The sequence below is a fragment of the Cetorhinus maximus genome, chromosome 6 (genome assembly GCF_964194155.1).
Source record: "Cetorhinus maximus chromosome 6, sCetMax3.hap1.1, whole genome shotgun sequence".
In the NCBI taxonomy this organism is placed as follows: domain Eukaryota; kingdom Metazoa; phylum Chordata; class Chondrichthyes; order Lamniformes; family Cetorhinidae; genus Cetorhinus; species Cetorhinus maximus.
In genome coordinates, this window is record NC_135884.1 from 150580620 (window position 1) to 150652708 (window position 72089).

Consider the following 72089-nt stretch of genomic DNA (forward strand, 5'->3'; position numbering starts at 1 on the left):
TAATTTGATTCTGAATGAGGGAGGTAATCCTTTTAGTCACTGAACCACACTGGAAAAAATCAAAGGTTTTATCAGTGGAGTCGACAGATTCCAAGACACATTTATTTATTTTTCCTATTTCCCTGTAAATTGCTTGCAGATATCACCCTTTTAAATTATTTAGAGGATCTGCAGGATTCTGCTCAGTCCCTTTCAGATAGCAAAAGAAATGTACATTAAGAATATCAGACCTAAGTGCCAGGTATATTAGTGATGGTGTGTATGTATGTGGTTGAGTCTATTAGTGTTTGTGGAGGAGTGTATGCGTAGGGATGTGTGTGTGAGTTTGTGTGATTTGTTTGCTTGCAGGGATGTATATGGGTGTGTTTGTGTGTGGGAGTGTGTGTGGGTATGTGTGTGTGTATGTGTGTGGGAGTATTTGTGTGGGGTGCTGTGTGTGTGTGTGTGTGGGATCATGTGTGTGTGTGGGATCATGTGTGTGTGGGATCATGTGTGTGTGGAAATATGTGTATGTGGGAGTATGTATGTCTGAGCATGTGTGTGTATGAGATCGTGTGTGTGAGAGCGTGTGCAAACGAACGTGTGTGCATGAGTGGGTGTGTATGCGAACATGCGTGCATGAGTGTGTGTGTGTGTGAGAGCTTGTGGGTGTGTGAGTGCAAGTGTGGATCTGTGTGTGAGAGTGTGTGCGCACATGTGTGGGAGTGTCTGTGTTGGTAGGCATTTTGGGGGACTGGGAGTGTGTATGTGTGTGATTCCCTTTGTGTCTTGGAGTATGTCTGCACCGTTGTGCGTGTCGAGTGTGTTAGTCTGTGTATGCATACGCGTGTATATGTGTGTCTGCGTGCACCTGCTTCAGGTAGTATTATTACACTTGTTATAACACTGAAACATTATTAACACACTGTCTGTCAGTTCCACTCTCTGGCCTCAGCTGACAACTCAAGAGCACTCTGCAGTGCCAATGAGCTGGAATAGTGTGAACGACACATACCTAAAAGCCAAGGGTTTGTTATGAGGTCGATGAACACCTATCAATCAAATCGCATTCCACTTCTGATATAAAAAGGCACTGCTATTCCCTGAGGACAAATCCTCAGAATTTGCAGTGACAGTGTGTTGGGAGATGTATTTTGTTTCTGTTTCTGACAGCTACTACTTTCAGTTGTCTAGTGGGAGAGACTATAGGGACCTGGGGATGGGTGGGGATGAATTTAGATTTTATGGTGGTAAGCATTAAATGGTCAATAAGATGTATGTTGTACACCTCTTTCAATTTTCATTCACTTGCCCATTTGTACATACATTTTGCAATTGGAGTCATGCAATAGGTGCCCATAAACAGTGGGCGCGGTGCTCACCCATTTACAGGCCCACAAAATCGGTCCAGCAAGAAGTCAGACATTAATGGAAGGGATTCTCACCACCCATGGCCCTGCAACCCTCTGATTCTTGACTGTTGGTTGCCAAGGGATTGAGGGCAGGGTGATGTAACATTTTTTCTTTATTCTTTCATGGGATGTGGGGGTCGCTGACAGGGCCAGCATTTGTTCCCCATTCGTAGTTTTTTTTTTTGAAAAATATACTGTATTCATAAAATATCTGAAAGAACATTACAAAACATTTCTAAATGGCCATCATAAAAAGTGCAATCATATTCAACTTTTACACATAGATCACAAGGTGCTTCAATACAATCAATGAATATTACAGTAATTTCAATATGGTCATTACAGTGCAATGGGATTGGAGTTATCAACATACATCATATTGCACTCTGAGGTGCTTCAATACAATTATGATGCATTTAGTTTTCACTACATACATTCATTGTGAGTCGTACAGCCCGAGCAGTCTATACAATTCCCAGTCCCTCGGTGCACTGTGGCAGAAAGGTCTTAGACAGCGACCTTTCCCCATTGCGCCTTTGCGGTGGCTGCCCCAAGCTTTAGTGCGTCCCTCAGCATGTAGTCCTGGACTTTGGAATGTGCCAGTCTGCAACACTCGGTCGGGGACAACTCTTTGCGCTAGAAGACCAACAAGTTTCGGGCAGACCAAAGAGCGTCTTTCACCGAGTTGTTGATCCTCCAGCTGCAGTTGATGTTTGTCTCAGTGTGTGTCCCTGGGAACAGCCCGTAGAGCACAGAGACCTGTGTCACAGAACTGCTCGGGATGAACCTCGACAGAAACCACTGTATCTCTCTCCAGACCTTCTTTGCAAAGGCACAATCCACAAGGAGGTGAACAACGGTCTCTTCCCCACCACAGCCACCTCGAGGGCAATGTGCAGAGGGGGTGAGACTCCTGGCGTGTTGGAAGGATCTGACGGGGAGGGCCTTTCTCACCACCAGCCAAGCTACGTCTTGGTGCTTGGTGGAAAGTTCTGGCGATGAGGCATTCTGCCAAATGACTTTGACAGTCTGCTCGGGGAACCATCCCACAGGATCCACCCTCTCCTTTTCCCGCAGGGCCTCTAAGACGTTACGTGCTGACCACTGCCTGATGGACTTGTGGTCAAAGGTGTTTCTCTGCATAAATTTTTCCACCAACTACTTGGAGCGTTCCGCGGCAGTGTGGCCAGACCCATCCTTCGCAACACCGGGGACAGGTAGAACCTCAGCACGTAGTGACAGTTGGTGTTTGCGTACCGAGGGTCTACACACAGCTTGATGCAGCCACACACAAAGGTGGCCATCAGTATGAGGGTGATGTTGGGCATGTTTTTTGCCCCTTTATCTAGGGGCTTGTACATCGCGTCCCCGCAAACACAATCCATTTTCGACCTCCAGATAAAGCGAAAGATGGCTCGGGTGATCTCCACCACGCAGGAGTGTGGAATAGGCCAGACCTGCGCCACGTACAGCAACAGCGAGAGTGCCTCACACCTGATGACCAGGTTCTTACCCGCTATGGAGAGGGAGTGTCGCTCCCGCATGCCTAATTTCCTTTTCACCATAGACACTCACTCCTTCCAGTTTCTAACGCATGCCCCGTTCCTTCCGAACCATATCCCCAGCACCCTCAGGCCATCTGACCTGACGGTGAAGGGGACAAAGGATCGGTCAGCCCAGTTCCCAAAGAACATGGCCTCACTCTTGCCACGATTTACCTTGGCTCCCGAGGCCAGTTCGAACTGGTCGCAGATGTGGATCAGTCTGCGCACCGACAGCAAATCCGAGCAGAAGATGGTGACATCATTCATGTACAGAGAGGCTTTGACCTGAATGCCTCCACTGCCTGGGATCGTCACTCCTCTTATGCCCGGATCCTTCCTAATAGACTCAACAAAGGGTTCTATGCAACACACAAAGAGGACAGGGGAGAGAGGGTAGCCCTGCCTGACTCCAGATTTAATAGGAAAACCATCTGATGTGTGGCTGCATCAAGCTGTGTGTAGACCCTCGGTACACAAACACCAAGTGTCACTATGTGCTGAGGTTCTACCTGTCCCCGGTGTTGCGAAGGATGGGTCTGGCCACGCTGCCGCGGAACGCTCCAAATAGTTGGTGGAAAAATTTATGCAGAGAAACACCTTTGACCACAAGTCCATCAGGCAGTGGTCGGCACGTAACATCTTAGAGGCCCTGCGGGAAAAGGAGAGGGTGGATCCTGTGGGATGGTTCCCCGAGCAGACTGTCAAAGTCATTTGGCCTATTGATTGAAACTGCGCTACTGATGTTTGTGTAGAGCAGTTGGATCCCGTTGGGGATTCCCTCCACAAACTCCATTTTGGAGAGCACATCCACCATGTAGGTGTGCGATATTCTGTCAAAGGCCTTCACCTGATCCAGGCATAATGAGGCAGGTGTCCACACCCCTGTCCTGCACATAGGCAATCGTATCCCTGAGCAGCGCGAGGCTGTCCGAGATCTTCCTGCCCGGCACAGTGTAGGTCTGGTCAGGGTGGATCACCAACTCCAGAGCAGACTTGACCCGATTGGCGATGACCTTGGGCAGAATCTTATAGTCCACATTCAACAGTGAAATGGGTCGCCAATTTCTAATTTCCTCCCTTTCCCCCTTCTGCTTGTAGATGAGAGTGATGATACCTTTCCTCATGCATTCTGACATGCTGCCGGCCAGGAGCATACTCTCGTACACTTCCAGCAGGTCTGGGCTGATCCAGTCCCACAGAGCCGAATACAACTCAGCCGGCAAGCCATTGCTTCTGGGAGTTTTACACTTCTCAAAGGACTCAAGGGCCTTAGTCAGTTCGTCAGGAGTTAACGGTTTGTCCTCCCCATCCGTAGTTGCCCTAATTAAACTGAGCGGCTTGCTAGACAATTCATGAGAGCAGGTAAGAATCAATCGCGTTGCTGTGCGTCTGGAGTCACATGTAGGTCAGACTGGGTAAGGATGGCAGATTTCCTTCTCCAAAGGGCATTGGTGAACCAGTTGGGTTTTTTACAACAATGATGGATGTCACGGTCACCATTATTGAGACAAGCTTTATATTCCAGATTTCATAATTGAATTTAAATTCCACCAGCTGCTCTGACCCCAGAGCATTAGCCTGGGCCTCTAGAAAACTGGTCCAGTAACATTAGCACCACGTGCTCTCAATGAAAACTGGGCAGTTTGGCAGTTAAAATCATCATGGTTACTTGCCTTGAAGTTGATAGGGTCTATCAATTTAACCTGCTCTACTGAACAAGCTGCAAGGCCACTTGCCCTAAAGCTGGGGGCACTTGGGGGGGGCGGGGGGGTGGTGGTAGGGGTGGGGTGGAGGCGTACGGGGGGCCGGGGGGGGTGCGGTGGGAGGGGTGGGGTGGGCGGTGCGGCAGTGGTGGGGGGGAGGTTGGGGGTGGGGAGGTTTGGGGGGGGTGGGCGGTGGGGTGCAGGAAATGGCGTCCTGCTTCAAGTATGCATGTTGGGCCCCAGGGATGTCAATTTTAACTTGGGCCTCAGTAAGGGAGGAGTTTCAGGTTTACCACCAGGATAACCTAGGATGGAAGAGGATTAGTCATCCAAGAAGTCATCTATCTGATCCTTACCTCAAACCCATTTATCCGCTTTTCATCTATATCCTTTGATACCTAACAAAAATCTATCAAACTCAGTCTTCAAAGCTCCAATTGTCCTTCAGCATCCATGGCCTTTCATGGAAGAGAGTTCCAGATTTCCATTACCTGTGAGTGAAAATGTGCTTCCTGATTTCCCTCTTAATTTGCTGAGCCCTGATTTTAAGAACATGTCCCCTTGTTTTTGCTTTCCCCGAACATAACAAACCATGGTGGTGATCCATGTAGCAAATAACAACATAGATAAAAGTGGGAATGAGATTCTGCTGAGGGAGTTTGAGAAGGTTGGGCACAAATTAAAAAGCAGAACTTCAACAGTAACAACCTCTGGCTTACCAACTGAGTGGAGTGAAAATTGACATCGAGGCAAGCAAATTCACAGGGTGTAGATACATGACTGAAAGAGTGTTGTGGAACATAGGGGGATCGATTAGTAAGGCATTGACAGTAGTGGCTGTTCCATTAGGACGATTCCACCTAAACCAGGCTGAGACCAGTGGATCGAGTAACCAAGGCAATAGGTTGGGCTTTCAACTAACAAAGGGGAGTGGGGGAGCAGGGTTGAGGTAAGGTTAAATTTACTTTAAGTTGCGGCACATAAATTGACCTTTGAAGTCTCCAAAAATCCTTCCAAAAATGGGGGTCAAATTATACCCCATGTATAAAATGTGAACGGCTAGTGTTGGTGTGCGTGGTGTCCATTTTGAAACGTGAAAAAAAAACCTATCACTGGTAATTCATATTAAATTAACGCAGCTTGGTTCATTGAATAACTCTACAAAAACACCTTTAGCCATAACCAAAGCATTTTAAAACCCATTAAATTCATTATCTTCAGCATCTGGTACAAAGTTCATCAAATTCATTCTGAGTTACTTTGGCAGTGACATCATTGTAAGGGTCCCACTCTGGATCAGATATGGTGCTTTTGGTTTCTGAATCATCCCTCCAGAACAAGTAATCTTCCTCTCCATCTATTGAATTGGATATTCCACATTTTTTGAACAATCCGATGACACTTTGTGCAGTAATAGCATCCCATGGTTTGATGATGAAACCCATACAAAAGATCGCACGTATTTCCATTCTTTGTGAAGGTTTTTTCTCCATTAACCATCCATCTATTGCATTCATAGAATCATAGAATCATAGAAAGTTTACTGCACAGAAAGAGGCCATTTGGCCCATGGTGTCTGCACGGCCAAAAAAATGAGCCCCCCAACTTAATCCCACTTTCCAGCATTTGGTTTGTGGCCTTGCAGGTTATGGAACTTGAATTGCGTATCCAAACACCTTTTTAAATGAGTTAAGGGTTTCTGCCTCTGCTACTCTTTCAGGCAGTGATTTCCAGAGCCCCCACAACCCTCTGGGTGAAAAATGTTTTTCTCATCTCCCCTCTAATCTTTCCACCAATCACATTAAATTTATGCCCCCTAGTTACTGATCTCTCTGTTGAAGTAAATAGACCCTTAACCCCATCCACTCTATCCAGGCCCCTTACAATTTTGTACATCTCAATTAAATCTCCCTCAGCCTGCTCTGTTCCAAGGAGAACAATCCCAGCCTATCTAATCTCTCCTCATAGCTGCAATTTTCCAATCCTGGCAACAGCCTTGTAAATCTCCTCTGTACCCACGCTAATGCAATTACATCCTTTCTGTAATGAGGTGACCAGAACTGCACACAATACTCAAGTTGTGACCGAACTAATGTTTTATATAGTTCCAGAATAACCTCCATGCTCTTATATTCTATGCCTCGGCTAATAAATGAAAGGATTCCATATGGATTCTTAACCACCTTATCAACCTGTCCTGCTACCTACAGGGATCTGTAGATATTCACTCCAAGGTCCCTCACTTCCTCTGCACCTCTCAGTATTTCCCCATTGATTGTGCAATCCTTTGCCTTGTTTGACCTCCCCAAATGCATCACCTCACCCTTCTCTGGGTTGAATTCTATTTGTCACTTTACTGCCTACCTGATCTGTCCATTGATATCTTCCTGCAGTCTACAGCAATCTTCCTCCCTATCTACCACACAGCCAATCCTTGTGTCACCTGCAAACTTCTTGATCATTCCCCCTACATTTATGCCCAATTATTAATATATACCACAAAAAGCAGGGGACATAGTACTGAGCCCTGCGGAACCACAGTGGAAACAGCCTTCTGGTCACAAAAACACCCATCAACAATTACCCTTTGTGTCCTGCCACTGAGCCAATTTTGTATTCAGCTTGCTACATTCCCCTGATCTCATGGGCTTTTATTCCTTTAACCAATCTGTCATGTGGGAACTTGTCCACAGCCTTGCTAAAATGCAGGTAGATAACATCAACTACACTGCCCTATCAATCCTTCTTGTTACTTCCTCAAAAAATTCAATCAAATTAGTCAGACACCACCTTCCCTTAACAAATCCATGCTGACTGTCCTTGATTAATCATGACTTCCTAAGTGACAGTTTATCCTGTCCCTCAGAATTGATTCCAATAATTTTCCCACTACCAAGGTCAGACTGACTGGCCTGTGATTATTCGATCTATCCCTCGCTCCCTTTTTAAACAAAGGTACAATGTTAACAGATCTCCAATCCTCCAGCACCTCACCTGTCAGGGTGGATATAGAATTTGAATGGCTTGTTGAAACACATATCCAAAAGTATGGAGGTTAGACCTCTTGTTATAACTGCAATATGCGGGTTATTTCTTCATGGGTACCCCCTTGATCTTATCAGTTATTGGGATCTGAACATGTCCCACGCTAATAAGCTGCATTTTTTGTGTAGGCCCCGGGCCGCCTATTTCACACGTTATCGATCCAGAACTTCACTTTATCCTCATCCATCCCGCTGTTGTCATGGGCACGCCCAAAAAAAACCCCAGCAGGGAACTTAATTGCAGGCCTGGTTTTGTGTTTGAGAATCACCAAAGGGTTTAATTTTTGTTCTGTTAGCCACACAGGCTGACACCACCGTGAACCATGTCTTCTCACATTCTGGGGTTTCCACAAGAACGGTTTTCGAACCCTTCCACTCCATAGTTTGGTTGCTTGGCATATCGAAACCCTTGGGCATTTCATCCATGTTGCTGATGTGGCAGAATAGGTGTTCGGATTCTTGCCGCTGTATGCCGATGAATCGCTGGGAACTGGTCATTTTGGCATCGAGGTATTTTGGTAGTCTCTGAGCGAATTTGGTCTTCTGCCACAAGACTAGACATTTTTTTGTTCCATAAAGCGGCTACACCAAGTAGTTGCTGCTCTGAGATCTTTTGTTGGACTCAGGGTTTGGCTTGGCCCCCTTTAAGTGCATACATATATGCACTGCATTTCTAGTGACGATGTAGCCATTCTGACCATTTTCGAGGACCAATTCCAATGCACGCTTCTCAGGATGAGGCCAGTGGCTGGTCTCTGTTGCGATGCCTCATTGGGTCTCAGGTGTCTCCTTCAGGGCGGATTCCTCCTTCTTTCATTCTCCCACCAGTTTTTCATTAATACCGAATTCCCTCGCTGCAGCAGTTATTTCGCAAGTTAGCAAATGTTACGGTTTTTAACCTGGAACAAGTTTCTAACTTCATTATTTTGTTGGAAGATTCAGTTCTCTTCGTCGTTAGCCACGCGGGGTCTGCTCCATGTGGACGTGTCTTCAACTTCTGCAAATCTTCGTAACCCAGCCCATATCACCTGCTTGATTCCCTACATCCAGGAACAAGGTACTGGTAAGTAAAGCACGCATTTGTGGACTGAGTCAGCTTGTACGCTGTGATCTACAGTATAAGTCAGAAGACGAATGTCAAGACTGCAGAGCAGAGTATTGACTTTTTTTTTCTTTCTTGTATTCATTTATGCGATGTGAGCTTTGCTGGCTAGGCCAGCATTTATTGTCCATCCCTAATTGCCCTCGAGAAGGTGGTGGTGGTGAACTGCCTTCTTGAACCGCTGCAGTCCATATGGTGTAGGTACACCCACAGTACTGATAGGGAGGGAGTTCCACGATTTTGACCCAGTGACAGTGAAGGAATGGTGATATATTTCCAAGTCAGGATGGCGAGCGACTTGGAGGGGAACTTGCAGGCAGTGGTGTTCCCATCTATCCGCTGCCCTTGTTTGGGTAAAATCAAGCAGGATATCAGGAAGGGACAGAGTTTGATAATAGTAATAAGTCAACAAAGGCCACATCAGGGAAAAATAGTAGGAAGTTAAAATTAAAGATGTTATATCACTTATGTTCAATGCATTCATGAAAGAATCAAGGATAAATGAGCCTGATCTAGTCGCCATTGTAGAGTTGCAGTGTAACCAAGATTGTGATCTAACTATTCCAGGGTTATGTGACTTATACAAAAAAGAGTAACCACCTGAGGATTGGGAGGGTTTTGAAAATCAGCAAAGGACGACCAAGAAATTGATAAAGAGGACAAAAATAGAATATGAGAGAAAATCAGCAAGAAGATAAAAAACATAGGCAGAGATTTTACAGGTACAGAAAAAGGAAGCGATTAGCATTAGTAAACACAGAAGCAGAGACAGAAGAAATAATAATATACAATTAGGAAATGACAGAGACATTAAACAAATAGCTTACATTTGTCTTCATAGAAGAAGACACAAAGAGTTTCCCAGAGATTGTGGGATCCAACAATCTAATTAGAATGATGAACTTAAAGTAATTAAAATCAGTGAGGAAAATGTAACTAAAATGTAATAATATTAAAAAGAAGGAAACCAAGAAGCTGTGAGGAGGATACAAAGCGATTGCAAAGAGATTTAAACCAGTTAGGTGATTGAACAGGAAGGTGAAGGAAGTATGACATTATTCATTCTGCTGGGGGAATGGAGAAGCATTTTTTGTTAAAGTTGAGAGACTAGTAAATGTTTGTATGCGAAAGGATTTGGGGGTCTTTAGACATAATTTACAGAAAGTTTGCATCAGGTCCAGCAAACAATTAGAAAAGCAAATGGTATGCGCTTGAATGAGATTGACAGACTGGGTGCAGGTATGATACTTCCTCTGGTTGGGTGGTCTAGAACAAGGGGTCACAGTCTCAGGATACAGGGTAGACCATTTACGACTGAGACGAGGAGAAGCTTCTTCATTCAGAAGGCGGTGAACCTATGGAATTCTCTATCGCAGAAGGCTGTGGAGGCTGAGTCGCTGAATACATTTTAGAAGCAAATAGATAGCTTTCTGGACTCTAAAATGTCAAGGGGTATGGGGAGAGCACAGGAGTAAGGCATTGAGATAGAGGATCAGCTATGATCATATTGAATGGCGGAGCAGGCTCGAAGGGCTGAATGACCTAATCCTGCCTTTATTTCCTATGTTTCTATGCTAGCTTTTATTGTAAGAGGTTTGGAATATAAGACTACTTAAATTTTGCTGCAAGTGTACAGGGTTCTGATGAGATCACAGATGGAGTACTGTGTACAGTTTTGGCCTTCTTAACTAAAGGATATACTTGCCTTGGAGGCAGTACAACCAAGGTTCACAAGATTGATTCCTGGGATGAGAGGGCTCTCTATGATGTGAAATTGAGTAAATGGGCCTATATTGTTTGGAGTTTAGAAGAATGAGAGATGATCTCATGGAAACATACGAGATTTATTGAGGGCTTGATAGGGTAGATGCTGAGAGGTTATTTCCCCAGGCTGAAGACGTAAGGGATCAGCCATTTAGAACAGGAATGAGGAGAAATCCCTTCATTCACAGGGTTGCAAAGCTTTGGAACTTTTATAGCCCAGAGAGCTGTAGATGTTCAGTCGCTGAGTATACTCAAGGCAAAGATCGATGGGGTTTTGGGCATCAAGATATTTATGAATAGGGCGGGAATGCGGAGTTGAAGTAAACATTCACCCATGATTTTCCTGAATAGTGAAGGAGGCTGGAGCAGCCATATGACCTGCTGCTGCTCCTATTTCTTGCATTCTTATGTTCTATCTAGCCTATTGAATCCTGTTATCATTTTAAAGGCCTCTCTTTGATTACTCCTCAATCTTTCATACACATGGAAATAAAAACCAAGTTAATGCAACATGTCCTCATAACTCATCGCTCTAAGCCTTCTTTTCCATGATAGCGTCAGTAAAATAAATTTGCAGAACTTCCAACAAGGAAGCATGCCATTCAATCTAACCAGTCTATGTTGGTGTTTACCCTCCATACAGGCAAATATTTCTAACCATGTTTACCCGCTCTGTTCCCCTATTGCTTCATTCACCTATCCAATCTTGAATGTTGGCAGAGCTTCTGCCGTAATCAATAAACTTGGAAGTGAATTCTACAGTCTCACTTCTCACTGTGTAAACACTCACTGCTCTCTCACCTAAATCTCTTACATTTAATTCTATAGCTGTAGCTGCTGGTCCAAGGCCGCTTAACTACTGGAACTAGTCTGCTTCTATTTACCTTGTCCAAACAGTTCATAATTTTATAGACTTAAAGGAAAGTTATAAAGTTCACCTATGTCTTGGTTCATAGCTACTGCCCATTAGGAATCGTAGATGATGATCTTCCTATTGAAAGGAAGAATATTTGTGGTTCTGGTTGCAAGGAAAGGTTTTTAGCGTCTTGGATGAGATGGACAATTGAATTTCCTGATGTAACTGTTCAACACCATTTGGAAAGGCAAAGTGTTATGTAAGGCTTTTGGAATAACTCTAGTGTTTAACAGGTCTCAGAGAAAGTTTCCCGAATTCCTGGGAGGAATTGCTGTTAGGGCAGGTAATACTTAATCTGTGGTAAGAAACTAGGGGCAGAATTTTGCCGTCAGCGAGTAGGGGGTGGGGCCCGCTCGCCAACGTGTAAAATGATGCGGAAAGACATCGGGTGGAACCCCTGACGTCATCCCGCCCCATTTAAATTTTCAGGAAGGCGGGGGCGCAGCAAAATCAGCTGTGCGCCCACCGACCTGTCAATGGCCAATTGAGGCCATTGACAGGATCATTTAAACAATTAAAGGACCTGCTCGTCCAACCTTAAGGTTGATGAGTCGGCCAGAAGCCCCGGCGGCAAATAGGAAAAACATGAAACCTCATCCACCGGCGGGATGAGGTTTCATGCAGGGTTTTTTAAAGTTTAATAAAGTTTTACTGTAATTTATGAACATGTCCCATCTCGTGTGACATTGAAGGGGACATGTTAGGGAATTTTATTTTTTATTTTAATCTTTTTAAAAGTGTGAGCGATCTCCCTGAGGCTGCACTTAGCCTCATGGAGATATGTGCTCTTTCGTGCGCATGCGTGAAAGAGCGCACTCTCGCTTTTGGGGAATCCCCCCCGCCACCCGCAGAGGGAGTGCATAGCGCTTCCCGCCGGACGTCAGCTGGGGGGGCCTTAATTGGCCCGCCCACGTAAAATGGCGGCGGGGCCCGCTTCTCCGGCAGGGATCGTCTCCCCGCCCGCCGGAGATTGGGTCGGGCCTGTCCACCCGGCAGGAGGAAAATTCTGCCCATGAAGTCTGATCGAAGTGATGCCAACAAGTTGGGTGGAAATAAAAATAAATTTTAAAATTAAGTGTTGAAATATTGATGTTGAAATTGGATCTTATTGCATCTGTTTTATGGGTATAAAATGGGTGCAGTTATGGTCAATTTCAGGGGCTTATGTCCCAGACATAGACCAGGATTTTCTGGCCCTGTTGTGGTGGGATTCGCCATGGGCAACATGACAGCCCAGCCAAAAGTCCATTGACCTTCGGTGAGACTGGATGGCCCCGGCAGTGGGCGGGGCTGTAAAATCCCGCTCATGGTGTTCTTTTTATTCTTTCATGGGAGATTGGCATTGCTGGCAAGGTCGGTATTTGTTGCCTATTCCTAATTGCCCTTGAGAGGCTGATGGTGAACCATCTTCTTGAACCATTGCAATTCATCTTGTGCAGGCACTCCCACGGTGCTGTTAGGAAAGGAGTTCCAGGGTTTTTCAACAGTGAAGGAACAGCAATATAGTCCCAAGCCAGGATGGTGTGTAGCTTCGAGGGGCAATTTCAGGTGGTGGTGTTCCATACGCCTCCTGCCCCGTCCCTCTGGGTGCTGGAGGCTGTGGGTTTAGGAGATGCTGTTGAAGGAGCCTTGGTGAGTTGCCGCAGTGCATCTTGTATATGGTACACACTGCTGCCACTGTGCGTCAGTGGTGGAGGGAGTGAATGTTTAAGGTGGTGGATGGGGTGCCGATCAAGCAGACTGCTTTGCCCTGGATGGTAATGAGCTTCTTGAGTTTTGTTGGAGCTGCACTAATCCAGGCAATTAGAGTGTATTCCATCACACGCTTGACTTGTGCCTCGTAGATGGTGGACAGGCTTTGGGAAGTCAGGAAGTGAATTATTCTTGTCATGAAGCTATTAATGTATATAATATTATTGGAAAATATTTTTATTTTAAAATAAACATTTACTCTGTGGGTATGTCTTAATTGGATTAAAGCCAGCTAGTCTGGGTGCTTTGATGTGCACTAGTTTTGAGGTGTAAGAGGGGTAGAGTGCATTTGCATTTTTTGAATAAGACATTCAGGAAGGGAGTGAAATCTGGCACCTAGCTAGCAGAGACCAAGCTATATTTATATTACTAATAAAGTTGGTACTATGAATGGGGTTTTATTGCTAGAAGAGGTGGAGTTCAAAGAGGCTGGTGATATAATGAAAATTTTCAATTCAATTGAATTTTCACATTCAATGAGATGTGCTGGATATAACCGATAGCAGTTTTGTGTGTGTGGGGCAGAGGCAATGTAGGATCAAAGTAGCTGTCAGCCTACAGCTGTCTCCACTGGAACCAAAGTGAGAGGAAACTCATTTTGAATTCATTAGGTGAAAATACTTTGCCTGGTGTCTGGTTAAGTCTATGGGTTGCTGTTGCCTTAATGGAGATTAATTTTTGGAATTTGTTATAAGTTATGATAGCAGTAATTTGTAGCCATGTGTATATATTTAACTTTTGTAAATTAATAAAATGTTTCCTTTGGTTTAATATAAAACCTCTCGAGCACTGGTGGCCCGATTCCTGAATTTAGAGTTGCATTTCAAACATACCACTTAAACATATAGGTTATGACAGTTGTTTAAAGTTTCTCTCTGGGATTTTTAAATAACTCAGCTTTACCAACTGCTGGGTCATAACATTCTCTGCAGAATTCCCAGCCTCTGACCTGCTCTTGTCAGTTCGATTAGGTTAAGTGTCAGAGTTCTCTAGACTGGATTCCCAGTATGAGTGATGAGCGTGGATTTACTGCCAGCCTTCAAATAAAGGAGCTTGACAGGTTTCTGCAACTGGAAGACATCACGAGTTATGCTTTGGCTGACTGTGATTTGTGCCGGCAGGTACTGCTAGTTTATGGATTACTGCCCATTTACTTTGGGGATCAGAGAGAATGCCCTGGCATGTTTTCCCTGAACTGGACAAAGGTTTTATTTCCTGTGCTTCTTTTGTTCTCACACAAGATGACATGGGCATGTGGGTACATGATGGTCCATGTCTGCTGAACCATATTTATATAGGACAGGCTGGGTGGACACGCTGGTCTTTTCTTATTCCTCTTGTTCATGTGTCTGTGTAGGTGAGAGACAAGTGAACTGTCCAACATACCGAGGGTGAAATTTATTACTTCTCATTTCTGGGTGCAGTGCCACTATCTGCAGAATGCCTATTTCTGTTCAGGCTGAGGTGGGTGAGACACAAAATTTGCATACCCACCTCATCGGAATGATTTCAGCATGAGTATCGACACGTCTACTGCTGGTCTCTTCTTCTGAATGCACACAGCGGGAGGCACCAGCCACCTTGCTGTAGACCCCCTGGTACAGGCAGCCTGCATGTTCATAAAAGAGAGATAGACTAAGTATTGCTGCAACGGAAATTCATGCAAACTGAACACCATGGCAGACAGAGAGCTCCAGGACTGATTGGCGTAGCCCTGGAAACATTAGTAATGGAGCCGGACAAGAGGAGAGATGCCATGGTCCTGCAGGGGCCCAGGAGACCCTCAAGAATGATCCACAGGGCGGAGTGGAAGTACATGTCAAGCAGGTCAGTTCCTGGAGTCTGGAGCCGATGATGTGGCAGCAGTGCCACAAGAAGTGTATCAATCCCAAGTGGGTGATCTTCATCATCTGACATCTCCACCCACCGCAATGCCAGCCTCTCACGCTGCCCAGTTACTCACCCAGCAGCACCCCATGGCACTCACAGCTCAGGCCTGACATCCACATACTTCATCATACCCTCACACACCTGCTAATGCTGCCACCAGTCACACACCCACCACTTACTGCCATCGCACATCTCCAGATATTCAGCCATAACAGTCACATCACCCAAACACAACATGACACAACCATTGGCATTCTGCTGTCTCTCTTGCTGGACAAGATGGCCCACAATAAGAGGGAGCAGAGCAGAACTGACAGGGGACAAGGACGCCTGCATCTCCTGAGACCTACGGAGAGATGGTTCTCTGCATCATTGGGGCTAATAATATCTGCCGTCTTGAATGTGAATATTTCTGGGTATACATTATTCTATTTATGATGAATTCCTAGTATCCATTACCCTAGATATAAGCATTCCTGCATCTCTCAGTAGCTTTAGATACTCACAGCCATGGTGATGTTTTTTTTTAAGTGTCAGAAACCTGGCTGACCAAAAATAAATTGGAGAGGTTTATAGAAAGTATGAACAGTTTCTTTTGATTGATGTAAGATCGCAGCAGGGAATACAAATCAGACCATTCATGTAATACAGCTTGTCTTATAAAAATAACTTCAAACCTGATGGAAGAGATAATAAACTGAGCTCGTGTTTTGCGTCCAAAAGAGAAATGCTCTGAACAATATAATGGACCAGATTTGGCAGTAGTAATGATGGCGAAGCAGTCAGTGTTCACTGTCATTACATCGCTGAAGTGACAGCAACTGCTGCACCTCGCATGTGTGCAGAGTAATGCAGAAATCCAGATGCTGCACTCAGTGATTCTATGCTTCTCCAGGGGGAGCGCTGGAGATCCCCCCCTCAGACGACAATCAAAGGGAAATCATTGAACTGACCAGAACTTCCACTCTTACACTATTAGCCTCACTGTTAAAAGCCCTGAAAAATGTACAGTTTGTTGAATGATCTGTAACTGATTTTCAACAGCATACTAACTTAATTATCGATAATCCCCCCTCACCGGCCCTGGAAGTGTAATTTTATATTAGTAAAATTCAAAATTTCTCCACAACAATAAAAACCAACACATTTTTATAGTTGTTTATGTTCATTTTGACTTGTACCCTAATCCAGAGCTTCCCGAAATGTAGGTCACGACCCCCAATGGGATGATATTCTGAGACAAGATTTTGGGGTGGCAAGTTTCCCTGGACTGGTTTCTGACAGCTGCCCTTTAAATCCTCGTGTTTTTTTTAATCGGTGGGTGTGGCCTAATGGACTGCTCTCTGAGGCCCGATTGCTGCTGCAAAAAAAGCCTGTGATTTAGGTAGGTGTTTGTTTTGTTTTTGGAGAAACCCTGACTTTTCATCAGGTCCCCAACACTGAATCTGTCCCCTGTTCCCCCCAACACCATCCCACCTCCCAACCCGCTCGGTCAAGAAGTGAAGCACTCATGCACACCCTCTCTCTCAGCAACTGAAGCCTGACTCCCCGGCCCCCAACACAATAGCTTTCATTTTCACTCTCGGGTCATATAAAGCCTGAAATATTAAAATGGGGTTACACTGGGAAAAGGTTTGGGAAGCGCGACCATAATCCAATCATAATTTCTCGTTCTGCTGAAGGGTCATGAGGACTCGAAACGTCAACTCTTTTCTTCTCCGCCGATGCTGCCAGACCTGCTGAGTTTTTCCAAGTAATTCTGTTTTTGTTCCATAATTTCTCGTGCTATCTGAAAATTTAAATTAAAAGTATTAAGTGCTTTTAACACCTGTTGTGCTGTGTGTGAATACGTCAATATGATTGGATGTCCACCTGCTTGACATCAAGCCAAGAGATCCCCTTTACTTGATGCCAGATTCAAGCTGCCATTCGGAAAGGAGACAGCTATGCCGCAGATAATAATTCCCTGCTGACTGCAAAACCTAGGCCAATATTTCATTGAAAGAAAATATGCACATGTATTAGGAACATTTCCCAATGTCAGCACCCAGGCACAGAATCAGAATCGGTAAGGGTAATTAAAGGACTGTGTTATACGAAAGGGATTTTGAGCGATCATTGGGTTCTGTAGCTGTTGTTAGTTTGGCATGTCATAATATTTGAGTTTGAGTGTAATATGGATTCACCAAGGTCAGGTACTATCAGTGGAACTTATCAGAAACAAGCTTACTGCGTGCTTTAATTGGCAAAGCTGTCAGGGCTTTGTTGAGGATGAAGTTTACATTTCTTCTCTGAAATGATGAAAAGATGCAGTGTTAACAAAGCCAGGAGAGCTTCAAAGTGCTCAGAACTAAAATGACTTATTAATCCCAAAGAGTGTCAATAAGTGGCCTGGAGCAGCTTTTTATATTCATCGCTGCACACCTCTAGCAGGCTCTGTAGACTACAAGCAACCTTTAATGAATAATAAGGTATGGCTGTCATTCTGGAAAGGCCTTGAGGCATGCTGCAAGTTGTTCCTATTCATTTAAACGTCGTGCTCAATCAAAATAGATAAAAAAATATGAATAAGAAACCCTCCAACGTGAACATTGACTCACCCACGGAACATTATAGTCATAGTTTGACCTCCTCCCCTCACCTTTCCCAGGCACAAACCTAAATATTCACTTCACACTGGTCGACGACTTGGATTCAGGTTGTCAGACATGGCCACAAATGAGGGAAATAAATAGAATTTTCAATTGATCACTCGTTCCCAATAAAATTTGGATTAGGGGGTGTACATCCTGCAGTGCACATGTGACAAAGTGCTGTTAAAAGGGGGTCTAAATGCGTGTGTTCTTACTTAGAATCTACTTTTCAAATTAATAAGACTTGCAACATTGAAGTTGAGAAATTGGACTCCACAGTGACACAGCTGGTCCCAGGGCTACAGAGACCCCACACTGAAAGAAATGTTGGCAATAAGGTAGCCATGGCGCAGCCTGCATGAGTGCAGGCGTGTCACGTGGCTGCTGGAAGCATGCAGATTACATGAATCATGATATCAAACAGCGCCCAATGCTTGTGGAAATGCAAATACTGCGGATGCTGGTAATCTGAAATAAAACCAGAAAATGTGGGATTATAGTCAGCAGGTCCGACCCCATCTGTGGAGAGAGAAACAGAATTAACATTTTGATCGATAACCTTTCATCAGGACTGGAAAAAGTTGGAAATGTAACAGGTTTTAAGCAAGCACATGTTACAAAAGCCAACTTACCCTCTCGTCGAGAGCAGAGGTCGGAATTCTGAGTCTCAACAGACCTTAGCATATGCGGAGCGGGAGCAGGCTATGCATGCGCAATTCAACATTTTAAGTCCTTCGGGCAGAGGAGAGTTCCAGCACGCTGCGGAGAAAAGGAAAATGGTGTGAAAAACTGGGTCATGTGACCAAGAGAGGCACGTCATTGAAGATAAGAGTGGCAGGCAGGGGACAGGGAGAGGGAACTGGGAAAGTTCTCAAATGGAGAGATAGTTGATGCATTGGTTCCAATTTTACAAAATTCATTAGATTCATGGAAAGTTCCACTAGATTGTAAAATAGATAATGTAACTCTTTCATTCAAACAGGGAGGGAGACAGAAAGCAGGAAATTATAGGCCAGTTAGCTTAACATCTGTCATAGGGAAAATGTTAGAAGCTATTATTGAAGACGTTATAAGAGGGCAGTTAAATAAGTTCAAGGGAATCAGGCAGAGTAAACATGGTTTTGTGAACGGGAAATCACATTTAACCAATTTATTGGAGTCCTTTGAAGAAGCAACAGGTTCTATGGATAAAGGGGAACTGGTAGATGTACTGTATTTAGATTTTCAGAATGCATTTGATAAAATGCCTCATCAAAGATTATTGCGGAAAATAAAAGCTCATGGTGTAATGGGTAACATATTGGCATGGGTAGAAGATTGGCTAGCTAACAGGAAACAGAGGGTAGGCATAAATGGGTTGCTTTCTGGGTGGCAGGATGTGATAAGTGGTGTGCCACAGGGATCAGTGCTGGGATCTCAACTCTTTACAATTTATATAAATGATTTGGCTGAAGGGACCAATGGTATGGTTGCTAAATTTGCTGATGACACAAAGATAGGTAGGAAAGTAACTTGGGAAGAGAACATAAAGATATAAATAGGTTAGGTGAGTGGGCAAAGATCTGGCAAATGGAGTATAATGTTGGAAAATGTGAGGTTGTCCATTTTGGCAGGATGAATAAAAAAGAAGCATTTATCTAAATTATGAGAGATTGCAGAGTTCTGGGATGCAAAGAAATCTGGGACTCCTAGTGCATGAATTGCAAAAGTTTAGTATGCAAGCAATTAGCAAAGCTAATAGAATGTTATCCTTCACTGCAAGGGGAATTGTATACAAGAGTAAGGGCGTTATGCTTCAGTTATACAAGGCACTGATGAGACCATATGATGAAACCATATCTGGAGTACTGAGCACAGTATCGTTTTCCTTATTTAAGAAAAGATGTAAATGCATTAGAAGCAGTTCAGAGAAAGTTTACTAGATTAATACCTGGAATGGGCAGGTTGTCTTATGAGGAAAGGTTGGACAGGCTAGGCTTGTATCTGTTGGAGTTTAGAAAAGTAAGAGGTGACTTGATTGAAACATATAAGATCCTGAGGGGACTTGACAGGGTGGATGTGGGAAGGATATTTCCTCTTGTGGGTGAATCTAGAACTTGGGGTCACTGCTTCAAAAGTAGGGGACGCCCATTTAGGGCAGAGATGAGGAAAAGTGTTTTCTCTCAGATGGTTGTCAGACTTTGGAATTCTCTCCTTCAAAAGGTGCTCGAGGCAGATTCCCTTGAATATTTTCAAGGCAGAGGTAGATAGAATCTTGATAAGTAAGGGGTGAAATGTTATGGGAGTAGGCAGGAATGTGAAGTTAAGGTTAAAATCAGATCAGCCATGCCCTTATTGAATGGCAGAGCAGGCTTAAGTAGGTGGCCTACTCCTGCTCCAAATAAGTACGCTTGTGTGTACGTAAGTATGTCTCAGAAGAGGAGACCCGGACTGAGGACAAAGACAGGAAGAGACCCCAGTCAAGTCAAAAAGAAAGAGGAGCAGGGAAAGGCTCCAAGCAGGAAAAGGGCTGCAGTTGTCAGACTTTACGTTTAGAGCGCTCAGGAGAAACCTTGGTAATTGAAGGGAGAGGCAACAGAAGGTTGGTGACTTTGTTGACCACTGGGGCAAAGGTACCCCTTTGGAGCAGTAGTATTCTGCTCATTGTAGATGAAGAGCTGAAGTTGTGCTTGTGAGTTGGCGCTTGAGTGCAGACTTGGGATTCCAGGGGAATGGAATAGCAGGGGACGAGATTGGAACCCTGTGAGGAGGGCCATTGTCGATGTCATCTGAGTTGGAGCGACTTTTCGAGAGAATTCCAAGTTTAGATCTTCAAAGGTGAGGCTGGAATCCTTCATGAGAGAGACAGAGTTTCAGTGAGTTTGGGGAACTCACAGTGTTTACTGACATCTGGGTAGCTTGTTGAGAAATCCATTGACTCTGTCTTGGCTGCATTTGGCATTTAGTGTACAGTGTGATGTGTTCGACCACAGCTTGCCTGTTAATTCATATGTACCTCATATTAACCCTGAATGTTAGAGTAGAAGGTAGATATTGTAAGTTGTTTTATTTTCTGACCTTGTGTAGTAACGTTTATTTTTGCTTGTTTAAAACCCATGGAATTTTGTGACATTATTCTCTGAGCAAGTGCCTTGAATCTCAAACTTTGTCCACTTTAAACAAAGCGTTATTGGTCCCTAACAGGATCCTAACAGGTCTGGCCCAGGATCATAACATACAGAAACAGGAAAAGGAGGAAGGGTGGCAAAGAACAGTTGGGGAAGTGTGGGATAAGGTGGAAGTCAGGAGAGATTCAATGACAAAGGAGATGATGGTGCAAGCCAAAATTGGGATGGTTACAGGACAAGTAAAGAAACTAAAGATAAGAAGAACAGTAAATGCTGGAAATACTCAACAGGTCTGGCAGCATCCATAGAGGGAGAAAGAGAATTAATGTTTAAGGTCAAGGCAAGGTCTCCATTTCTCTCTCCACAGATGCTGTCAGACTACGGAGTATTTCCAGCATTTTCTGCTTTTAATGAAAAAAAAATCACCATTATGGGGAAAGAGCAGGGGGAGTGGGACTAATTGGGTAACTCTAAAAAGCCACAAGCATGATGGGCTGCATGGCCCCCTTCTGTGCTGTAAGATTTGGATTTGATAAGGGACAGAGAGAGGTATTTGAGGCTGGATTTGAGAGTGTACTCACCTCTTAGTGTGCATTGTGAAGATTAAGAAGTGATACAATTGAGGCTTTTAAGATGGTTGAGAGGGTAGATTGAGAGAAACTTTTTCCTTTGGTGAGGATATCCAGAACAAGATTGTGCTTAATCTTAAAATTGGAGCTAGGTGATTCAGGGGTGAGGTTCAAAAGCATTTCTTTTACACGAAGGATAGTGGAAATCCGGAACACTGTTCCCTAAAAAAAGGATTTTTGAGGCTGGAGGTTGACCAAACATTCCAAAACAGACTGACAGATTTTTGTTAGGCAATGCTACCAATATCTTTGACAAGGCTATTAAGAATCACAGAACCAAGTCAGCTAGTTGGAGTTAAGCTACTGATCAGGCATGATTGAATTTAATGTTCCTGTGTTCTATGTACATGTGCACATATATTTTTTTTTTGTTATTCTTTCATGGGATGTGGGGGTCACTGGCAAGGCCAGCATTTGTTGCCCATCCCTAATTACCCTTGAACTGAGTGGCTTGCTAGGCCATTTCAGAGTCAACCAGGCCTGGAGCCATCTGTAGGCCAGACCAGGTAAGGACAGCAGATTTCCTTCCCTAAAGGACATTAGTAAGCCAGATGGGGTTTTGTGCCAATTGATGACTGATGGTCAGGAGCTTTATATTCCAGATTTATTAATCGAATATAAATTCCACAAGCTGCTCTGGTCAGGTTTGAACCCATGCTTTTAGAGTGTCAGGCTGGGTCTCTGGATTACTAGCCCAGGGACATTACCACTACACCACCATTTCCCTTGCAATCATGTCTGCAATCATGTATATATGCTCCTTTTAATGTATATAGCTGCTCAGCAGGATGACGAGAATAGCACAAAGATTTATTCATGGAAACATTATGCAGCTGCTGAAGTGGAAAGGAGATGCAAAGAACTGTTTCAGGGCTGTGCTGGTCTGATCTGTGAGTGAGTGACTCCCTACGTGGACCATGATTATGGTGCCTCACTTACCAAACACTTTCCACACTGACAACTGACACAAAACAATCTCGGAAGACAAAGAAAACCTCCATAATTCAACTGCAGCTGGCTCTCTGAGGTGTAAATAACACATATTAAAGCTGACTGTCCTGTGCGGGAGGCTTCTGCACTGGGGTTTAATCTATCCATCCAGCCCACAATACAATGTACACGGAGAACTGAGAAACTATATTAAGCAAAGAATCAACATAAGGCAGCCAGTTGCAACATTATCTTTTCACCACGTTTCAACCTTAAGAGATTGCAGCCTAGACCAATGAGATGAAGCCCTCCTTTTTTTTCTGGTAGCTGAAAGGATTTTAAGTTTATTGAGTTTGGTGCAGTTTCCACTCAGTTCCTTACTAGTGTGTGTTGCAGCTCAAAGCTACTTGTAATGTATAGCAACAAGTGTCCAAATGCAGCAAGACCTAGACAACATTCAGACTTTGGGCTGATAAGTGGCAAGTAACTTTTGCGTCACACAAGTGCCAGGCAATGATCATCCCCAACAAAAGAGAAGTTAACCATCTACCCTTGACATTCAATAACATTACCATCGCTGAATTCCCCCATTGTCAACATCTTGGGTTTACCATTGACCAGAAGCTGAACTGGACTAGCCATATTAATACTGTGGCTACAAAAGCCAGTCAGAGGCTGGGAATTCTGCGGCATGTAACTCAACTACTGACTCCCCAAAGCCTGTCCACCATCTAAAAGGCACAAGTCAGGAGTGTGATGGAATAACCTTCACTTGCCTGAATGAGTGCAGCTCCTACAACACTCAAGAATCTTCACACCATCCAGGAGAAAGCAGCCCGCTTGTTTGGCACCCCATCCACCACCTTAAACATTCAACCCCTATACCATCTATGCACATGGCAGCAGTGTGTACCATCTATGAGATACACTGCCGCAATTCACCAAGGCTCCTTCAACACCCATGACTTCTACCACCTAGAAGGACAATGACAGCAGGTACATAGGAACACCATCACCTGCAAGTTCCCACCTGATTTTCCTTTAACAAATCCATGCTGACTTTTCCGAATCAATCCACATTTTTCCATGTAACTATTAATTCTATCCCGAATAATTGTTTCTAGAAGTTTCCCCACCACCAAAGTTAAACTGACTGGTCTGTAATTGCAGGGCAGATCTTTACAACCTTTTTTGAACAAGGGCGTAAGGTTTGCAATTCTCCAGTCCTCCAGCACCTCCCTTGAATCCAGGGAGCATTGAAAGATTATTGCCAGTGCCTCTGCAATTTCTACTCTCACTTCTTTCGATATTTTTGGATGCATCTCATCCGGTCCCGGTGCCTTATCAACTTTAAGTACCGACAGCTTATCCAATACCTCCTCCTTATCAATTTTAAACCCTTCTAGTGACTGAGTTTCCTCCTCTCTCACCATGGCCTAGGCAGCATCTGCCTCGTAGGTAAAGACAGATGCAAACTGTAACACCTCAGCCATGCCTCCTGCCTCTATTTATAAACCCCCATTTTAGCCCCTAATCGGCTCTACTCTGCCTTTTACCACCCTTTTATTATTGATGTGCTTATAGGATACTTTGGGATTTCCTTTTCTGTCAGCTGCCAGCCTTATTTCATAATCCCTCTTTGCTTTTCGTATTTGTTTTCTCACATCCCTTCTGAACCCTTTCTGTATTCAGCTTGGTTCTCAGTTGTATTTGCTACCTAACAGGTGTCGTAGACACACTTTTTCTTCTTTAACTTTATTTCTATCTCCTTTGTCACCCAGGGAGCTCTGGATTTGTTGGTCCTACCCTTCCCTTTTGGGAGAATATACCTTGACTGTGCCCAAACCATCTCCTCCTTGAAGGTAGCCAGTTGTTCAGCTACTGTTTCTCCCACCAACCTTTGGTTCCAGTCTCTCCGGCCCAGCTCTGTTCTTGCCCCATTGAAGACCGCTCTGTGCCGGTTGATTAATCTTACTCTGGATTGACCAATGTCATTTTCCACCATCATCCTAAACCTTATGATACAATGATCACTGTCCCCTAAATGTTCCCCCACTGTCACTTGATCTACTTGGCCCACCTCATTCCCAAGAACCAGATCTAGAGGTGCCTCCTTTCTTGTGGGACTGGACACATACTGCTGTAGGAAATTCTCCTGAACACAATCTGGGAACGCTTGTCCCTCACTGCCCCTTACACGACCACTATCCCATTCTATATACGGGTAATTAAAGTCCCCCATTGTAACTACTCTATGATGTTTACACCTCTCTGTAATTTCCTTGCAGATTCGTCCCTCTATATCCTTCCCACTAGCTGGTGGTCTATATATTACACTGAACAATGTTCTTATTCCCTTCTTATTCCTTAGCTCTAGCAAAATCAATTCTGTCCTTGAACCCTCTGACACATCCTCTTTCTCCGGTACTGCAACACTCTCCTTAACCAAAAATGCCACTTCTTTTTTCCCTTTCCTATCTTTTCTGAACACCAGGAATATTAACATCCAGATCTCCCCTTCCTTAAGCCAGGTCTCTGTTATCACCACAACATCATAATCTCACAAGGAAATCGGTGCCTGTAACTCCCCAATTTTATTAACTATACTCTGTGCATTCACACACATGCAGTGTAACCCTGATTTAGACTTCATTACTTGCCCCCTTACTCCGACTCCGTCTATTAATTTACTATTCTCTATTTTAATGCTATCTGCCTCTACCAGCATTCTGTGCATCCTGGCATTACTTTCTAATGTTCTCTCCTGGTTCCCACACCCCTGCTGAGTTACTTTAAACCCTCCCTAACAGCATTAGCAAAACGACCTGCAAGGAACTCAGTCCCGGCTCTGTTCAGATGCAACCCGTCCGGCTTGTACAGGTGCCATCTTCCCCTAGAGCCAGTCCCAGTGTCTAATGTGACTGGATCCACATCACCTGGGCTGTGTTTAAAGGAAGCCTCTTTCTTGCATTTAGACTGTACAACCTCAGAGTTCTGGATGGAGGCAAAAGAAGTGCCTTGTTTGGTCAGGAAGAAAGCGAAACACTGCAAATGCTGGGAATTTTGAAATAGAAACAGAAAATGCAGTAAAACACTCAGCATGCCAGGCGGCATCAGTGGGAAGAGTGACAGAGTTAATTGGCTGAATTACCTGTGGAGTTGCAATCATCGCCGGATTGTCACTCTGCTTCCTTCTTACTTCCCTAGATGGGAGCTGCATATTTCTCGCCCAGACTTCCAACACGGATCTGCTGATAAATGTGCAGTGCAGCCGCTCCTGGAGTCCATTCCGTGCAGCGTAGCAGCGTCAGGGGACATGAAGTGAAGCCACAATCTTTTTTACAGCACTAGCTGCCTTAAAGCAGCAGGTCCCACATCCACTTTGACAGGAGAGAAGGGAAGTGTGTGGATTTGCGGGGGGTGGGAGGTGGGTTAAAGGTTGGCCGGAAGCGCAGGTCGGGGACTAGCCAGATGGCTGGGCGTAATTGGGGCTGTACGGGCTTGTGTGGTCAGGGAGTGTGGGAGGGGCGGTGGGGGGTTGTCAGGGAGCAGGGGGTAGTCAGGGGTGTGGGGGTGGGTGGGTAGCTGGGAGTGTGAGGGTTAGGTGGTCAGGGGAGGGCAGATGTACGTCAGGGGTGTGTGGGTTAGTGTGATGTGTAGGAGATTTCCAGGGGTGTGAGGAGTTGGGTGGTCAGGGGGCTGGTGGGTGGTTGTCAGTGGTGTGGGGGCTAGCTGGGGGTGTGGGGGTTGGGTGGTCAGGGGGGAGTGAGAGGCTGTCAGGTGGCGGGGGGGTGGTCGGGTATGGGGATTAGCCAAGGATGTGAGGGCTCAGGTGGTCAGGGGGGTAGAGGGGTAGTTGGGTGGGTGGGTGGGAGGATGGGGTGGTTGGGGGAACTGGGGGGGTAGTCGTGGGGGGTGGTGCTGGAGGTGGGTCGGGTTGTATGGCCAGGAGAGAGTGGGGGGGGGGGGTAGAACATGGGGTGGGGTTGGGGGTTGGGGGGCAGGTGGCCAGGGTGGATGGGGAAAGCTGGGGGTGTTGGGGAATAGGGGGATAGTCAGGGTGTTGGAAGGGTAGTCAGAGAGACCAGTGGGTGGGGCGGAGAAGGGGATCAGTACCATAGTTATCCAGGAGTTAAAAGTGGTTTTAATCCTCTTAACTTTTCCTGGGAAGATCTGGGCCAATGTTTCAAGTTGATGACCTTTCATCAAAACTGTGGGATGTTCCGGAGCCAGGGGAAATGATTGGGAGACAGGTAGAGGGAAAGAGCAGCAGTCTGTGATGGGGTGGAGAATGTGAGATAAGTCACTAAATGACAGAAATGGTGGTGATTCCAGGATAAAGAAGAAAATAATGAGAAACATCAAAGAAACAAAAGTTGGGTCCAGAGTGGATGCAAATAGTTACAGAGAGGGAGAGAGATGCAAATAGTTACAGCGAGGGAGAGGGATGCAAATAGTTACAGAGAGGGAGAAGGATGCAAATAGTTACAGAGAGGGAGAAGGATGCAAATAGTTACATCGAGGGAGAGGGATGCAAATAGTTACAGAGAGGGAGAGGGGTGCAAATAGTTACAGCGAGGGAGAAGGATGCAAATAGTTACAGCGAGGGAGAAGGATGCAAATAGTTACAGAGAGGGAGAGGGATGCAAATAGTTACAGCGAGGGAGAGGGATGCAAATAGTTACAGCGAGGGAGAGGGATGCAAATAGTTACAGCGAGGGAGAAGGATGCAAATAGTTACAGCGAGGGAGAAGGATGTAAATAGTTACAGAGAGGGAGAGGGGTGCAAATAGTTACAGCGAGGGAGAAGGATGCAAATAGTTACAGCGAGGGAGAAGGATGCAAATAGTTACAGAGAGGGAGAGGGATGCAAATAGTTACAGCGAGGGAGAGGGATGCAAATAGTTACAGCGAGGGAGAGGGATGCAAATAGTTACAGCGAGGGAGAAGGATGCAAATAGTTACAGCGAGGGAGAAGGATGTAAATAGTTACAGAGAGGGAGAGGGGTGCAAATAGTTACAGCGAGGGAGAAGGATGCAAATAGTTACAGCGAGGGAGAGGGATGCAAATAGTTACAGCGAGGGAGAAGGATGCAAATAGTTACAGCGAGGGAGAAGGATGCAAATAGTTACAGCGAGGGAGAAGGATGCAAATAGTTACAGCGAGGGAGAAGGATGCAAATAGTTACAGCGAGGGAGAGGGATGCAAATAGTTACAGCGAGGGAGAGGGATGCAAATAGTTACAGCGAGGGAGAGGGATGCAAATAGTTACAGCGCGGGAGAGGGATGCAAATAGTTACAGCGCGGGAGAGGGATGCAAATAGTTACAGCGCGGGAGAGGGATGCAAATAGTTACAGCGAGGGAGAGGGATGCCTGGGAAAATCTGGCAAAGAGGAAAAGGTTCCCGTGGTCTGGGAATGGTGGATAAAGGGCTTATACCAGGGGTGGGGCCACCGATCATACTCCTGTTGGGGAATCTCCGCCCTGAGCAACAGCCCCCACCCACTCCGCTCCTTTTAGTTCTGATGTATACGTTCAGCACTGAGACCATTTAACACAATGCTGACACACAAAAAGACATCATAAATACGTGAAATATTTACTCAACTATTCATTTCAAGGTTGACACTGGGCCAAGCATGAATATTTGTCTTTGATTGTTTAATCTATTACCGCGTTTTTCGAGTGATCCTCCTTGGTGTTGCTATGACTGCTGATTTACGGCTGAATGAGGCACAGGTGCAGACCGAGTTGATGTCAGACACCACAGCCCATAGCAGCTTGTGTGAGGGGAAATAACAACTGACAGCCTTCAAAGAGACAGCATAGGCACAAGGGCTGAATGGCTTCCTTCAGTGCCGTGTGCTTCAATGAATTTACATTGATCTAGCATCTCACGTGCTTCACAGAAGTGTAACCAGACAACAATTGACACCAAGCCATTCAAAGAGGCAACACAATCTTGGTTAAAGTGCGAAGTTTTAAGCAGTGTCTTAAAGGAAAGGAGGCTTTTGGGAAAGAATTCAGAATTTAGAGCCCAAGAATTTATACAATGCTTCGCACAAGTGCATAATATCTCAAGGTACCTTACACCCAATATAATGCTTCTGAAATGTGGTCACTGCTGTAATGTAGTCCAGCACAATCCATGTTGCTGACTGGCTACACACTCAATGAGGGGACATGCTCCCGATGGCTTCCAGCTCTTCTTTATTTCTTTATTTTTTGACAGGAATGCGGGCGTTACTGACAAGGCTAGAATTTGTTCCCCATCCCTAATTGTCCTTGAACTGAATGGCTTGCTCAGCCATTTCAGTGGGCATTTAAGAGCCAACCACATTGCTGTGGGTCTGGAGTCACATGTAGGCCAGGCCGGGTAAGAACGACAGGTTTCCTTCCCTCAATGGGCATTAGTGAACCAGATGGGTTTTTACAATAATCAGTGATAGTTGCCATGGCCGCCATTACTGAGATGAGCTTTATATTCAGGGTTTTTTTTATAAACCAAATATAAATTCCACCAGCTGCAGGAAGGTTTGAATTCATGCTCTTAGAGCATTAGATTGTGCCTCCGGATTACTATCAGAATCACAGAATCTTAATGGCACAGAAAGAGGCCATTTGGCCCATCATGTCTGCACCAGCTCTCCAAATGAGCATTATAAACTAGTGCCATTGCCCTGCCTTTTCCCTGTACTTGCACATTGTTTCTATTCAAATAATCATCTCATGTCCTTGTCTTGTGACATTAGGACTATGCCACTGTCTTCCCCCAAGGCAATCCATCCCCCTTAAAGGGATGTTGCACTGTATAACCGAAGGCTATTGCTGATTGACATTGGTGCAAATCTGAACATGGATGATGGGAAATCAGACCAGGCAGATGGTGCCCAGGTTCACAGGTGGAGTGTTGGATGTATTAGTGACTGAAGTGGACAGAAGGAGAAGCAACACGTTTCCACGGGGGTCCAGGATGCCCTCAACCCAGACCCTCCAAAGGGAATGAAGGCTTGTGGTGTGGTAGGTCAACCCCTGGTGCCTGACCCGAGGACCTGGCAACAGTGTCGAAAGAAGATTAATAGCCTCACATGTGTGATCGAGGTCAGTGAATGCATCTTCACAATACATTTCACACTCACTAAACCAACCTCTCAATCTGCTCAATGCATTACACCCCCACCAGTTATCCAGTTGCACTCACTAGCATTCACGCCTCATGACTAGCATTCACATACTCCATCTCACCATCACATACTTATAAGCGCTGTCAGCCTTACACCCACCTTTTGCCTTTTGCTGCCTCCCTTCAGCTATTCAGACATGGCAGGAACATCACCCAAACAAAATCATTGACATTCCGCACTCTCTCTTGCAGGACAAGGTCACCCATAACAGGAGGGAGAACTAGAGAACCAGCCATGGACCAGCATGAACCTGTGCTTGGTGGAGGTGATGTGCTGTGATTCTTGGGGCAAACTGCAACAGTATCCATGGATCTTCACTAAGACCGTCAAGGATGTGGCTAAGTTACTGCCTTACGCCCCTTCTCCAACTGCTTCCCCGCCCTTATCCTGAGATCTGGCATGAAGTGAAAGTTGCAGATTGTGCGACCATGATCCTCCTGTTTTCCACTCCACCCACCCCCACACCCCCCTTATCCCACCCTTCCAATTCTCCCTTCTGCTTCAATGTTTTCAGGTACTCCAGAGTTTTGCCTGGGCAGACGCAGCAGCACATCCAGGAGAAAGAGGGACTGCAACACACTAGTGATGAGGAAGCACCATCACTTATCCTGACACCCTTAACCATCAGCTCAGATTTTGGCACAGCTATCTTACAGACTAGTATAGCGTTAGGATCAGCGCGTGATGAGTCACTGGGAATAAGTGCATTGCAGCCAGGCCAGGGGGAAAGGATCATTTGTGTGTCAGCTCCCCAGGGAACAACGTCACACACAAGTTCTGCCACAGAGAATCACAGATGAGGGCTTTGAAGGGACAGTCAACAGGACAATGCTGATGAAGATGCACACAGAGACGTGTTGGCAGGACAGCCAGGCAGATTCCTGTCACTGTCGAGGATGTTTTAATGTGGCACCAGGGCATTGCGCAGAATCTGAAGTCCTTCTTTTCACTGTGTAAGTGGCCAACTGTGGACCCAACCTTGATGCAGCATCTGGTGGCTATTGTCTCAGCGTCCACTGCAGCACAGGCAGGAACGACTTTAATTCTCAGTGCCGAAGCTCAGAGGGAGATCATGAGACCCATCCTTGCTGCTATGAAGGCATGGATACCAGTGCTCAAAGCGTCTTGCAGTGGCCCAGAAACCTGTCCTCCGGCCGATTACTCCAATCGCTGAGGTGCCCTCTTAGTGGCAGTGACTCTAAAGAGCACAAATCTGCTGCTCTCTCTCAGGAGGAAAGCGTTCATTTCCACGACTGCTACTCTACCAGTGCCCTTTCAGCCAGCCTGCCCACCCAGATTGCTGCTGCCCATTCCAAGGTAGCACAGTCCAAAGTTGAGCCTTCTGGGTCCAGAGGTCATCCTGCAAGGCCATCTGTAGTCTCCCTCAATGACAGTCAGCAGCCTTCCATCAACCATGCTGCAGCTACTGGTGTAGAAATGCCAAGGGCAGGTATGTACAAGACAGGGAATAAGGAAATGCTCAAAGTTTATTTTTGTTTCTATGATTGGATGTGTTGGTGGATAGAGATGTTAATGAGATGGTTTTTGTGGGTGACCTTTATAGTTGGAATGTTGCCAAGGGGTGATGGGGTGTCTCAGATAAATGTGACAAAGGAGAATGCTGGGTCCGTGATTGTCAGGGAATTAGTTTAATTGAAAACAGAACCTGATAATGCTCTCACTGACAGTCCATCCAGTTAGAAGGGATACATAATTGTTCCTCCCTGTCTCCTCCCATTCCTCTCCCCAAAGTGGTCTCGATCCAGATTCCTGGAGACAATGGCTGCACCCTCATTATAGCAATGATGTGGAGGACACAGCAGACCACCAGAAACTTCGAGCCCTGCTCTGAACATGCAGTGGAGAGCTCCTTCCTTACCCCAAATTGTGAAAATAGTGCAACTGTTATTTCAGCAAAATGATTGCCTGATCAATGATGCTCCGTGTGGCTCCTTGATTTTTATTTCATTGCAGGCTGTTCTCCTTGCCTGGTGAAATGGCGGAGATGAGCGGTCATCAGCCACATATGGAAAGTTTAGCCCTTGTCCCTGAGCAGGCAACGTCTGGCTTTTCAAGTGGGTAGGACCAACTGATGCAGGATGAACCTATTGGAGACGACAAGATGCATTTCACATGCACACCAACTTCATGGTTATGAATGGAACCTTTTGCAGTACTCCCAATTGTCATGCGGGGGTGCGTGGTGGGGTGTGGGGGTGGGGAGGCAAAGAGCCATGAGCATGCCATCAAAGACATCTTGCCCCATCAGGAATCCCGCTAGGCTGGCAAAGCCTTTAACTCTGCTCCTAATGCACTGTCCTTTTCTGCAGTAACAATGGTCTCTTTTCCCCCCAGATGCTCCAATGAACAACATACAGTGAGAGATTGGAGCTAGCCCACTCCCGCCTGGCAGGACCTGAGCACAAAAAGATTTAGGATGTCAGTGACCTTGATGGTCACTTGCAGCACTGATCCCGCCCTGGTGTGAATTGAAAGAGGTGGCACAATTCAGTCACCACCTCTTGTTTAACCTGAGGCGCCTCAGGTACCACTCCTGCCTCAGGTGTAGGTAGAAGAAGTACGCCCAAAAGCTCTTGGATCAGATTTTCGGAATAGAGTGCTCCTCCACCTCCCTCTTCACAAAGCTTTCTTCTCCCTGCACCCTCTGCTCCGACTCATGGGCATCTTGCAGACCCAGAGGCACTGCGACTACAGCCCCCGTATCTCAGGCAGCAAATCCTGTGTTCTCCCTGATTTTGGCACGGTTTCTGCAAAAGCTCTTCCAAAAACACAGCATAGTACTCACACAAATTCAGCTAAAGTAGAAAGGTAGCCAAAGCACCTCATTAATTGTCAGCTGGAGCTGTAAATAATGGTAGTGCTCTGAGCACCTCTTGCAGTGAGCTTGTTCTTTGGTCAGTGTCAAGTAAATACCATGAATGGACGTGCATGGTCCAACTTTGCAAAAAGAGCATCAAATCAACCAGTAGGGTCATGTGATATTATGACAGCACTACTTCAGAGGCTTCCAGAGGACCCAGGGGGTGCCTGTGCGGGGGCTTTTCCCACATTGGCACAGGCCACCCCAGAAGCAGCTGGAGATGAAGCTGTCCCATTTGGAGCAGCACTACAGATCCAAATGCTGTGCTCTGCCTGTCATTAACATGTTACACCAAATCCTCAGCTATTCTCTCTGTGGCACTAAACATTATAACAGAGCTCCTGATGATGACACTGGGGTGTGTAAAAAGGCTATGTTATAACTCAGCAACTGATAATGAGATGGGGCTGTGTAAGAGACCCTGATAATGAGGATATAAAGTAACAGAAGGAGTAATATAACTAAGAACCTAATAATGAGGATTGACTGTGCGACAGAGAATGTGATAACTCAGGCCTGTTAACGAGGTGTGCTGTACAAGGGAGTCTGATTATGAAGATGTGGTGTAACAGTGAGAATAGTATGTAAGTTGCGTATCTTTTTTATTTCTGTTGGACTGTTGTAAAGAACATATCTTTTTTATTTCCTGTTAGACTGTGGATTATAATTACAATGGCTGGAGTTTGAAAGACACATCCACTGGAACAGGATGAGAGATATATACAATGTTGCAGTCCTGGGACAAAGGTACCATGAAAGACAGGATGGTGCCAGAAAGGCGTCCTGGACCAAGGGAGCTGCCTGGCAACAATATTTTAATTGGCCCCTGACCAGGTGACCAGGTTTTGTGTGAGAGCAGTGCAGCAGAATAACTCCTAGCCTGAAAGGAAAAAGACCTAAAACCTCTTTCTCCTGTGTGTGTATGATTCCAGTAATTCAACGATAATAGCTAACTGGCTTTTTCTCCTCATATCTCTATAACATGCTCTCTCTCTCTGAAAATCCCTGCCAAGAGGCAAAGGGGAAAATCACTGTTCGAGACATTGAAAGGCAAGTGCACAACCAGTGAACTAAATACTGAAAATGCTGGAAAAGCACCTCGTGTCAACAACAAGGACTGAAAGGAATTTGAAGACATCCATCAAAATCAACCCATTGAATCTTGTACTCTGGAATTGGTGCTATTGAACTGTTTTATCCCATCCTTTTTTGTGTGTCTTATGTGTCTTGTATGTGTGTGGATAGGGATTTAAGAAGGGGTAGAGTTTAGGTTATAGAGTTAGAAATGAACATTTCATATTACTTTCTTTTGCCACTGGTTAACAACAGTTTGTTCAATAAAGAGTTATTTACTTGTTATTAAGCTTACAAAGCTGGTGCTCGTATTCTGCTAACCTAAGTTAAACAGTTAATTAGAATTGGGGTAATCTGGTAGTTTGGTCAAACTTTTTTCACATTTGTTGCGGCTCAGGGAACAGTGGAGCTTGGTATTACAGTGCGCTATCCCCAGTGAGTCGGGACAAAGTTTGGGGGCTCAGGTCCGGGATATTTTGGAACAAAAGACAACGCCGATTTGGTGGAGATTTAATACATAATAAAAGCTAACAGGAAACACCAGGAGCTGAATTTTGCCTTTGAAGGGCGGGCGGGCCCGACCGACTCGGCGGTGGGCAGGCAGCCGATCGCCGCCGCCAAAACGGGCCCCGCCGCCATTTTGCATGGGCAGGCCAATTAAAGCCCGCCCAGCGTGATGCCCGATGGGAAGCGCTATGCACTCCCTGTGCGGACGGGGGTGGGGGGTGGGATTCCCCAAGTGCGAGAGTACGCACATCTCCCTGAGGCTAAGTGGTGCCTCAGGGAGATCTCTGAAAGGATTTCAAAGTTTAAAAATAGAAAAATTAAAAAATCATTAACATGTCCCCCTCACACGAGATGGGACATGTTAATAAAAAGCACAAAAACTTTATTAAACGTTTTTATAACCCGCCGGTGGATGAGGTTTTATGTTTTTTCAGAAGCTCCTGGCCTCCCCGCCAGCCTTAAGGTTGGATGGGCAGGGCTTTTAATTGTTTTAACTATCCTGTCAAGGGCCTCAATAGGCCATTGATAGGTCGGCAGGCAGACAGTGATTTCGCTGTCCCCCCCGCCTTCCTGAATATTTAAATGGGGCGGGGTGACGTCGGGGGTTCCATCCGACATCATCCCGCATCAGCAAACGGGCCCCGCCCCCAGCTCGCCGACGGAAAAATTCAGCCCCAGGTTTTTACTGTCAAAAATGAGATGGCGCTGGGAACTGTAAGTGGAAGAGATGTCCCTGACGATTTTACAAAGGGTCCCAACAAACAGGTGAATTGAATCCTAAGAGCAGGATTGCCTGCCAAAGCTAGGAAGGCAGAGATAATCGAAGAGAGGGCGCAGCGTTTGAAATTGGAAGGAATACCCGAGAGACCGAGTTCTCATTGGAATGAGCTCAAATTCAGTTGCAAATAACAACAATACAACTAGAGGCAGCCGGAAAGGAAAGAAAAAGGACACTTCAAAGGCAAAGTCAGAAAAGGAGGAAAGAGAAAAAGAGAGAGAATTCCAGCTTCAAATGCTGACAGTTAAAAAAGAGACACCAACGTGTGAGGCAGGACTTATTTCCAGATCACAACCCAATGGGGAGATGACTAAACGTGTACAAGCTCCTCCAAAATGTGAGGAAAGGGATGTCGAAGCATTCTTTATTTCATTTGAGAAGATAGCTAAACAGGTGAACTGGCCAAAGGAAAACTGGACATTGCCCATGCAGAGCAAATTGACAGGTAGAGCACAGGAAATTTATGCTTCACTGTCAGAGGAGGTTTCTAGGGATTATGATGTGGTTAAAAAGGCCATTTTGAGTATATATGACTTGGTCCCTGCAGCATACAGACAAAAATTTTGAAATTTAAGGAAACAGCCTGGGCAAACTTACATTGAATTTGAAAGGATTAAGCAAAGTAGTTTTGACAGGTGGATACGAGCGTATGAGTTGAAACTACCTGTGAAGTTCTTAGAGGGACCATTCTCTTGGAAGAATTTAAAAACTCCCTACATTCTGTAATAAGAACCCATGTTGAAGACCAAAGCTTTGCAACTGCTAGACAGGCTACCGATTATGAACTGATCCATAAAACTAGGCCTTTTATCCATCACCCCAATAAATTTGAAAAGGATAGAAAGTGGGAGAGCGCAAGGAAGGGAAGTAGCCAGGCTAAAGAAAGGATAGCTGGGAATACCTTGAGATCTCCTCCTCAGATCAGGAAGGAAGGTACTGAGAATGGAGGTGAAACTCAAAGGCCCAAATGTTTTCATTGTAATAAAGTGGGACACATTCGTTCAGAATGTTGGAAGTTGCAAGGGAAGCCCATGGGACTTATTGGAGTTTACAAGAGTGAACCAGAAAAGGGAACGCAAAAAGAGAATGCCACGGATCAACTTGTAGCTTTAACTACAAATAAGGGTCTGGAGGTAAACACTGCTGTGAGTGCAGGTGAAGTGAATAAGGAATATGAGAGATGTAAAGGGTTTTTGTCTACAGGAAAGATAACCCCTTTTTCATCAACTGATGCAGCTAAACCAATAACTATATTGAGGGACACAGGAGCTACTCAAACTCTTTTGCTGGAGAAGGACATAGTTTTCCCTCCAATGAGTTCAAGAAAGCTAAAGTATTGGTAAATGAGATAAGTGGAGAGTATATCCAGTTCCATTGTATAAAGTGCAATTGGAATGTGATTTGTTGTCTGGGTCGGTGGTTGTAAGAGTGGTTAAGAAGTTACCCATGCATGGAGTTGATTTACCCCCGGGGAATGATTTGGTAAGAGTGAAGGTTGTAGGTTCACCCATAATTATCTAAGGTCCGAGAGAGGCTAAAGAGACAGACCAGTTACAAGAACAAGTTCCTGGTATTTTTCCATTGTGTATGGTGACCAGAGCAATGGCTAAACAAAGTCCATCACCGGGGATCATAGTACCAGAAGTACCACGAGCAGATGTTAGAGTAATCAAAACTTTCTTTAAGGATGAGGATAATCCAAAGGCAGTGTTTGGCAGGTCTTCATTAATTGAGGCTCAGAAAGCAGATCCAGAGTTAAACAAGTTAGCACAGTCAGCTCACACTGAAGCTGAGGCGAGAGGAGTTCTGGAGTGCTATTACGTTAAAAACAGAGTTCTAATGAGGAACTGGAGACACCTTGACAGACTTGTGGATGAGGAATAAACAGTCCTTCATCAGATGGTGGTACCTCTCAAATGTTGTAAGAAGATATTGTGAGTAGCACATGAAATTCCCATGGTAGGACGTGTAGGAACATAGAGAAACCAAGCATCAATAAACAGGCAGTTTACCTGGCCAAGGCTTCATAAGGACGTAGTGCAGTTTTGTAAAATATGTCATACATGTCAAGTAGTAGGTAAACCTCAACATGTAATCAAACCAGCATCTTTAATACCCAGAAAAGCTTTTGAAGAAACATTTAGTCAGATTGTGTAGGACCATTACACAAAATGTAAGCAGGACATCAGTATATCCTTACAATCATGACTATGACAATCTGATTTCCAGAAGCTATTTGTTTAAGGACAATTACAGCTAAGGTGGTAGTAGAAAAGTTAACTCAGTTTTTCACTCGCTATGGCCTACCAATCGAAATACAATCTGACGAAGGTTCTAACTACATGTCTAAAATTTTCCAGGGCATAATCAGCAATTTAGGTATCAAACAAATAAAGTCTACTGCCTATCACCCACAGATACAGGGAGCTTTACAGAGATACCATCAGAGTCTCAAAATCATGATTAAGGTCTATTTTCCATGAATACTCGAAGGATTCGGACAAACAATTTGATTTCTTACTATATGCTACCGGAGATTCTTCAAATGAATCTACTGGATTTAGTCCAATTGAACTGATCTATGGCCATGAAATAAGTGGTCCAATAAAAGTGATTAAGAAACATTTCCTATAGCAGAAAGACAAATCCTCCATGTTGGATTATGTGTCCATATTTCTAGGAAGACTCATCGGAGCATGTAAAGTAGCATGAAAGCACTTAAAAATTTCCCAAGCCAAATGAAAGAACGGGCAGAGAAACATACTACAACTGTAATGTTCCAAGCAGGAGATGAAGTATTGATATTATTAACTTTGCAAGATGAACCCCTGAAAGTGAAATTCAGTGGCCCCTACAAGATTGTTAGGAGAGTTAGTAAAATGACTTATTTGATAAATAGCCCTGAGCGCTGGGAGAAGAAACAGTTATGTCACTAAACATGTTGAAGCAATGTCATCACAGAGAAGATGATAAGACAGAGCAAGTGTGCCAGGTGGTGGGAGTAGTGGAGGATGACAGGGACAGTAAGGGCAAGGTAGAAGAAGAAGTAGACAGTGTCCAAAGTGAACCTCCTACAATTTGACCAGCCAATACGACAATACTGGAGCAGCCAGATACTGTGTTCTCATATTTAGAGGAAGGACCAAGGAAAGTTCTAATAAGGTTACTTAGGAAGTATAAGGGAATTTGTAGAGATACATCTGGATGTAATATGTTAGCTAAACATGATGTGGACGTAGGAGACTCAGTGCCGATAAAACAACATAATTATCGGTTGAGCCCAGAAAGACAAGCTCGGTTAGAAACAGAGATCTGATATATGCTGGACAATCAATTGATTGAGCCTAGCAAAAGTAGCTGGCGTTTGCCAATAGTATTGGTTCCTAAGTTGGATGGATACACTAGATTTTGTATAGACCACCGAAAAGTGAATGTAGTAACGAGAACAGATTCATACCCAATTCCTCGGTTAGAAGATTGCATTGATAAGATTGGCAATGCCTCATTTCTTTCCAAAATTGATCTATTGAAGGGGCACTGGCAAGTGCCATTAACGTCAAGGGCTTAAGAAATATCCGTCTTTGGGGAGTTGAGGGCTACGAGGACCTGGCACAAAAGAGGAGTTGAGATGTGGGGCAGATCAGCAATGATCTTATTGAATGGTGAGGCAGGCTTGAGGGGCCAAATGGCGTACTCCTGTTCCTATTTTTATGTTTTTATCTTCTTGTGTTTGTTACACCAAGTTGGTTGTATCAATGTTTAGTCTTGCCGTTTGGGTTTAAAAACGCCCCAGCTATATTCCAGAGACTTATGAATCAAGTTGTAGTTGAAGTACATAACTGTGTGGTTTATTTAGATGATATCGTAATATATAGAAACACATGGGAAGAACATGTAAAGCAGTTAGAGGACCTGTTTAAGTAACTGCAGCTGGCTGGCTTAGTCATAAATCTGGCCAAAAGTAAATTTGCAAAAGCACAGGTAACTTACCTAGGACACAACATAGGACAAGCGAAAATGTTGCCAAGAGCAGCAAAACTGAATGCTCTAAAAGAAGTTCCCATTCCTAAAACTAAATGAGAAATACTGAGATTTTTGGAATGTGTGGGTTTTATCGGAAGTTTATGTCTAACTTCAGTACAATTGTTGTACCTCTCACCAATTTGTTAAGAAAAAAAGGAAAAAGTGCTATGGTCAGCAGAATGCCAAGCAGCCTTTGAAAAGCTGAAGGCAATCTTAATAAATGAACCAGTGTTGGCCGCCCCTGACTTCACCAAACCAATCAAGAAACTAAATCAATATCAGAGGAAGTACTCCACAGCAGAAAGAGAATCTCTAGCATTGTTGTTCTCTCTTCAACACTTTGAAATTTATATCCGACATGATAACAAAGAAACACTAATCTACACTGACCATAATCCACTGGCTTTCATTGAAAAGTTTAAAACTTGAAATGTGAGACTGTTTTGAATGGTTGAAACAATAGACTCCATCTAATATAAAGATTGTTCACATTGCCAGTAAAGATAATGTGATCGCGGATGCATTCTCCCGAGTGTAAAATACTAAAATAAGCTAAAGGGGTAAGAAATGCTGAAGATTGTATAAGATTGTATAAGGGGGAGGAAGGACAAATGAAAGTAAGTCTCATGTTTTGTTGTCCATGTGTCACATACCTTGTGATGAAACGCGTTTTTGAAATGGCATTCCATCTCTTTTAAGGGTGGAGGCATGTAAGGAACATATCTTTTTTATTTTTGTTGGACTATTGTACAGAACATATCCTTTTATTTTCTGTTGGACTGTGCATTAAAATTACAATGGCTGCAGTTTGAAAGACATGTCCACTGGAACAGGATGAGAGATATATGCAGTGTTGCAGTTCTGGGACAGAACATTCCATGAAAGACAGGGTGGTGCTGGAAAGGGGTCCTGGACCAAGGGAGCTGCCCGGCAACAATGATTTGACTGGCTCCTGAATAGGTGACCAGGTTTTGTGTGAGAGCAGTGCAGCAGAATAGCTCCTAGCCTGAAAGGAAAAAGACCTAAAACCTCTTTCCCCTGTGTGTGTAAGATTCCAGTAATTCCACAATAATAGCTAGCTGGCTTTTTCTCCTCATATCTCTATAACCTGCTGTCTCTCTGAAAAACCCCTGTCAAGAGAAAAGGGGGGAAATCACCATTAGAGATATTGAAAGGCAAATGCTCAACCAGTGAACTAAAGACTGAAAGTGCTGGAAGACCACCTCGTGTCATCAACAGGAACTGAAAGGAATTTGGAAGACATCGATCCAAATCAACCCATTGAGTCCTGCACTCCGGAACTGTTGAAATTGAACTGTTATATCCCACCCTTAAAATCCATATCTTTTGTGTACCTTGTGTGTCTCGTATGCGTGTGAATAGGGATTTAAGAAGGAGTGGAGGTTAGGTTATATAGTTAGAAATTAGCATTTCATATTTCTTTCTTTTGCCAAAGGTGAATGACAGTTTGTTCAATACACAGTTATTTACTTATTAAGTTTACAAACCTGGTTTGTAACATCTGTTAACCTAAATTAAACAGTCAGGTAGAATCAGGGCAATCTGGTGGTTTGGTCAAACTCTTCATGGCAGGGGGAACAGTGGGACTTGATATTAAAGCACACTATCGCCAGTGAGTCATGACAAGTATAACTAGAAAACTGATAGTGAGGGTGCGGTATGTGTAACAAGCAGCTGAAAACCTTCTCATGAAAATAATTGTCAAATTCATAAATGGCTAAATCAAGAACTGTGTTCAGATTAAGTTTTCACTCGTCTGAATAAAACTCAGTTAAATCATTTAGAATTCAAAAGCAGTCTTCAGAATTACTAACGTAATCCAACCCACAAAGAAAGAGGCAATTAATTTAGAGTTAGTTATTCTGTAAAGGAGGCAGGAATTTATGGAAATGCAGAATGCTGATAAAATTCTCCAATTTTGCTTTTTGCTTTGCATTATACACAGAGGAATGGTTTTGTCTTTCAGCTCCTGGCTTGAATCAATCTAACTTTCAGCTAGTGCGCTATTGTAAAAAAAAATGGCCTTGATGAAAGTGCACCGCACTTTTGCGTGAATAGCAAAGCACTCTGAGGTGTGAAGTTATTTACTTTGGTCGTAAGAATAGAAAAAACAGATATATTTTAAAAGATGTGAAATTTGTAAACGTTGATGCTCGGAGAGACCTGTGTGTGCTCATACCAGAGAAAACAGAGAGTTAGCGTACAGGTACGGCAAACAATTAGGACGGCACATTGCCTGGTGGACTTTATTGCAAGGGGGTTGCAGCACCAGAATGAAGACGTCTTGCTACATTTCTTCAGGGCTTCGCTGTGCAATCTTGGTTTCCATGGCCAGGATTTTCCAGTCCCGCCCGCCGTGGGGCTGGAAATTCTTGCCCAAAAGTCAATGCACCTTTGGCCGGCCTGTCAAACGTTCCATCCCGCCCACGATGATTCCCACCTCGGGCAGGATCGTAAAATCCCGACCTATATTTAAAGAAAGATGCATTCGCATTGAAGGCAGAACAGCAGAGGTTCACTAACTTGTTCCCTGGGATAATTAAACGGTTAGGTAGAATTGGAGCAATCCGGTGGTTTTTGGTCAAACTCTTCATGGCAGGGGGAACAATGGGACTTGATATTAAAGCACACTATCCCCAGTGAGTCATGACAAGTATAACTAGAAAACTGATAGTGAGGGTGAGGTAGGTGTAACAAACAGCTGAAAACCTTCTCATGAAAATAATTATTAAATTCATGAATGGCTAAATCAAGAACTGTGTTCAGATTATGTTTTCACTCGTCTGAATAAAACTCAGTGAAATCATTTAGAATTCAAAAGCAGTCTTCAGAATTACTAACGTAATCCAACCCACAAAGAAAGAGGCAATTAATTTGGAGTTGCCCTATGATGAGAGACTGAGTAAGTTGGGCTTATATTCTTTGGAGTTTAGAAGAACGAGAGGTGAAGCTGCAACTGCTGGAGTGATGAAAATATACAAGATTCTGAATGAGCTTGATAGCCTAGTCGCTACGAGACCGTCTCTGCTGGTCAGGGGATCTAACACACAGGGACACGGTCTCAGGGTAAGGGGGCTGGTCATTTAGAACTGAAATGAGGAGAAATTGCTTCACTCAAAGGGTTGCAAATTCTCCACCCCAGAGGGCTGTGGATGCTCCACCATTGAAAACATTTTAGGCTGGGACAGGCAGAGTTTTGATCTCTTAGGGAATTAAGGGATGTGGGGAATGGGTGGGAAAATGGAGTTGAAGCCCGAGCTCAGCCAGGATCATATTGATTGGCAGACCAGGCGCGAGGGGCCATGTGGTTTACTCCTGCTATTTCCTGTGTTCTTGTGAAGCTATGATCTCAGAATGGGCAGCAACAGGAACAACACGACATGTTGCATTTATCTAGTGCCATTATCTTAGCACCTTGGGACTTAAGGTGCTTGACAGCAGTGTTATTAGATAAAATTTAATGCTGAGCCACAGAAGGAGACATTAGCCTTGGTCAAAGTGGCGGGTTTTTAAGGAGCAATTTAAACGAGGAGTGGGAGTAGAGAGCGGAGACAGGGTTAAGGAGGAATTCCACAAACTAAAGCCCGGGCAGTTGAAAGCAAAGCTACCAGTGCTGGAGTGATGGAATTCGGGGTTGTGCAAGCAGCCAGAATAAGAGTAGCGCAGAGATGTTGGAGGGTTATAGGGCTAGAGGGGATTACAGAGGTAGAGGAAAAGCCATGGAGAAATTTGAATGCAAGGATGCGAATTTTAAAATTGAAGCATTGTTGAACCAGGAGCCGATGTAGGTTATTGTGCATGAGCGTGATGGGCCAATGGGACTTGGCACGAGATACCGGCAGCAGAGTTTTGGATGAGCTCATGTTTATGAAGGATAAAAGGTGGGAGACTGACCAGGGCATTGGAATAGTTAAGTCTGGCGGTAATAAAAACATGGAAGAGTGTTTTAACAGGAGATCGAACTGAGGCAGCGTGAGAGATTTTTTTTGTTATTCATTCATGGGATTTGGGTGCCGCTGGCTAGGCCAGAATTTATTGCCCATCACTAGTTGCCCTTGAGAAGGTGGTGGTGAGTTACCTTCTTGGAGCGCTGCAGTCCATGTGTTGTACACCCACCGTGCTGTTAGGAAGGGAGTTCCAGGATTTTGACCCAGTAACGATGATGGTGAGTGGCTTGGAGGGCAACGTCCAGGTGGTGGCGTTCCCATGTGTCTGCTGCCCGTGTTCTTGATGGTGGTGGTTGTGGGTTTGGAAGGTGCTGTCTAAGAGGCTTGGTGAGTTCCTGCTGAGCATCTTGTAGATGGTACACACTATTGCCACTGTGCATTGGTGTTGGAGGTAGTGAATGTTTGTGGATGTGGTGCCAATCAAGTGGGCTGCTTTGCCCTGGATGGTTTCAAGCTTCTTGAGTGTTGTTGGAGCAGGCAAGTGGAGAGTATTCCATTACACTCCAGACCTGTGCTTTGTAGATGGTGAACAGGCTTTGCGAGTCAGGAGGTGAGCTACTCACTGCAGGATTCCTAGCCTTAGACCTGCTCTTGTAATCACAGTATTTATATGGCTAGTCCAGTTCAGTTTCTGGTCAATGGTAACCCCCCAGGATGTTGATAGTGTGGGATTCAGTGATGGTAATGCCATTGAATGTCAAAGGGTGAGGGTTAGATTCTCTCTTGTTGGAGATGGTCATTGCCTGGCATTGGTGTGGCACAAATGTTACTTGCCACTGGTCAACCCAAGAGATGAAGGCTGTTATGCTGATATTAGTAGGTAGTCATAGGTGATGAAGAGGATATGGAGTTGGAAGCTCAGCTCAAGGTCAGAGATGACACCAAAATTGCCAAAACTCTGATTCAACCTTAGCCAGTCCGAGCGAGGGATAGTGCTGTTACTAGAGAATGCAGGCTGTGCCAATTGTGGAAATTGCAGGAAGTCTCTGCTCATCCAGCACTGCATGTTGGGCAAGCATTATTTCAAACTGGAGGCAGTGAAAAGGTCAGCAGAAGTTGTAGTGTGGTAGACCTGTCATTAGCATGCAAATATTATCAAATTATAGAAACATGTAGATGAAAAATAGGAGGGGGGCAAAAATACATTCTTGGGGCACTCGGAAGTTAACAGTGCATGAGGGAGGAATAGAAGACATTGTAGGAGAGTCGCGGAATACTAGATAGATAGGTGTAGAACCAGTTGAGGTCAGTCCCAGCTGCAATAGCTTCTCTTCCTGGCTTTGCACTGGTACATCTGGAGTCCCTCGATGAGCTAACCTTTGTCCGCTCCTATTTCTTGATTATGCAATGTATGGTTTCTTACTGAGAGGAGAGATGTGGTAGGATGGTCCTATTTCTGCCACCCCTCCACTGATCGAAAATAGTTTTTAAAAGAAAAGTGTTTTAACCCCTGAGTGCTGTAACCCTCAAGAACAGACAAATGACAGGTTTTCTGGAATTTTTTTTGAGAAAAGGATGAGTATTTCTTACTCAACACCTGAAATGTATCGCGACAGTACACATTCACATAGCCACTCACTCTTTCTCACTCACACACACACACACACACACGCACACACAAAAAGCAAAGGTGATTACAAGAAAGGTAGCATGCACTTAGGTCTTAAAAGTCCAAAACTCTTACACTTAATTCTCTCAGGATGAAAGCTTGAAATGTTGCAGGTCTGATGAATGCTTTTTGGTATCCTGAAGAAATGGAGGTTGGAGGTTTATGAAGATAGGGTCACAGTGGCTTACTGCTTGTTGTAGCAGATTTCACTGGCTTCATTCTAGTCAAGGTGCAGTCAATCCTACAGCAAAAGCCTTTTAAAAAATTCATTCATGGGATGTAGGCTTCGCTGGCTGGGCCATCATTTATTGCCCACCCCTAGTTGCCCTTGAGAAGGTGGTGGTGAGCTGCCTTCTTGAACTGCTGCAGTCCATGTGATGTAGGTACACCCACAGTGCTGTTAGGGAGGGAGTTCCAGGATTTTGACCCAGCAACAATTAAGGAATGGTGGTATATTTCCAAGTCAGGATGGTGAGTGATTGGGAGTGAACTTCCAGCTGCCAGTGTACCCATCTATACGCTGCCCTTGCCCTTCTAGTGGTAGTGGTCATGGGTTTGGAAGGTGCTGTCCAAGGAGCCTTGGTGAATTCCTGCAATGCATCTCATAAGTGGTACTCACTGCTGCCACTGTGCGTCAGTGGAGCAGGAAGTAAATGTTTGTGGATGTGGTGCCAATCAAGTGGGCTGCTTTGTCCTGGATGGTGCCCAGCTTCTTCAGTGTTGTAGGAGCTGCATTCATTCAGGCAAGTGGGGAGTATCCCATCACACCCCTGACTTATACCTTGTAGATGGTGGACAGGCTTTGGGGAGTCAGGATTTGAGTTACTAACTGGAGGATTCCCAGGCCCTGACCTGTTCTTGTAGCCACAGTATTTACATGGCTCATCCAGTTCAGTTTCTGGTCAATGATAATCCCCAGAATGTTGATAGTAGGGGTTTCAGTGATGGCAATGCCATTGAACGTCAAGGGGCAATGGTTGGATTTTCTCTTGTTGGAGATGGTCATTGCCTGACATTTGTGCGGCGCAAATGGTACTTGCCACTTGTCAGCCCAAGCCTGGATATTGTCCAGGTCTTGCTGCATTTGGACATGGACTGCTTCAGTATCTGAGGGGTCACGAATGGTGCTGAACATTGTGCAATCATCAGCAAACATCCCTAATTCTGACCTTATGATGGAAGGAAGATCATTGATGAAGCAGCTGAAGATGGTTGGGCCAAGGACACTATCCTGAGGAATTCCTGCAGTGATGTCCTGGAGCTGAGATGACTGACCTCCAACAACCACAGCCATCTTCCTTTGTGTTAGGTATGACTCCAATCAGTGGAGAGTTTTCCCCTGATTCCCATTGATTCCAAATTGATTTTGCTAGGGCTCCTTGATGCCACGCTCAGTCAAATGCTGTCTCGATGTCAAGGGCAGTCACTCTCACCTTGCCTGGTTTGGTTCCTCAAATAGGTAGGTAAAGGCTGCATTCTCTGCCGCACAGTGAATTTTAGGCAAATGTTGCTCCTTTGGTGATCTGGAACTCTTCCCTTTTCTCTCCACCTGCTGTTCCCAAAACGGCTCTTATTAAATGTTCTTTATCAGCAGCCTGGTTTCTGTCAGGTGACCATAATATCTCTTCTTCATTGTCCTCACAAATGGTCTCTGATGGCTTGGCCATTGACACACAATGTTGTTCAAAGTTCATCCATTTACATATCCTTGTGATAGAATTTGATTCTTCCCAGGCGCTTTGTTTTGAATTCCAATCTGAAGCCAAGTAGTCTGCAAGTCGACTGTGAATGAGTTTCGGTAACTATTTGGATAATGGCATCCATTAATCCACAAGAAAACTTTATTGCATTTTAATACCTTCTCGATAAAAAGTCTGAAAGGGTCATTTGCATTTTAATGTCCTGCTCAGACTTGCTGGCTGACTTCCAGGACCTTGTGTATTTCTATGTATATTGACAGAAAAAGAAAAAGGTCACCTGACTTGTCAACTCCATTTTGTTTCAAAAGCTGAGCGTCCATTCTCCATTTGGTTTTCAAAGCAAAATCTTCATTTCAAATAAATCCGAGTATCCATCTTGCATGAGTATAATTAGTTCCAAAAATAAACTGACCAAATCCAGCTCTACATCATCACCACCTATCTAGATGCCTCCATTGTCTCTGATTTGTCTTGTTGTCTGGCATCCAGTCCTTATGACCAGAGATTTCATCCATTAAATATTGGGCAGACTGAATACATTGCCTTTGGTCTCTATCACAAACTCGGTTATCTGACCTTCCATGCCATTCCTCTCCAGTCTGCTGGCAACAGTCTGAGGCTGAACTAGACCATTCGCAACCTTGGCATCCTGTTTGACACTGAGTTGAGCTTCCAACCACATATCTGCTCGATCATGAAGACTAGCCACTTTCACCTCTGTAACGTTGTTAGTCTCTGGTCCTGCCTCAGCTCATCTGTTGGTGAAACCTTCATCTGTTACCTCTAGATTTAACTATTGCAATGCTCCCCAGTTTGGCCACCCATCTCCCACCCTCCATAGACTTCAGCCATTTCCTAACTCACGGCAAGTCCCATTTCACCCTTTCACTTCTGCACTTCTGATCTAAATCGGCTCTCATCTGGCAATGCCTCTGTTTTAAAATTCCCGTTCGTGTCTTAAAATCCCCCCACAGCCCTCACCCCTCCATGTCCCCATAACCTCCTCCAGCTCGACAAACCCTCTGAAATCTCTGTGCTAGCAGTTAAAATCCGGGTCAATACCACATTGAAACAGGACTGAAAAGAGGATTATGAAGGTGCATCAGTTTCAATTTATAACTTTCAGAATCAGGCAGCAGTTTAAACAGTGCAATTCCCTTTTAAATCTCACCGAGGATTAGGTAGGACAAAATAATTGATGCACACGAGCAAGTCCTCCCCATTTGGAGCACTCTTAATTTTATTGATTCACCCAGTGCAAACTGATATTTTTCTGTGTAAATATTTTATCCTTTTAATCAATCTTGTCCATAATTGCTTTTTATATTTGTTTTTAATTTTTAATTACTCACTCTGTAGGAACAATATTAAACATTATCAAGTAGTACAGCGAGAGGTAAGAGTGCACATGGGAATCTAAAACCAATAAGAATTATACTTTGCAAAAGATGTTCACCTTGTGGAGAAAAGTTCTGCACCAAGCTCTTTGGGTAGAAGCGGTATCAGCCTGGTTCGAAAGTGGATACGGTGTGGAGATTGGGTGAGGAATAGATCAGTCCGTCAGGGATTGATTTAATGTTCCCAACCCGGATCCCGCCCACTGTGAGAGAATCGGTGGGAAACCCGCTGTACCTGCGTGGGGGAGGCCCAACCCAAATGACATGCGTGTCAGGAATTTAACTGGCCAGTGTCCAGGTCTTCCAGGATTTAGAATTCCCGCCCATCATGGGCCTGCAGGTCTCCATTGCTGGCCGCAAGTGCAGAGAGATGAGCTTCACAACCCACAACCCCCTCCCCCGCACACCCCCCCCCGAAACAAAACATCCCATTGCGAAGTCCCTCAGTTGGGCACCAAGTGCCTGACAACGAGGTACCTCCGTGGTAGGCCACTGGCAACCTGACAAGTTTTGCTGGGTGTCCTTCCTATCATCACTAATATCCAGTGGGGCTCTGGGATAACTGGCTTTAAGTAGCTCACTAAGACCCTAATTACCTTCCCATCGCTGGCGGGTGGGATTCGCACATCGGGCCCTTCCTTCCCCCCCCCCAACTTAATTGGGGACTGTTTTCCTGACATTGATGTAGGAATTCCTGCCCAAATCTCCTGACACCACCCAAACCACCAACTGCCCCTCCCCACCCCCGCCTCCCCACCATCATGTCCACCCTGTTAGACTCCACTAATGCCAGTCCTTATTTATGACCCTCACGCCCACCAATTTAAGGTAAAAAGAAAAGAAAGACTTGCATTTTTGTAGTGCCTTTCACAACACCAAGTCATCCCAAATCGCATTACAGCCACTGAAAACTTTTGATGTGTATTCACTGTTGAAATGTCAGAAACATTGCAACCAATTTGCACATGGTAAGTTCCTGTAAACAGGTATTGTGACATGGACCAGATGATGTTTAGTGATGTTGGTTGAGGGATAGGGATAGCGTGTCATTTGACATGTCGGAGAACGGTCTCCGCCCCCACTTGCCAACCCAAAGATTCTGGCCATGGGGTGTTTGACATTCACCTGAGATGACAGACAGGGCTTCAGTTTAACATTTCATCTGACAAACAGCATCTCTGACAGTGTAGCACCCCTTCAGTACCGCACTGGGGCATCAGCTTAAATTTTTGCGTTGAATCCTCTAGAGTGGGATTATGAACCAACAACCCTCTGAGTCAGGGTGGAGAATGCTATCTACTGAACCACAGCTAACACGGTTAATAGATTTCTGACACTCCATTGTCAAGGCTCGGGGAAATGATGGCCTCTTGCATGAGGTTCCAAGAAGTGACCTCTGCCCATGGAGGCGAGAGTGGAGGCTAGATTCATGTGAGATGGGAAAATTAGGTGATAATTGGTCACCTGGGGATAACCTGAGAAGGAAGGACAAAAACGTTTTAAATTATGATACCTGTCATCTGTGAGCCTGGGCAATGGGCATCAGCAAGCTGATTGGCCAATGTGGGGGGGTGAGGGGGGGGGGGTGCGGGGGGCATGACCGAATCTGATCCAAAACTCAGCCAAAATCACGAGGCATATCAAGTTTATCATTATGGGCATACCTGTTTTTTCCCAGGCACCCAGTCCTGGGTGGATAAGTGTACTGTGTGGCATCATACTGACCGAAATAGAGCAGGGAGTGCCGGAGTTGAATTCCTGTTTTGAAACACTTATTCTCGGATGTGGGTCACTGGGAACGCCGAGATTGTTGCCCAATCCTATTAGCCCTTATTTTGGTTAAGACGTTAAACCGAGGCCCCATTTCTCCAGTCAAGTGGGTGTAAAGCATTGCATGGCACCATTTTGAAGCAGAGATGGGGAGATCTCCCTGGTGCATTGTTTAATGTTTACCCCTCAAATAACATCACCAAATGGGCCCCAGTTATGCCTGCCTCTTTATGGGGTTTGTGGAATATTCCTTGTTCCAGTCCTACTCAGGCCCCCTCTCACAGCTTTTTCTCCGGTACATCGATGATTGCTTCGGTGCTGCTTCATGCTCTCGCCTGGACCTGGAAAAATTTATTAATTTTGCTTCCAATTTCCACCCCTCCATCATTTTCACATGGTCCATCTCTGACACTTCTCTTCCCTTCCTTGACCTCTCTGTCTCAATTTCTGGTGATAGACTGTCCACCAATATTCATTACAAGCCTACCGACTCCCACAGCTACCTCGACTACAGCTCCTCACACCCCGCTTCCTGTAAGGACTCCATCCCATTCTCTCAGTTCCTTCGCCTCCATCGCATCTGTTCTGATGATGCCACTTTCCAAAACAGTTCCTCTGACATGTCTTCCTTCTTCCTTAACCGAGGTTTTCCACCCAAGGTGGTTGACAGAGCCCTCAACCGTGTCCGGCCCATCTCCCGCGCATCCGCCCTCACACCTTCCTCTCCCTCCCAGAACCATGATAGGGTCCCCCTTGTCCTCACTTATCACCCCACCAGCCTCCGCATTCAAAGGATCATCCTCCGCCATTTCCGCCAACTCCAGCATGATGCCACCACCACCATTGATGGCGGGAGGGGGCTCAACGGGGTGGGGGTAACGGGCAGGAAGGAGGCAGCAAGGGCCGGGGGTTGGCCCTCAGTGGGACCCGATACCAGGTCACTCGCTCGGGCACATTGTGCCTTTGAATGAAGGACTCTCCCGAGAGCCTGCGGGCAACCCCGCATGAGTTTGCTTCTCATGCTCTCAGCTTGGCAAGTCACCCACCTGCCTCTGGGCTAATACTAGCAGCGGCGGGATGAGGCCCTTAAGAGGGCATTAATTGCACACTTAAGGGTCTCAACTGGTAACAGGGCAGGAAGGCCGTTGACAGGCCTTCCCACTGTGGTCTTAATCGGGGTGGAGGCAGGGAGTTGGAGGAGTCCCATCTTCCAACCACCCGCCCAATTAAATGGCCACCCTACCACCAAACGTGCCATGGAGAAGGGCATTAAATTCGGCCCAATGTTTTCTCTCTCGTTCTGCCCATACTAAATTAATTCAGGATATTCACCAGGAATGACTAAGCCCCCTTAAATTAGAGCACTAACTGCATGACTAAAGAACTGAGAACTGTGGCAGTTGTGACCATTACTGCTGTCTCCTGGCCATCTGTCGCAGTTGCTGCTAATCTACCACTTGTCAAACAGACATGACCTTTGACAAGTAAATGTAATTAAAAAAAAAATGCCAAGTTAAATTAAGTTTATACACATGAGCAGCGGCACGTAAACTCGTGTTGACACTGCCTGCTCCACCACCCCCATAGCTCAAAGAGAAAGGCTCTGATTTGCTTGTCACCTAAAGCAAGCTGAGCTTCAGAACTCCCCACAGAGTTAAGAGGCATCTCAAATTCTACGTGTCTAAGATCGCACAGACTCAGACAGGAAAGTTCATTGACTCTGAAAGTGAATCACTGTAGAGCTTTTACTGTGTTTTTTTTATTATCTTGCTGTGGAGCTCAGCTCGCTATTGTGAGTTACATAATTCCTAACTCTGATGTTTCATGCAGCCGCAGAAGATTAAAGTCTTCAAATGCTGATGTTTTTGGAGAAGAAACATAACCTGAATCAGGAGCGGCAGCGGGAGTGGGGGGAAGGATGGGGGGGGTGGGGGGGTGCTGTTGGCGGGGAGGAGAGTATTTTTAACGCAGCCGGTTGCTTAAATCTGGAATGGGTTGCCTGAAGGGATGGTGAAAGAAGATTCAAAAGTAACTTTCACAAGGAAATTGGATGAATGTTATATTCGTGAAAGGGAAACATTTACTAGGCTTTGGGGGAGCTTGGGGCTAATCGGATAGCTCTTTCAAAGAGCCAGCACTGACATGATGGGCCGAATATTCTCTTTTTGTGCTGTGCCATTTGGATAGAGATCCAGGAAACAGTAAAAACCCATTGTTGTGTTGATGGAGTTGGACCACGATGAAGTAATAAAGTATTGCTTCAGTTTATGGAATACCAGTCTACTGCAACATCTGGACTCAAAGGTTTATGAAAAGTTGTGACTGGTTACTTGGGAAAGACAGAAAGTGAGCTATAATAATGTACAGCTTCTGTCACTAACCCAAATTTAACACTTTGTGTTCTAAACCTGAATGGTGATTAAGGTTCACTGTGTTGCATTGCTAGAATAGCTTATTATTGGATGTGATTAAACGTTTCATTAAGCAGGTGAACTTTCTCTACCTCCTAAGCCTGAGGATATTGCAAAACATCTACAAACTCTTTGCCTTCTTGAGCCAACTCTTGTCCAGCGCTGCCAAGAAAGACAATTAGCAGCAGTTCTTTAAGAGCTGCTCCAGCAGTCTATTTCCCACCCTGTCAGTGGCAGTCACCCACCGAGGAGCTAACCACCCTGTCCACCATCATTCATAACTATAAAAGGAAAATCAACTCCTTCGTGTCTGAATCACCTGGGAGTAAGTTCTACCTAGCCATTAACCCATCACTGTGAGAAGGATCTAGACTCTGTTGTCTAGTTTAATATTGATATTGATATTGACCAATAAACCCCCTCACCAACATACCTACCTCCTGCCAATGAATTCCTTTCTGGAATACAGTAACAGCTGTTATGTAGGATGAATATGGCAGTCATTCTGTACCAAGAACATGCCATAAACAATCATCATTCTCTTTAGGTAGTATTGGTTGAAGGAGGGATGTTAACCCACTTACCATGCTTCTTTTAATAGTTCCATGGGATTTTTTAATGTCCACTTGAACAAGCAGATGATTTATCATTTCATTCAAATGGCAAACAAGACCTGTGGTCATGACTTTATCATCCATCCTATCACCCTCCAAAATGTCTACTTTCTTCAAATTCTGGTCTCTTGGGCATCTCCAACTTAACTGCTCCACCATTGCCTCCATGCTTTCAGCTGCCTGGGTTCTAAACTCTGTAATTCCAACTCTAAAACTTTCTCTCCTCATTAAAATAATCCTTAAAGCCCACCTCTTTGATCCAGCTTTTTGTCACTTGGTTCTATTATCTCCTTCTGTGGCTCGGTGCCATATTTTGTTGGATACTCACTGCAGGGAAGTGCATTGGAACCTATTAATGCATTAAAGCTGCTAGGTAAATGCAAGTTATTTTTGTTGAAATCTCCGGGACCGTCACTATCTTCATGTTGTTCTGCAGATCATGAGATACATTGCGCTGTCAATAGAGGTCATGGACACCTTCAGCATTTTCTGTTTTCATTCCCAATCATCTCTTGCCAACTCATATCAACCTTGCTAAGGAGGACCCTTTTAATTACTACCGACTCTTGAAGTGGTCTATAGCAGACCGACCTAGTGATAGTAGTCCAACAAGGAGCTTCTAACCACCCTGAATAGAGGGAGTCCTCGCTTAATGTCATTAATTGGTTCCTGAAAAACGCAATGCTACGTGGAACAACATTATGCAAAACAGTCTGCCTGAGGCCCATAACTCCTCCCAAGATTGCCTGCACCCCACTTTATCCGCGACCCAAGACCCAGCTCTTGCAGTCTCGATGTGGGAGTTACATGGGAATATCCAGGCGTAGGATGCTGTTAATGCCAAACAGCAGCACGGCCATGGGAATGCAATGTTCTAATTAGAGAGTGACGTTTACGTGAAATGATGTTGTGCGAGACGATATTAAGCGAAGACTGCATGTACCTAATTAGTGACCTCAAAGAAGAGTGAACTAATTAGTGAAGGAGCCATGTAAATGGACGTCCTACCTGAGCTTTAACCCAATGACGCATGGAGAATCAAGAGCGAAATGATAATTTAATATCCCTCCCTTGATAGCTATCAAGCTCTCCCTCTCTCACCTGCCCTCGTACCTCTCAAACTCAACCTTCATAAATGCTCTAATGGTTACCTGATTCCATTATACTGTCCTCCCCTGTTAACCCATACCACACTTTCATCACCTGTCTGTGAAAAAAATTGTGCCTGATTTTGGGCTTTATTACCTTCGGCTTTTGATTTTGATGTTTGAAGCTGACATTTAATTCTCTAAATAAAGTTTGACACTGTATTTGCCATGAAGATAAATATTTTAACCATTGGTTCTTTTTGAAAGGGAAGAATAAAAGCAAAAACTTGTCCAGTTGGTTATGACAGAATAGATGTTGAACTCAGACTCTTTACTATTAGTAGGAAGTGATTTATTGCAATGAGTTGCTTGTTATTACTCTGATCTGTTGAAAAACAGGTTTTGTTTACTGAATCTGTGACTTTTTGTGCGAGCTTGCGGGATTCCGACAGAATACATTCTGCACCGAATCATTAAATTATAGAATTTTACAAACACAGAAGGAGGCCATTTGGCCCATTGTACCCATGCCAGCTCTTTGAATGAGTTACAAGCAAAACACAGCGGATGCAGGAGATCTGAAATTAAAGCAGAAAGTGCTGCAAAAACTCAGCAGGTCTGGCAGCATCTGTGGAGAGAGAAACAGAGATAACATTTTGAGCCCAATATGACCCTTCTCAAAGAAGTCATATTGGACTCAAAACACTTATTCTGTTTCTCTCTCCACAGATGCTGCTAGACCTGCTGAATTTTTCCCAAACTTTCTGTTTTTATCTTTGAGTGAGTTGCCCACTTAGCTGCACTCCCCCTGATCCTTTCCAATAGTTCTGCAAATGTATCTTTTTTTTCCAGTATTTATCCAATTCTATTTGGAAAGTTACTATTTAATCTGCTTCCATCACACTTTCAGAAGGTTTATTCTCAATTGTAAATCACTGTGAAAAGAATTCTCCTTGACTCCCCTCTGTTATTTTGCCAATTATCTCAAACTTGTGTCTTTGATTACCAACCCTCCCATTAATTGAAACAGGTTCTCTTCATACAGTCCATAGAATTCTCTTCATAACTGCAAACACCTCTATTAAATCTCCCCTTAACCTCTGCACTCAAGGGAACAATTTCAGTTAGAAGTATAAATTTGTGGGATTTTCTGTAGAATGTCACAAATCATTAAATCACTTCCCACAAAAGCTGTTTGGAATACTCAGTTTAAAATACATGCTAGCTTTTGAATTTAATCTAAATGTAGCTTTCTTGTGTTTAACTGTGGCTTGGTGATGATATGTACAAGATTTTTTGCAAAGAAAGGAATACCAAAAAGAGTCTGCAATGAATCAGTTTGAATCACAGCATATAGCATTGATGGAGTTGGGATGTCACGATATAGTGTGAGCCAATTTACTCTGACATTATCACATAGAATCTGCCATCCAGTGTTCAACCTCACTGTGCCAGATATACTGCTGCTGTGAATTCAATAGAATGATTTAAGGAACACTTAATTTTTATTACAAGAGAAAAGGATGCTGAGTGGTTGGCAAGTTCACTGTGATTGACTGACGCATTTCATGGAGAAAGCAACGGGAACTATAGGCTCCACAAGTTCCTGGGTAATGGTGCAAGACTTGAACATATTCCTTTTGTTTGCAGAGAACAGGTCCCTGTATATGTATGTTGCTTCTAGCAGGTATAAATGAGCCATGTTATGAGCTTGACTGATTATTTTAAACTGGTTGTTAGTGTAGCTATTGGCGCACTCAGGATTGTTCAGCAAGAGCTGCCCAATTGTGGAATTACATCCAAGAATAAACATTTTGCTTTGGGTCATAGCCGACTTGCCAAACAATCAGCAGCCTTTTCCCCTGCAGTATGAATTGTTGTGATTGTTTGAAATTAAAATAGTATTCAAATAGTAATTTTGTAGTACAGGACTTGAGTATTACTGAAAAAGTGACATGTTTAAGCGTTTCATCTTGCATTCATCAGGACACTCGCAAGAATACCAAAATAAGGGGGAAAAACAACAATTTATACTGCATGTGAAGACAGTGCTGATTGGTTGGCAAATGGCGTTGCCATGGAGAATGCACCACTGATAGTGACTGACAGCTAACTGTCAAGCATTGCTTGAAGTTGAAACCAGACAGCTGATTGGTCAAGGCATTGCCCTGAGGAATGAGTCAGCAAATGGCTGTCGCTTATTGTGTTTAACTGAAACAGGCGCAATGTTTGTACAAGTTCTTTCTGTCTACAAAGAACAGGGTCCTGTGTATTAACATATGTAGCTCCCAGTGCACCCAAATGCACCACATTGTGAGCCCGACTGACAATCTTAAATTGGTTACCAGTGTAATTCTTAGCACACTGAGGATTATTTAACAAATGCTGTCCAATCGCGGAATCACATCTAATGTTGGACACTGCATGTTATGTTTTGCAAGCACAGGCTGGTTGGGTATGGTTTGCACCCTGCCCATTGCAAACAGCAGCTGGGACAAGCTGTTTTATACAATCTAACAGTCTTTGGGACATACGGCCGACACACCTAGCATCACACTGGCACTGAAATTCATACAGCACATTTCTCATTTATCACACAAGTGAATTTCAGTGCCGGTATGATGCCAGGTATGTAGGCTGTACATCCCAACAACTGGTGGCATTGTATCAAACAGATTGTCACTTTGGCTGTTTTCAACAGGCAAAACACTGACCACATTCAACCAGCCCATGCTTGCAAAACTCAGAACATAGTGTCCAACATTAGATGTGATTCTGCAATTAGACAGCACTTACTAAGTAATTCTAATTGTGCTAAGAATTACACTAACAACCAATTTAAGATCATCAGTCAGGTTCACTTATGCATGCTAGAAGCTGCATATATTCACACACAGGGATCTGTCCTTTATAAACAAAATGAATATGTCCACACATTGTGCCTTTTTCAACTAAACAAAAGCTTCAGGGACAGCCAATCCTTGGTGCATTTGCCATGACAATGCCTTGATCAATCAGAGCCAACTTGCCTGTTTTAAATTTAAACAAAAACTTGGAAGTTACCTATTGCCTGGTGCATTCTCTACGGTGATGCCTCCACCAATTGGACACCATTTGCCAACAATCAGCACCCTCTTCTCATACAATATAAATTGTTAGGGCTGAGGTGAAGAGAGAGTTCTTCATTCAAAGCGTTGTGAATCTATAGACTTCTCTACCCCAGGCTGCTCAGTGGATGCTCAGTTGTTGAATATATTGAGGTTGATAGACCAAAGTGAACTAAGGGAATTAAGAGTGATGGTGATAGTGTAGGAAAGTGGAGTTGAGGCAGAATGTCAACAATGTTCTTGTTGAATGGCGAACAGGCTCGAAAGGCTAGTTTGCCTAATCCAGCTCTTTTTTCTTGTGTTCGTATGTTATTATGAAGGGAAAAAATAAAATTTGCATTTAGATGGTTTCTTATCACATCTAAAACGTCTTAAAGGATGGTGTATAATGTTTTTTTTTCTTTTGAAGTGGCTTATGTAGGTAAACTCCACAGCTGTTTCCATCATAAACAGCATTTCATTTTCTCACCAAGAAAAAAATCCTCTCTAATTTGCTGACACTGTCACTCTAACTGTTCTAGATTTATTACCCTCTCACCTGAAATAGTTGAATCAACACCATCAACTCACTTACCCTTTTTTTTACTCAATTTTGAGAAATGTGCATCATTGACAAAGCTGGCCTTTTTGCTTCTTGCCCTTCCATGGGGCACAAGATTAATTGGAATTGCACACCATCCCAGGACCCCACCTTCCATGATCAAAATCCAAGCGCCGCACCACCCCCACCCCCCCCCGCCCCACCCCTCTCACCCCACACTCCTCTCTCCTACTCACCAAACCCCCTACCACCATAACTAACTAACTTTCCTGGTGGCAGCTCTGGTCTGATGTTGAGGCACCTGATAATCTCAGCCAAGGTGTGAGCAGCTGGTGCTAAAATTGATCTCAACATTCCTAGGTTAGGTAGGGGTTGCCAACACTCTAGTATTGCCCCAGATTCTTCAGGAAATGAAGATTAATCTCCAGGACACTGCTACTTGCAAAAACCCAGGAGAACAATCATAGGCAGCTCACCTGGCGAATGCAAAATGATTTTAGGACTCTTAACTGGAAAGACAACCAAATGTCAAAAATAGACCCAAATCGGCTTAAATCCAAATTCCTATTAATTTGCATGAATCTGAAGTTAATGTTATTAACAGATCTTAATGTTTTGCTTAAGGATATGTTGAGCAATGAAACAATGGGGCCATAAATAGCCCTTTATAAATCTCCCATACAATCCGGAAGAAGGCCAATCAGCCAATGAGTAAATTAAAGCAGGAATGACAGTTACCAGGGTTAGGCACCTGGAAGTTGCCATGGTAGAATAGAGAGTGTGATCTTCCCAGAGTAGGCCAATTAAGAATCTACCAGTGGGAGTGCTGTCCATTGAGGGATGGTGAACAAGCAATGGACATAGTAGGTCCAATCTATCTATCCCACAATCTAAGCATCTCCCCTTGATTTTCAGCAATGTTACCATTGCTGAATCTGCCACTACCAACATCCTGGGAGCCATCATTGACCAGAAACTGAACTGGACCAGCTACATAAATACTGAGGCAGGTCAGAGACTGTGAATTCTGTGGCGAGTAACTCACCTGCTGAATCTCCAAAGCCTGTCCACCATCTACAAGGCACAGGTCAGGAGTGTGATGGAATACCCTCCACTTAACTGGATGAGTGCAGCTCCAGCAACACTCAGGAAGCTCAACATCACCCAAGACAAAGCAGCCTCTTGGTCTGTACAGCAATTACCATCTTAAGTATTCACTCCTTCCACCAACAGCACATAGTGGCAACAGTGTGTACCATCTACAAGATGCACTGCAGGAACTCAGCAATGCTTCTTGAACAAAACCAATGTCCTTACCCCCTAGAAGAATAAGGGTGGCTGATGCATAGAAACACCACCACCTGCAAGTTCATCTCCAAGCAACACAACATTCTGACATGGAACTATTCACTGTCACTGAGTCAAAATCCTAGAACTCCCTTCCAACAGCACTGTGGGTGTTCCTACCTCATATGGACTGCAGCGGATGAAGTGGGTGGTTCACCACCACCTTCTCAAAGGCAATTAAGGCTAGGCAAGGAACGCTGGCCATGCCAATGATAATTATACCCCACAAAAGAATTTTAAAAATCAGAGTGTTCAAAGTGAAGGGCAGCTGGAGTCCCACTCTGAATTGTCTGCACTATTCAGGTGGATGGAAAAGGAATGGAATGCAACATACTGCAGATGGGGCCAACAGCCAACTCCTCAAGCCCAGCACTAGCTAGTGGATCTGTCTGCAGGGGAATTTCTTCTAACTGATTTGTCTACAGCTGCCTTGAAGATTACCAACGTGCTCCTTTAAAGATAGCTCCGCATATGCATCTCATGATGCTCTGACCTCCTGCTGTGTTCTCACCTCCTGTGAGGTAGCAAGCTACAGGCACAGCGAAAGTCCCATCCACCTCTGTCAAACTGCCATTGTTCTGGAAAACTCTCCATTAATTGCCACCAAAATGACCTTAATTGGATTCCCACTGTTGCCGACCAGGTTGCCTTCCACACATGCAGCCCATCTCTAGGAAAACCACCAGAGGTGGGTACATATTCAATTTCACAGAAGGGGTGTAATTGGATTCTATTTGATCACTAACCTCACAGGGTGGAAAGATCAAATAACTCCTGAGCAACAAAGTGGAATGATTGAACAACATAGCTCTTCACTGTCAGTGAGAAGCATTAGAATCCTCAGATGTCTCTGTGCGACACAACTTTTAAGATGTCCGAGGACAAAGACTGAATGGTTCACATTTGGTATCTGTGCTTTCTTGATCGGAAAGCTTGAACACTCCACTGATTGCTGCTTCTCACTAAAATATATTTTCAATATGTACTATGCAACACAACTTTATCACGATTTTTTAATTCCTCAATAATCTCACAGAAGCACCAAGATGGTGTGGGATAATGGATAAATAGAGAAAAGAACAAGATTTAAGTCAATGGAAAAGACTCCTGAGAATCATATGCAGGATAAAACAGGTTACCGATTCACCATGAGCCCATTCCACAATCCTGTCCTGGCAATTTCACCCAACATAGCCTGCTCATAGAAAACTTTCATGAGCAACTAAATAAACAGAACTCCAGCCATGATTCCACCCTCTGTTCGCAAGATAACTATGGATGACAAAGGCCATCTAAACCCAGCTCCTCTCATCCATCTGGAATAACAAAAGAATATACATATTAGGAGCAAGAGTAGGACTTTTGGCACCTTCTTCGCCATTTGATAAGATTGCCTATGTTATACCATTGACTATAACTCAAAAATATTTAATTGGCTGCAAAGTGATTTGAGGCATCAAAAGGTGCTGTATAAATGTAGTTTTTTTTCTTTCTTTCATTGTATCTATATGCAGTAAGCAAAGTGATTCTAGCATTGGTGAAATTGGAGGCCCAATGCTGATTGTCTGAGGATAACTAATCACAGAGCAATCAACTGATGTTAGGAAAGTGGCTACAAATAAATCATTATATTTACAAAACAATTCAACCCTGTAGTTAATACAACCTTACCATTCTGACTTCTCTGGCCCCAACTCATGTTATACCATAAATAGCATCTGCTCATTTTATGCTAATGACACTATCCCCAGGGTTTGCCAATCAGACATCTACCAGCAGTTTAGGAATAATGTACAGCAGTTCAAATTACTGATATGAATTTTTCAAAGAATGATGCAAGGTTCATAAATTAAGCATGGCCTCAGATCAAGAAGTGGTTTGTTTCCCCTTCCCCCAGAAACTGTCGTACAAATTGTGTTGTATGCTATGAATTTACAGGATAAAATGGAAAAATGTAATTAATAAATAAGAAACTCCAACAGCAAAAAAAAGTGACAACCCCACCCTATGCCACCCTGCCATCCACCCCCAAACCTCCCTCCATGCTGCCCCTACCACCCCATACCTCCAACACCCCCCAATCTCCCCACCACCCCTCAAATACCCCCAACCTCCCAATGTTTCCAACACCCCAACCTTCCCCTCACCCCTCCAACATCCATCACCTCCCCTTCGCCCTTCCAACTCACCTCACCCCTCTAACACCCCCAACCTCCCTCTCAGCCCTCCAACAACCTCCAGTCTCCCCCAACCCCTACAAGAGCCCCCAACCTCCCCCCACCCCTCCAACACCCCCCAACTTAGCCTCTACTCCTCCAGCACCCCAACCTACCACCAGCCTTCTAACACCCCCCAAATATCCCCACCCCTCCAAGAGCTCCAACCTACCCCCTGCTCTCCAACATCCCCCCAAACAACCCCTGCCCCTCCAAGTGCCCCCAACCTATCCCAACCCCCCCTGACCATCTCCCCACCCCAGCATCCAATTGGCTCTAAAATGGGGATTTTACTTACCATTTTTCCAGCAAGTACGCTCTCAGTTGCTTTGCTGCTACTGTTAACCTTCAGGCAGCTCTGTGGTTTTTTGGCGGGGTTTTCAAAAAGAAAAAAATCGGAACCACAAAGCTGCCCGAAGGTTGGAAGCAGCAATGTAGCAAATCACTGAAACTGACCTGAAGAGGCCAGCTTTATAAAAAATCAGAACTCAGCCTGAAGGCCCTTCCCTTGGGCCCTGGCTGAGACAAACCATACTGTTCTATCAAAGATCTAGCACAGACACGATGGGCCAAATGACCTTCGATGTTGTATCATCCTATATAAATGCATATTGCTCTTATTGTTGAGGCCAGTCACTGTGGAATCAAATATACTGTAGTTTTGATGCATTCTGTATCCAGATATTGGAGGGAAGAGTTCAGGGAGGTCTCTCCTGCCCCTTCTAAATGTGTAACTGATGTATTGATCCAATTTTAAGTGCAACAAGAAGGCCATTTATTTTCTTCTACAAGATGAGTCAATGCAGGTGAAACATCACCCGGAAGCTTTTTTCTCCTGATGGTTCATGAATATTGGATGGTATTCACTGTAGGCACTGCATCCACCTATTGATCCTGTTCCTTAGATATAATGCTTATGGTTTTTTTCAACACCACCCATGGATGAAGCATCTCTGCAGAAGCAAACTTTCAAGTTTTAGTTATTCTTAGCGTGATATGAAGAGATATTTTTATGATTGCCACATAAAACATAAAAACATGTGTTTGGTTCTCTGAGAGTTTATGGGATGTGAAGAAAAGGCTGTGGTGGCTTTCATGTCTTTGCACTCTTCCTTTGAGAGCAGTGTGAAACAGTCAGAGACTGATTATCAGTTAGCCAGCCTATAATAGGAATACTCCTTTCATCGCCATAACCAGTTGATAAAATGGGCAGTCCTATACAACAGGAGGGCTTTATTGGCTTCTATATGCCACACCTACTGGCTGTAAGTAGCCTGCTGAATGTTAATACAGAATTCAGAGCCGCAGCTCCAGCTTCCCTTGCCGGGAACATTCAAAGTGAGGCTTGAACCTTGCATCTTCTAACCTAGAGGCAGGAATGTTCCCTCTCAGCCAAAGGCATGCTCAAAAATAAAAGTTGATGAAAACATCATATGCACAGTGCCAAATTAATCCTAAAAAAAACGACAAGCCCTGTCTGCCCTCTTATGAGGGCAGAAAAGATCCCATGGCACCATTTGAAGCAGAGAGGGGAGTTCACCAACAGTGTCTTCAGCAATGTTTATCCCTCAGTCAACACTTAAAACAGATTATCTGGGCTTTTGTTTCATTGCTGTTTAACAGAGCTTGCTGTGCCAAAATCGGCTACATTGCAACAGTGACCACACTTCGAAAGTACTTAATTAGCTATTTAAAACATTGGGACGTCCTGAGGTCATGAAAGCCATTACAGAAATGCAAGTCTTTCTTTTTCTTATACTTCATCTTAGGTGGGAGTACAATGCGCCAGTGTTTTACCCCCGTCCAACTGAAATCAGTGTAGAACAAGCAGACAGTCCGTTACCACTCATTCCACGCCCCTGTTAGAGTTTAATTTCACCCACTTAGTTTTGTAGAGCTCTTGGTAACCAAACTGTGCACCACAATGCAACCTTTTCGCTTACGTGACAATTTTACATAACAGTCTGATACTTTTGGACTTGGAAATAATATTCCTTTTGTTGAAACAGCTAATTTATGATAACTGATTTACAAAGTGCCATATTCATTATTCAGTAGGATATATTGGATTGAATATTAAATAAAAGGTAAATTCCTTCCATTGTGCATTTGACTCCTGTTTAAATCATGCTGTGGGTAAATGAATAAAGCATTTTTAATATCTCCAAAATAAATCACCATGACCTCAGCATCTACAATTCTAATTTAGTGTATTAACATTATGCAATATTAAAGTGGATGAAATAATCACAGGCGTGTGCATTTTTATTTGTTTTAGCATTTAGGGATTTGTCACAGTGTTTGATTTTACTAAAAGCTAAAATGGATCCTGACTCAATAGAAGGCAAAGGAACCTAAACTTACTCATTTATTGCTCTTGTCTTCCAAGTGCAAAGCTGCAATTAGCCAAGTCACCTGTTTAAACGATGTTACAGAAATTGTTACTGTCATAAGGCTATGCACTTGCCCTCTTGCTGAAAGCATTGTTGCCTCTGTCTTGCTCCTCAGCCCTCACCAACACAAAAGTGACAAATTAACTGGCTATTCATCTCATTGACATAATATCTGAAAACAATGGCATATTTCCTTACATGCATTTCAAGGTTTTGTGAGTTTATGTCAAATTAATTTTGTGAGATTATGACAAAGTCACCAAGACTTTGAGACATCTCTCAAGGATGTGAGAGATTTGCTAAGTTATTTTGTAGGCAATCCCAAGACCCTTCCCATGACCATGTTGCTGTCAGTTCCAACCCTGATTTTGGTAACGAGTCTTGGAATGGCAGTGAGCTGTAAGTAGATGGTTGAAGCTGCCGAACTCCTGATCAGCAGAGAATCGCCTTCTATTCTTCCAATCTGAGACACACAATTCATTGCCAACTTGTTCTGAAGAATAGGTAGTGTTGTGCTGCACTCCTAAATCTACTAGGAACTGGGTCGAGCTAATCAAGCTTTATTTAGTATGGCTTGCCATAAAGAAAACCTTCATCCTCAAAAACATAAGCTAGATTTAAGCCCAGCTCCCAGGCTGAAAGGCTAGGCTCCACCACTTCAAGTCAAGTACTAATAAATGTTTTTAATGTCCAATGTCAGTGAACACAGCAAGAGGTGAAACTTTCGCTGCACCAAAGGAAGCTTTAGAAATAGCAGCATTGCAATAGAAAGAAAAGAAAGCCTTCTATTTATAATAGCACCTTTCATGACCCGAGAGTGTCCCGAAGCACTTTACACCAATGAAGCCTTTTTAAATTGAAGTGACTGTTGTAACATAGCAAATACAACAACCAATTTGTGTAAAGTTTCAGAAACAGCAGCATGATAATGATCAGATAATCCTTGTTTAATGATGTTGATTGAGGACCAAATATTGTTGAGGGCACGAGGGAGAACTTCCTTATAACCCTTTGAAACTGTGCTGTGGGAAATTATAATGTCCATCTGAGGGGGCCTTTGTTTTAATGTTTCATTTCAAGGATGGCACCTCTAACAGTGCAGCATCCCTTCAGTTTTGCACTGAGATTATCAACCTGGATTATGTCATTAAGCATCAAGGGCACAAGAATTAGGAGCAGGAGGGGGCCATTTGGCCCCCTGAGCCTGCTCCGCCATTCAATAAGATCCTGGCTGATCTGATTGTGGCCCCAACTCCACATTCCTGTCTGCTCCCCATAAGCCTTGACTCCCTTGTCAATCAAAAGTCTGTTTAACTCAGCCTTGAATAAATTCAATGACCCAGCCTCCAATGCTTTCTGGGAAGAGAATTCCATAGCTTGGTGGCCCTCAGAGAGGAACATTTCTCCTCATCTCAGTCTTAAATGGGAGACCCCAAATTTTTAAACTGTATCCCTTAGTTTTTGACTCTCCTACAAGAGGAAACATCTTCTCAATATCCACCCCTCAGGACTTGAACCCATGACTTTTGCACAATTTAATTGCTTGCTCACCTCCTCTAAACCCATTGACCTAACCAAGTTTTCAGTTATCCCTCCTAAACTCCACTGAACATCTTGCTGCTCCCTGCACGCATCTGCTGTAGGAGCAATTTGGGACATTCTTTACATACAACAGGCAAAGTTTAAAGGCAAGTTGTTGATATTTCTGTGCTCCTATCTGCTTAGAGTTTCTTGAGTACATACAGCAGTTAGCAGCCTGAAAACTTTTATATGAGTCATCAAGATTCTAGGGGATTGTTGCTGCTGAGTGTGTTTTTTTTCCAGCATCCATTTAATTAAATACTGCTAAGTTATAGCATTGCATTTCCCACTATTATAGAGTATATTATCACAGTTAGAAATGATTGTGTCAAATTATACCATCAGGACTCTGAGATATGGATCGGAATACAGTTCAAAGGCAGCCAGTTCAGAAAGTGACTTTCTAGTTTCTTTCAAACCCATGGATGATGTTAAAACACAAATTGGCTCCTTGTCAATTTGAGGAATAGTGGGTTGCAGTTAGTGTCTAGCCTGTCCATGGCAGCACTGACCAAGGCCCACACTAGTTTCATATCATTATCCAACATGGAAGGATATGTTGTTTTCGTTTGTTTTAGTCAATAGTTAGGAACATAAGAGTGCACACTATAATCCATTAAGATGATCCCAACATGTAAGCACTGTCACATCCCACAAGAATGTTCATTCTCCATTCCAATTTTTCTCTAGTCATTCATCCAACTTCCTCTTGAATCTGTGTTCTCAGCCTCCGTTCTCTCCCTTGACAGTCTATTCAATATATTCATCATCCTCTTTCAAGATTAAAGCTACGCCCTCTTGATGTAGAAGCGGGGACTATTAAACCCATTGATGTTTACCTGGCCTTATATTCTTTAGATGAAATGGAGAAGCGTAAACACCAAGCATGGAGCAGTTGAGCTCAACTTGAGCAGTTGACCTGTCTTTGTACCACACATTCTCCGTAATTCTAAGTAATGGGAGGGTCACAATTGATGATATAGAAGCTTTCAAGGTCAGAAAGAATATAAGGCCAGGTAAACATCAATGGGTTTAATAGTCCCAGCTTCTACGTCAAGAGGGCGTAGCTTTAATCTTGAAAGAGGATGATGAATATATTGAATAGACTGTCAAGGGAGGGAACGGAGGCTGAGCACACAGATTCAAGAGGAAGTTGGATGAATGACTAGAGAAAAATTGGAATGGAGAATGAACAATCTTGTGGGATGTGATAGTGCTCACATGTTGGGATCATCTTAACGGATTACAGTGTGCGCTCTTATGTTCCTAACTATAGACTAAAACAGACTGGAGTAGTCCAACTCATTATAATATCCAATAAAAACAGAACTAATGAAGGAATGATGAAAGGTTATTGACCTGAAACATTAATTCTGCTTTTCTCCACAGGTGCTGCCTTACCTGCTGAGAATTTCCAGCATTTTTTCTTTATCCAGCATCCAGGGTATTGCAATGCCCATTCTTATTTCTTTATCTTCTGTTTTCCCTATGGTCAAAGGTTACAATCTATTTGCTTGTACATTCAGATTTAACCTTAATTTATTCTGATCATAAGATACATAAAGATAAGTTCATCCACTTAAAGGCCCCATCAAATCATCTATGTGTGCTACGAATGAGTGTAAGATTATCATCTCCAAAATTACCCTATTGGAGAATAATTCAAGGAGACCCGCAGTTTTTTTTCTGTGCTTGGATGATCTCAATCTTGAATTCTCACCCATTTAACTGACTGACAAAGAAAAATGGCCTTTAAACCATTTGAACCATTTAAGGACACAAGGGTGATACCAACTTCAAAAGTGATGGGGAGAACAGAAGAGAAAAAATAAAATAAAGGGGTTACATTTAGATAAAGTATGGAAATGGAAATGAAGCAATGGATTAGTCCTGGTTGGAGTAATTGGAAGAAGTACAGTGGAGTGTTATGTGATAGAAAATCATCACTGAAACTGAAAGGAAGAATCAACAAGAAAGTTGTAAGACCAGCCTTGTTATATAGTGAAGAAAACTGGGCAACATCAAGCAGAGAGGAATGATGGCTGGATATTAATGACGTGCGGATGCTGAGATGGATGTGCGGAGTAACAAGGAAGTATAAAATCAGGGACAAGCTCATCAGGGGTCAGTGAAGATTGTGAGAATGTCAAAGAAAGCAGCCGAGAAGTGATTGAAATGGTATGGGTCATCTGTTGTGGAGAGAGAGAGAGGAAATGTAGTGAGGTGAGTGATGGAGATGGGACTGCCAGGAAGAAGGAGGAGAGGAAGGCCTAAGACCAGATGAAAAGATGTGGTGGCAAGAGGCCTAAACGCAGCGGGATTGGAAGAGGAAAGGGTTACTGACAGGAGGAGATGGAGAAGGGTAATCAACCAGCATTGTGGCGACCCCAAGTAAAATAGGAGAAGCTGAAAGGCGTAGAAGAAGGTTTAAATTTAAAAAAACATAGAAAATAAAAACCCAAGTAAGCAGACTAGAGTCAAGCAGTAAGTAAGCAGGAGTAAGCAGGAGAAACAGGCTGCCATGTGTCCACCCATTCCACCCAGCCTGTCTATGTCCTCTTGAAGTCTATCACTATCCTTTTCATAGATCACAAAGCTTCAAGTTTTGCCTCCTCTGCAAATGTTGAAATTGTGCCCAGTACGCCCAAGTCTAGGTCATTAATGTATAGCAAGTAAAGCAGTGATCCTAGTCCTGACCCCTACGGATCCCCACTATATATCTTCCTCCAGTCCACAGAAAAAAACATTCACCACGACAAGATCACCGCAGGCCTGATACAAGCCAGTGGAATGAATCTGCACTGACAGTACTCTATGGTGTTACTAACTCCCCCCCACCTCTCCAAAGTTCTTATAGAGAGGCTGCTAAGATGAAAAGATAGAGTCACAAAAGCAGCATCTGAAAAACCTGGATTCATGTAAATCTGAAGTCCTAATCAAATTTCAGCGGTGCAAGTTGGGAAAGCAATAATAAAAGGAATCTGCATATAAAAATAAAAGGATTCATATTTTCACTTTGCGAGGTCAGTGCTACATCGAAGTCAATTGCATAAAAATGGACTACTGCAATAAAAATGGTAATGAATTTCAGAGTCTCCAACTGTTTCACTTTGTGTAGGCTTCATTATGCAAAAGATTTTCCAGGAGTTTTTCTTAAGAACAACTTTTCATTTAAAGCTGTCTATTAACTTTTGATTATTAATGCAGCATTTTTCACTGTGAGAGTGTTAACATCTTTGCAACTGCCCTACCTTAGTCTTAAATATCTCAGATATGGTTTGAGATCGTTCAAGGTCCAGAACATGGGCTCAGCTGAGGAAAGGAAAGGTGTGGGATTTTTTTTTTTTTTTCATTTATTCTTCCACATGGCTAGGCCATCAGTGGTAATAACGGTTTTATATTGTCTGTAATATAGTTTTAAGGATAATGCTTATTAAGGAAGATCACATGATCTTTAGTACCCAATAGGTGGGGGTAGCGCAAGCTACCTCTGTAGTTAGTAGTTAGTAGTGTAGAAGTAGAACAAAAACAGGAACAGAAAATGCTGGAAAAACGCGGCAGGTCTGACAGCATCTGTGGAGAGAGAAAAATAAAGTTAACATTTCGAGTCCGTATGTCCCTTCTTCAGAGCTGAAGAGAAGTGGATAAGTGATAAAATTTATGCTGTTTAAGGGGGATGGGGCTGGTGGAGCTGGATAGAAGGCCAGTGATAGGTGGGAACAAAGGAGGGATTGATAAAGATGTCATAAACTAAAGGACAAAAGGATTGTTAATGGTAGTGGTTAGTGCTAAAATGGTGCTAAAGTGGCATAAAGGTGATGAAACAGAATGTGATAATAGCTCTCATGCCCACATGTCCATCCTTGGCCTGCTGCATTGTTCCAGCGAAGCTCAATGCAAACTGGAGGAACAGCACCTCATCTTCCGACTAGGCACTTTACAGCCTTCCGGACATAACATTGAGTTCAACAGCTTCAGACACTGTACTCTCTCTTCCATCCCCACCCCCTTTTTTATCCTCTTGCTTCTACATTCATTTCTATTTTTTACCCACTTTATTTTATTTTTATTTATTTATCTGCAGTTTTATCCCATTTTTATCCCATTTTCTATCTTTTCTCCCCCCACCACTGCCCCCTCCCCATCCCCCACAGGGCCATCTGTTACTTGTTCCATGTTGTTCTTTCACACAATGCTACCCTTGTTCTACTATTATCACATTCTGCTTTCTTACCTTTACGCCACTATTAGCACCTTTTTTAACCAGTACCACTACCGTTAACAATCTCTTTGTCCTTTAGTTCATGACACCTTTGTCAATCCCTCCTTTGTCCCCACCTATCGCTGGCCTTCTATCCAGCTCCACCTGCCCCATCCCCCTTAAACAGTATGGGCAGGATCTTTAAGTTGGTGAGTGAGGGGCGGGGCCCGCTTGCCGACACATAGAACGACACAGGATGACGTTGGACGGAACCCCCGATGTCACCCCGCGTCATTTCAATTTTCAGGTCGACGGGGGTGCAGCCAAGTCAGCTGTGCGCCCGCCGACCTGTCAACGGCCAATTGAGGCCATTGAAAAAGTTATTAACCTAATTAATGGACCTGCCCGTCCAACTTTAAGGTTGGCGGGCAGGCCGGGAGCCCTGGCGGGCTTCAGAAAAAGCATCAAATCTCTTCCACAGGAGGGATGAGGTTTCAAGAGGGTTTTTAAAAATTTAATAAATGTTTGAGTTAAAGTGATGGACGTGTCCCAACTCATGTGACAGTGCCACATGAGGGGACATATCAGGGAATTTTTTTTTCTGTACCTTTAGCATTTTTAAATTTGGAGCCGATCTCCCTGAGGCAGCACCTAGTCTCTGGGAGATGAGTGCGCTCTTTCGCACACATGTGCATAACAGTGCACTCTCGGCTGAGGGAATCCCCGTCCCCTACCTGCACAGGGAGCGCATAGCGCTTCATGGTGGATGTCTCGCTGGCCAGGCCTTAATTGGCCCGCCCACATAAAATGGCCCAATTGGCGGTGCCGATCGGAGGTGCACCTGCCTGCGCCCACTCCTGCACTTCCCCCCTCCCCCGACAGGGGGAAAATTCTTCCCTATAAAATTCATCATATTTCCATTTCTATTCATCTCTGAAGAAGGGTCATTCGGACTCGAAACGTTAACTTTGTTTTTCACTCTCCACAGATGCTGTCAGTCCTACTGAGTTTTTCCAGCATTTTCTGTTTCTGCTTTTGTTTCAGATTTCCAGCATCTGCAATATTTTGCTTTTATCTTAGTGTAGAGGTAGAGTTTGGGTTGGAAGCACACGTGTAGTTGCTGCTGATTCCCTTTGTAAATAAACTAAAGGTTTCTACCTAAGAAGTGTCTGCTGATCATCTCTATCAATAGTACCAACTGAGCCACCTCTTGCAACAATCTGGCCACAAGGATAAAACAAGTTTAACAGAAGAAATCAAATGAAAGGAAAATGGCACTGTACCTCACCCAGTAATTGTAAGTAGAAGTTCAGTTCGAATCGATGAAGTAATTCCCGCTCAAAATGCCAAAGAATTGGAAGAATTGGTCCTTTCGATCCAGCCACAGACGACTGGTCTCATTACATTGAATGCCTCATGTTCTTTTTCCAAGCAAACAAGATTATGGGGGAAGAGAAGGGGCAAGCAATCCTCTTAAGTACATGTGGGAATAAAGCATACAACTTAATTCGCAGTTTGACGGGACCCTGTGCCCATGTTCAAAAAATTTTGATGAATTGGTGGACCTCATGAAGGGTCATTATCAACCAAAGCCCTCAGTAACGATGCAAAGGTTTAAGTTTAACTCAAGAAAGAGAGCCCCGGGGGAGGCAGTTGCATGCTGCGTGGCAAGTTTGAAGTGGTTAGCGGAACACTGTGAGTTTGGTACATCTCTAAATGATATGCCCAGAGGTCGTTTAGTGTGCAGTTTGAATGAGGACATGATTCAGAGAAGATTATTGTCTGAAGTGAATTTGGATTTCAAGAAGTCTCTAGAGATAGCGCTGGCCATGGAAAGTGTGGTAAAATATTCAAAAGGCATACAGGGTGCGCAAAAAGATGACGTCCTCCACACCGGGTAGGCAACCCAAGCCAAAAAAAGTGCAAAAACGCAAGACTCTGCCGAGAAGCGGGAAACAGCCCTCACTGGCTGGAAAGTGAGAAAAAATGACTTAGCAGCGAAAACAAAGAATAATTTCAACTGAGGTGGAAAAAATCAGCCTTTTAGCGATTGGCAGTTTAAAAAATCGAATGTTACTCTTGTCATAGAAATGGACATATAATGAGATAATGCAAGGGGAGATTCAAGCAGGCTTTTAAATAAAAGGGAAAAACACAGTGAGATCTGCAATGTAGCAGAGCCTGAAACAACAAATTCAGATACTTACTCATTACTTAATCTGAAAGTTGGAAAGACAGAACCAATATTTCTAACAGTGAAAGTAAATGGCAGACCTGTTGGAATGGAAGTGGACACGGGAGCTTCCACCACAGTGATTTGGGAACACACCTTCAGATATCTGCATAATGGGGAACATTAATTAAATGTAGAAGAAACAACTGCCCAATTAAAAACATACATGGGTGAAGACATTCAAGTCAGAGGCATAAGAAGAATAACTATCCATTATGGAAGACAATCAGTAAAGCTACCAGTGTTAGTATTGAGAGGCAGAGGACCAAGCCTCCTAGGCTGAAATTGGCTAAGGGAAATCAACCTTCATTGGCCACTGAGATTCCAAAGGAAGCTGGAAGTGTTCCTGTTTTGGAAAAGGAGTGTGTAAGGACTCAACAACTTGAATAAATGCAGGTTGCCTTAAGCCAAAAAATGGAAAAACAGCAGAAGGAACTCGGAGAGACCCTGCTTGATGACAGAGTTCGAGACGAGGTGAACAACCTCTGAAAGGAAAAAGTAAACCTGCTGAAAGGCCTTCGCACAAGACAAGATTCCCTTGGGTCAAAGCCTGTACCACTCGAAAAGTAGGGAGAGAAACAAAGAGGATTCAGTGCTTCTCTGAATAAACTGAAGGATGAGTTGGCAGAGAAGACACAACATTGCTCAATTTTCCAGGAGGCAGCAAACAGACAAAAATAAAAGGGATGGAAGAGCTGAAGAATCAGCTACATGAAGCCAAAGAGGCTTTAGAGGCAAAAGTCGCAGAATTTTCGAAGACGCGGACAGATGATGAATTTTTTGGGAGACTCAACCATTGAACTTACTCAAGTCAAGCTTGAACCTGAGGATAATCTGGCCAATATTGAAGTCGAAAAACAGGGCCGAGATTAAAGTCGGCGCTAGAAAGAAGAAGGCGTGTAAAAAGAAGATACAGTGACACAAGTAAGACTTTAATCCTTGCAGGATATGAATATACATTCGTACATAAGCCTGGAAATCAAATCGCAAACGCTGATGCACTTAGTCATTTGCCTTTACAAGAAAACAATGAGGATGTCCCAGTTCCACAGGGACTTG